The sequence below is a fragment of the Chenopodium album genome, chromosome 15, assembly GCF_948465745.1.
Source record: "Chenopodium album chromosome 15, dcCheAlbu1.1, whole genome shotgun sequence".
NCBI classification, from domain to species: domain Eukaryota; kingdom Viridiplantae; phylum Streptophyta; class Magnoliopsida; order Caryophyllales; family Amaranthaceae; genus Chenopodium; species Chenopodium album.
Window position 1 is genome coordinate 24,676,077 of NC_137848.1, and position 72,089 is coordinate 24,748,165.

The following is a 72,089-nucleotide window of genomic DNA, read 5'->3' on the forward strand; positions in this document are numbered from 1 at the left end:
ACAAAGCAATAAGGATGAGATAGAGTGAGAAATGCTCATTGATTGATTAAGAAGATCTTCAATACAATTGTCACCATTGGATCTTCAATCTCTTAAGCCACCATTGAAATCCCTCACTTTCTCTCTCTAATACTACTCCTAAACTATCCCTAAAAACTAGAGAGAGAAGCTCTCAACCTAACCTAAGATATGAGAGAGAAAGTCACCCAAACTAATCTCAAAAATCTTCGTCTAAAATAGAAATGACAAGGCTAATTTATAATAAAACGAGCGAGGGGAAACAGGGCAAACCGTGCGCACGCACCACCTTTCTATGCGCACGCACAGCAGGCCACAGAAGATCTGTGCGCACGCACTACCCAGGCCACGCGCGCGCACAGCTGGGTGTGCGCGCTTGCATCACTCCGCGTGCGCGCACAGCTGGGTCTGCGTGCACGCACCACTATGCCGTGCGCGCGCACCCCTGCTTGGTGCTCGTGGCCTTGCTTCCTTCGCTTGCTCGATCAATCTCCACGCTCCCGAGCATCCCTATCATTGGTGCACTTGAGGCGATGCTCGTGAGAAGGGCAACTCCTTTATCTTCCAAGCACTTGAACATTCCAAGCCAAAGCAATTCTTCCAAGGTCTTTGTGCTTGCGGAGCTAGCTTGAATTGCATGTTTGGATTCCCGAACTTAGCTCCATCACCTCCTTGAATGCGTTCGAGCTTCCTCCTTGATAATTAAATCCCGGGAAACTCGACACACCTACAAAACAAGTCAAAGAAACGGAGAAGCAAGAGAAATAGCCGAGAAATGAATAAAATAATTAGAAAACCATTAAAAGCACGCATTTCTCTAAACTAACAAGCAAATCAAGCATTATTCCCTAAAACACGACATAAAAGACTAAAAACGAGTATAAAAATAAGAAGAAAACCTAGCCTAAGAGTGCCATGGCACGCATTACAGACTTTCCGAAACCCAACATAATTAACTCCGTTCATGGCATCTGGTCAACACAATGGCAAATTGATCATATTATTAAAGACATTTGTTCTCTTCTTAGCAATTTCGATAACTAAAGCATTCGTCACATCTTTCGGGAGGCAAATCAAGCAGCGAACTAGATAGAAATTGTTGGTCATTTAGTTAATGATAGTATGGATATAGTTCCTTGTAATAATTCTTCCTTATTTCCCATCCTTTCTTCCGACGCATTAGGAATTCCCCTCGTGAGGAGGGTTTCCTAATATTTACTTTTTCTCGCCATTGTAATATATATATATATATATATATATATATATATATATATATATATATATATATATATATATATATATATATACCAGGTTATAATGAGAACCAATCCTATAATAGGAACAAGGAACTAATCTAGACCGTCAGATCTAACACAAAAAGCGCGTGATCTAACGGCCCAGATTTGTTCAGACATATTTAATTCAATTCCCCAAAATAAGCGCACTTTCTCTCTCCTCAAGCATTTTCTTTCTCCTCCATTACAATGGCCTTCGAGCTTTCTCTACTCCATTGAAGGGAGTTTTGTGCTTTCACTACTCCATTGATGCGGCATCTTAGCGTTTGATATTCAATTGAAGTAGTTTCTGAGGTAAGATAATTTTTTTGTAGAACACCGATTTTAATTTCATTACTTTTACATCCAGTATAGTTGATTTAGGGTTCTTCACATTTTGAAAATTATATAGCAAAATTAGAACAATTTGTTGTAAATTCATCAAGATCTTGCTAAAATTTGAAGTATGCTCATTTAATTTGGTGAATTTTGTTCGTATAACTTCTGCAACGACTCTCAATTATTCGATCGAGATGCAAATTGAGTTCAAAATAGCTATAATTGCGATATATGATTGTGAATTATGTGTTATTTAATTGTTTACTACAAAAATTGCGATATTTGATTGTGAATCATCTGTTGTTTAATCTAGTTAGTCGATTTTTTTTTGCTATAAAAATTGCGATCTTTTGCTGCTCAAATATTAGCAAGGCAAATTAGGCTCACTTTTGCTGCGCATTGAAGTGAGCATGATGGATTACTGAATGCGCTAGATATTCTTTTTTACTGTTAATGGTACATGGTATACTTTAACTATGAATCGATTCTTTATAAGTGTAATAATTTCATTATATTTTACTGTGATTTTTTTCAATCAAATTTGTTAGGTTTATGGATCTAGCTCAACCAATTCAATTAGATTAAAATGTGTAAAGTAACTAAAGTTGTTCAAAAGTAACCTATATTGCTCTATAAGTATAATAAATATTTTGATACTCACCAAATGTTTGACAAAATGCTACAACATAGTATACTTGTTGGATTTACCTCAAAATAATGTGAGTGTGTTTTCATGCAGTCCACCTTATAATTAGACTTTGCTCAAGTTTGATTTTTCAGAGTTCAATTGCTCAAGTGGGTTCTTGCTGAAATCTGAGTTTTAGGAAATTTCACGGTTTATGCATGCTCATTGCTTGATTGTAAGTCTCTTCTTTGCTCAATTAGTCTGATGATATTTGACTGATATTGCTGGTTTGATGGTGGTTTGGTGCATATTTGCTGGTTGTGGTGTTGGATAATTGGTGTTTCTGTTGATTATTGTTGTTAATATTCTGTGATTGTAAATTGGTAGTTGACGATGTTTGTCAAGATTGGATTAGTTGTTCGTCGCAGTACATCTATTTAATTGATATTTGTTGTTGCATGATGTTTTGGGTATCATGAGGACTTTGTTCTTGTTTTCTTCTCTTAAAAATTCCTAAACACATTCTTTTCATTCTTTGTTGTTTCTCCCAATGTTTTTGATTTCAAGCATGATTACAAACTTGAACTCATTATTTAATCTACAAAATTTCTCAAATTCCTTTTTTCTTTCTTTACCTTTCAGACTAAATTTTCAATTGCATTTTAACATTAAAATTCTCAAATTTTTGGGTATATGAGATTTCCCCAATTTTTTGGTTCAATTTATAAAAATTTAACATTGAATAGCTACTTATAAAGGCAACGACTCAATGAGTAATTTATCATTAAGGAATCTAATTACAACCTATAGTATTGCGTTCCAATTTCAGTTAAGATTACAAACTTCAACTCATTAATTCAATCTTGCAAAACACGATTTGGGCAAATTAGATCATTCAATCATGACCGCAAACTAGAGCCATTATTTTTAAATAGTTAGCTGCTTGTTACTGCTTGTTAGCCATAATTGCTATGTATAATTTGTTTATATGTTTTTTTATGGATGATTATTATGTTGAGCTTGGTTCAATAACGGATGTGCAAATAGGACATTGTCGTTTTTTATATTTTGGGTGGGAATTAAACTAATATTGCGTAAAAGTAAACTTAATGAATTTAAAAGTAAATTAAATTAAGTTTTGAGAGGATTATGTATAATTGTATGGTAATATTACCATGCTTGAGCTGATTGATTTGCATAATAATCATCTGACTGGAGAGATTTCGACAGAATTAGGAGAGGTAGTAAATCTTTAGCTGCTTAATCTGAGTCAAAACTGCTTTAAAGGGTTCCTCTGAGTTTTGGGAATTTCAGTTACCTAGATAAACTCATCCTTAAAAAAAATCTATTATGAGAGAAGATTTCAAAATTGTTTAGAAACTTACAGAAGCTTACAGTGCTTAATTTGAGCTTCAATAACCTTTCAGGAGCAATACCAACAGAAATCAGCTACTTGACAAGCTTATCCATTAGCTTGGACTTCAATCATAATACATTAAGTGGTGAAATACTTGAGCAAATGTCTAGTTTGACACAATTGCAGTTTCCTGATCTATCTCACAATATGCTTTATGATAAAATCGTTTTCCTTAGTGTACTAATAATCCGCACTTTCTTGAATATCTCATTTAACAACTTTGCAGGTACAATTCTTCTAACACCATTTTTCAAAATCTCTAACAGCACTTGTAAAGCATGAAACACAACTACCATCAACATTTTTTATTTATGCTTCCAATTATTTATAGGTATACTAAAACCTATTAGCTCAAATGGTAGAGCACTATGCAAATGCATAAAAAATGTAGGTTCGAGTCCTACAAAGGTTGTCTTTTAAAGTAACTGAAAAATACTCAAAAGTATATCATATATAATATCTGAAACCTAATTAAATAAAATACAAAAGTGAGTGTATGAGTATATTAAAGGATTAATTTTTTAAAGAAATCCTTTAATGTGTTAAAACCCATTAGCTTAAGTGTAAGAGCACTAAGCGGATTCATAAAGTTGGTTCAATTTCTACCTAGGTATATGTAAACTAAATATAAAAGACTCCAAAGTTTGCAAAATATCTCAAAAGTAAACAAAAATATACTACTAAAAATAAAAATATTATAAAAGCACAAAAGTACACCAAAATATCTCAAAAGTAAACCATAGTAACTTAAAAGTAAATAAAAATTAAAACATAAATAAAACTAGCGCTAAGTTATGCAAACCATTAAAGTAAATCAAAATCTTTCAAAAGCAAGTAGAAAAACTAGAAAAGTAAATGAATATATCTCCAAAGTAAATCAAAATAACTCCGAAATGAAATCAAAAGTAGAGCATAATATGTCAAAAGTAAAACATAATGACTCTAAATTAAATAAATAATGTTAAAAAATAAATCAAAATATCATTAAAGTATATTATATCTACTCACAAGTATTCAGTCTAGGGCGTACATTGCTAAAAAGAAGAAGCAGGGTATTAGTTTACCAACATGTTTATATCTTTAATCCTTAGATAAGTGACCTTGAGTTTCTAGTAATAAAAGTAGATACAAAATAAGTTAAAGTAAATAAACTATTTATTAAAGTAAATAAAAATTAAATTCACCTTCTCTACTTCTAAATTAAATAATGAAATTGATATGAAGAAATGCTTATTGACAATCTCTAATTGCTATGAATGCTTAAATAACTAGTATAAGTGATAGAACCTTCTGTCATACCTTTAACCTTGGATAAGTGAGCTTGAGTTTGTAAGTAATAAAAGTAGATACAAAATAAGTTGTAGCAAATAAAATATCTCTTAAAGTAAATACAAATGAACCTATGTGGGATTTGAACCCACATCTTTCCCTAAAGTCTCTACATCAATTTCTAGTTCCAAGAACTTGATTCTTTGTCCTAGGACGTAAGGAGACCCCCCCCCCCCCCCCCCCCCTCTTATAGTCAGAGGCTCAGCTGAAGCTGTAGATATAGAAGTAAAATTCATAGCATAACCTATTTTGTGAATACCCTTATCACACCTTAAAATGCCACCACCTCCGGCTTTTATAGATTGTGTTTAGTAGCCACATTACACAAATAAACCTACGTGGGATTCGAACTCACATTTTTGTGCATTTGCACAATGCTCTACCCATTGAGCAAGTAGGTTAGTGTATCAAAGTAAAGAAAAATCACACTAAGGTCAATCAAAATATAACAAAATAATTTGTCCTGCAATAGCAAATATTCACATAAATTTATATTAATGTGGGTACTTGTTGAACAATAATACGAGTAGCCTCAAATAGAAGACAGAAATAAAATGAAATCACCACAAAACTAAAGCCACCTTCATAGCTTTTACAGACAGTAGGCATTCATTAAGTTGCTTAATAGCTAAGAATATAACTCAAAATATATATTCTGGCTGAATGTATTCTGAGCTATTCACACCAAGTATAATCTTTCAGCATGGCTTTATAGCTTAGAGTATAATGGCACAAACTTCGCAATACTTTTGCTACTTTCACCAAATAGCCGTCCTACATTGCCACAGCTCTACCACGCATCCTCTGTTATCAACATTATATAGCAAAAACCAAAACATGTCACCCTCACCCCATTGCAACCTCACACACTCTAACCCATAATATCCCAACAACCCATCACAAAAAGAAGAAGCACCCGTCAACACCAACAACAACTCATACTCCAACTGTACCAACTTTGACATTTCCTCCTAAAAAATCAGCAAACACATTCATATCTACAACAAGAAACAAAAGAGCTTGAAAACACTGTTCATTGCATATCAACTCAGAAACTTGAATTGCAATGTGAGGGCAGCATCTAATCAAAGGCTTTTATGGATTTTCAACCACAAATTGGCTTAATTACGCAGACTATCAATCAACAACAATACACTAATTTAGAGAATCAAACAGTACAATAATTTACAGAAATCAAACAATTTAGAAACAAAACTCTCATTCAAGTAGACAAAACAATAATTCTCAATCAAACAAATTAAAAAAAAAAAAAAAAATTCAAATCATAATAAAACAAACACAAAAACACTTAATCATTAATCTGATGGAAAAATGACAAAACACAAATTAATCAAACAAAATATAGCGAAAACCCTAATTTCAAATTCGAATTAATCAAATCAAAAAAATACAAACCGCAATTGAACAAAAGAGAAAAGATAAACAAAATTAAACAACTTACTTGCCCAGAAATAACTTCCAATGAAAATCGAACAACAAAATCAAGAATTTGATAAGAGAGGAACAGAGAAAAAAAATCGCAGGAGAGAAGACGTAGGAAGAAAGAGAAAGTATAATTAAGAGAGAGAAAGAGAATAAAAGAAAACAGAAAATTAGAACGAAGGTCATTCACTGAGCTTCCCCCGGTTAATATGTCATATAAATGAAAATCGTTTATATGATGGCATTTTCATTAATATGAAAGCAACTTTCAATATTTTATTCATTTCGTGCTTTTGTGATGACATGGAACTTAACTGTTGACGTTAGAGCATGGTTTATTCTCCTCCCTTTCAATCCCGTTCTGTCTTTAGTTTGGCAATCAGAAAATCTTCGTCATCCCATAGTTGAGGAATATGGAGAAGACGATCAACCAGCTCTCCATGAACCCTAGAATCAACTATGCTCAGAAACCAAATTAATTAACATACCTGACCAGCAGCAATTCTAAGAAAAGCCCTCCGAACCCTAGAATCAGTCTGCTTAGAAGCCTTCATTTGAACCCTAATCAACTCTCCAACGATTCCCCTAGATTTTCTCTCTCTTCTTTTCTTACTACTACTACTACTACTTATCCCATGTGCCTTCTTCACTTTACTCGCCGCAGCTGACGTCAGCAACGACGGCGATGACGTACTCCTATCTCTCTCCGTTGACGAACTTCGCTCCGATTGAGAGATATAAGTTATAGGCTTTGACCTAGTAGAGCTCCGATTAAGATCTCATACACAGTTTCTCGCAGCTCCGATTGTGTAATTCCAGCACCCAATTCTCTAATTTGACTCCAGAGAATTTCCATTGCATTTACCAAGAATTTATCTTTCTATTTTGTGGGATTTTTGGTAGTGAAATTGGGTTAAATGAAATGGGTTTTCTTATTTTGGACTGAATTTTTCTAGGTTGATTGGAAATCGATGAATGAGTGGAAAAATTCGATTAACAAGGGTGAACAACGGGGTCAAAATAATGCAGAACGGCGTCAAACTTTTTCAACACGAACGTTACATTGCAAAGACTAACGACGCTTGTGTGCAGTTAAGACCCCAATTTCATGTTTGCCCAAATTACCCTTACTACACCTTGCGAAATGACGCGCATAACCCCATATAAACGCAGCTCGTTTATATGGCTTATTAACGAGGATTTTCTCGTCATTCACTGACGAAAATTACGAAATTACACTTAATGACGCGGGTGAATTACAGGCCGTCACATGAAGCGTGATGGAGGGCTCGGATGAGTTCTCAGTTCTCATTATTCACTTTGATTCTCACATGATCTCAATTCCATATATATACCAAGTATATGAAATGTACATTTTTGAAGTTTAATTTTTCACTTTTGAGTTTTTTGAAAATTTTTACTTTTAATTAATAAATTAAGCATGTGAACATACATTTGAAAAGATAAAAAAGTTTTGCTTAAGAAACATAGAGTATATAGCATGTCGTATTAACAATATTGAACATTAAATGATACAAAATTGAACATTTATATTCACAAAAATAAACATTTATATATACCAAAATGAACATTTTATAAATCAAAAAATTTATAAGATGATGTCATTATGATGTAAAGAGGGTGCAGGTAGAACTACCTACATAGGGGTGTAGGAAAAAATTCATACATAATATCTGTTCATGGCCTATAAAGATGGGTATCCCTTTCAAATATTTTTCCAATAGTATATTATAAGCCCAATCCCGAGTTAAAACGAAGAAGTTATCATCAAAATACTAAACCAGGCCCTAAAATCGACACCCTTGCACTCAAACGATCGTATCATTTGATACGTAAATGATCTTAACCTAATTTTAACGGCATTGGAAATTAAGCATTAAGAGATTTCCAATGATATCTTATTTTCCTTAATCCGACTTCACGATCAAAAGTTATGAAAGTTTTTAAAATGTGTTTTCGTATAAAGCAAACTGCACCGCGCAAAAGTCTTAGAGTTGCGCTTGGCACTCCAGCGCGTCTCCAAGAGTTGTGTGCGCCGCTTGACGCCGCTGCATTAAAACCCTAAACCGAGATGCCTATGCCTATGAATAGGGATCTTCGTTAGCCCTAATCATGATAGAAAAATCAATTTTCAAACCCTAGAATTCTACAAACACTAATATCTCAAGCTCTCTTACTATCATACTATCACTAGTAGAAAAATTCAAAAATGCACCGCTAATTGGCCACCGGTTTTTGAAAACCGGTGGCTTAATTAATGGGCGGGATGAGCCAAACCGGTATTGCCACCGGTTCAAACCAAACCCGTGGCAATAATTATAAGGCCACCGGTTTTGAACCGGTGGCAATATCCAATAAAAAAAAAAAAAAAAACCGCCCCATATAAAATCCCAAACCCTAGCTACTCCCAAATCACTCAGCCTCCCTCATTCTCTCTCTCTTCTCCTCTCCTCTCTCTCCTCTCCTCTCCTATCTCCAGATCTCCTCTCTCATCTCACCACCACCGCCGGATCTCACCACCTCCGGCTCTCATCTCCTCTCCTCTTTTCCTCCTCTCTCATCTCACCACCACCGCCGTCGTCCCTCTTCTTCTCTTTCCTGCTCTCTCATCTCACCACCACCGCCGTCGTCCCTCTTCTCTCACCTCTATTATCGACTTCCACTGCTCGATCTCTTCGATTTCCCTCTGTCTTCTGCCCACCACCACCAACGCCACTAGCCACCGCCGCCACCAAGTCTGAAATCAACCACAACTTGTAAAATTCGAGGTTATTTTCAGGTAAAATTCGAGTTTAGTGCATGTAGTTGGGTTTAATTATTCGGGGTTAGGGTTTCTGGGTTTAATTATTTATGTCACATGCCTTGATTTTTTTTTGGGTTTGATTGTTGTAATGTTGTTCGAAATTGATGGGTTTAATTGATTTTGGAATTTTCTAGGGTTAATTGATTTTGTTTAGTTGTTTGCGTTTAATTGAGTTTTGAAATTTCTAGGTTATATTTCGAAATTGATTGGTTCAATATTGTTTGAAATTTCTGGGTTTAATTTTTTGCTGGGTGTGATTGATATTCGAAGGTTTATGGGTACATGCATGATATCTGGGATTTTTTTTTTTTTTGAATTTTAATAATTTGTGGGTTTTTTTCGCTTTTTTTTTTTTTTGAGTTAATATGAATTTGCCGTTTTTGTTACTGGATTTATGTTTGATTTATGGGTTTATGGTTTTTTTTTTCTTTATTTTTTCGCATTTTTTTTATTTTTGTTTGATTTCTGGGTTCGAGATTTTTTTTTTATTTTGTTATTTAGAGTTCGTGCATTTTTTGGTACTTTTTTTCGCAGTTTTTTGGTAAGTTTTATTAATTCTGGGTTTAATTTATGCAGGTCTTAATTGATGCATCAAGATTCAAGAGATGCAACAAGATTCAAGACTTTGATTTAGAAAAATTGTTTTAGATTTATTTTTTTTATTTATTATTTTTTATTGTACAATAATTTAAAGTTGAATTTCATTGTTTGATTATAATTCAATGTAATTTTTTAATTTTTTTTAGTATTGTACAATAACAATTTATAATAACAATTCTTTTGCACTAATGTGATGTTGTTTGCCTTACATTGATTGTTTTTATATTATAGCATGAGTATTATAATTGCAGCAGAAAAGAAAAAGGAAAAAGAAAAATATATGTAGTTGTTATTGCCACCGGTTAACCGGTGGCAATAATGTTTAATACCCAAAAAAAAAAACCGCCAATTGTAATTGCCACCGGTTAACCGGTGGCAATACTTGTTTTTGCCACCGGTTTTGAACCGGTGGCTTTTGCATTTGATTATTGCCACCCCCCAACTGACCACCGGTTCAAAACCGGTGGCAAAGGGGGGTTTTGAACCGGTGGCCAATTAGTTTTTTCGCCTAGTGTATCTTTCTTCTTTCTTCCCAAATACTCTTTAACCCTTATCCATCCATTTGAAGTCTTTAGAGGTACGAAGAAGAAAGGAAGTCCATAAACATCTAAAATGGAGATTTGGTAAGCAAAGAAGAACGATTAGTTTCTTGAGCACTTAGATAAATCACTTTTCTTTTCTTGTTTAAATAACTTTAATTAATCAATTAGTGTTGTTTGATCATTTTATATAAACTTTAATTAATCAATTTCACATAGTATTCTTGCATTAATTAAAGATTAGAATTGAATAATTAATTGTTGTTTTATCACTTAAGTCAAGGCGAATCTTATTTTATTTATTGTTCTTTTAATTTCAAGAATTTGGAGTAAATAAGAATAACGACATTCGTTGCAATGTAGACTCTTGTGATTAATTTTTGTAAATAAAATCAACCAACTTAGTTTTTGATATCACGTTGCATATATTGTTTGGTGATGAAATTATGAAAAAGAAAGAGTTAGTAGAGGTCACGCACTAGGGCTAGAATAGCGATTCCTGCCTAAAAGGAACGTTATTTTTGTATCCTCGCTCCCAAACTCATTTTTGGTACAAGTAGACCAATTTGGGCATGGGTAAACTTATGATTCGTGCTAAATATCCCTTAAACTCTACTTGGGAGAAAGACATGAACAAGGTTTATGAGACTCCCTATTAGTTTCTTATAAAAAACGTATAATGTTAGGAATTCAAATCCTAACACACTTTCAAAAGTGTAAAGTCCTAGACTTTTAAAGGGCCATGGGCTTAGAGGAAGTGGGATCCCCAACAACGGGCTACCCTCCTTACACTAGGGTTTTTTTTTACGATGATCCCACCTTTATAAATACCCCTTGAGTTTTTGGGGATTTATAAAAGAGTTGGACTCTAAGGGATCTCCATTAATAGTAATAAAACCTTGAGTACGAATCTCTAATTAATGTTGTGATTTGGTCTAAGCCACTAAATCATGACCAAGTTTAGGCACGTGGGTGAGTGGTGTTGGAGGAATCGCGCTTGAGGTTCTCGCTCTTGAGGTCCGTGCTTGTGGTTCCCAAGAAGCATGCTACAAGGGTATAATTACTAAACCCGATTACGTGATTATGTGTTGAATTTATATATTTATATGCATTTGGTCTTAATAATTATACATGCGTCCGAGCGGGTTTTGGTTTCTGTACGGTGTTTAGAACACCGTAAAAACCAGCATTGTTAATCTTACCTTGAAAAATAAAATGAAAGTATTGAAAATTGTTTGATTTGTTGTCATCAATTGATTTGATAACATTACATGCAAATCATGTCTAGAAACATGGAAGAAATTAGGGAAGGTGAGAATTGAGGGATTAAACATGCAAGGCTATAGAGAAAAAGACAATCAGATGGGAGGACGAGAGGAGAAAATCCTTAAGAAATTTGTGAGGAGAGAGAAATTCTTAGAGGAAAAAGATATAGGGAGACAGATAGTGTTTAGGGTTTAAATCTTTTAGGTTTTGTCTTCTTTTTATATAAGAGGTTGACTAAAGGAGACTGGTGGGTTATAAATTTGGGCCTAAATTATAAACGGGACATATACATCAGTAACATAATTCGGTTGGTTCGATCTTTCGATTTTTAGAAGCCTTAAATCAAATCCAAACAAAAAAAAAACCAAATTTCATTAATCCAATCCGAATTAAAAATTATTTAATATGAATCACTAGTTCAATTTAAATCGATTCGGTTTCGATTTTAATCTGAACTAGCCTTTTTTGACCCATTCGATGCACGTGTCATTACTTAGTTTAATTTTCCTGTAATGTGTTGCTTATTTGTGTTATATGGATCGGTGTTGTTTTGTGCTTCCTCTGTTTTTTTTTAAATGCTACACTACTAACGAAGAAAATGTAAAAAGAATATATTACATTCACTGCTAAAGCATAAAATAAAAAGATAGTGAGGGTGGAACTTTGAAAAAAGATTAAGGAATTAAGTTATATACTTCCTCTATTTTTTTTAGTTGACACCTTTCTATTATCACGCTTGCCAACGCATGTTTTTAACGATTATAACTCTAATTATTAACATTGTAAAATTATAAAAAGTGGATATTAATAAAATATACATTGAAACGATTCAAACAAGATCCCACATGAATATGTTTTATCGTATCTATAAACCACAAAAGCGAGTCAAAGTGTGATGTGTGAATAGTGTAAAAGTCAAACGGTGTCAACTAAAAAAAACGGAGGAAGTATATATATGAAATGACACACTACTTATTGTTTTAAGTTATATTTTAAGGAGATGAAAATTCTTACTACCTCCGATTCAAATTACTTGCAACTTTTGCCATTTTGGGTTGGTTCACATTACTCGCAAATTTCCATTTTTTTCCTCTTTTAGTAAAATTTTAGGGTCAAAATTACCATTTTACCCTTACTTTTTTTTAACTCAACTTACTTAAATTACTAACCTTATCTAATTAAACTAACCTATTGATTAATTAAGTTAACCATTCCCACCAAAAAAACCCCCAACTCTTTAAATTCCCCGTTTTGGGTGTTTTTGTCCCTCGAGAGAATTACAGCTCAAAGACTGGTCGGGCGACGCCTGTACCTGCAAAATAACGGAGACTTCAGGTGGTTGGAGCTCCACCTACGACGATCAAGTTAGAATGTGATGGAGGATGCAGAAAATAAGGAGAGATCTTCTCGGAATCCGAGATCAGGTGTTTCTTTTCTGATGTGAGAGAATGTAGGGTAGTGTAATAAATGATTGAATGTCCCCCAAAATGGGAGATATCTCCCTATTTATAGGGTCATTGGAAAATGTGCCCTCCCTTAGGTCACTCTGACCTAGATTTGGTGGGCTGCGCCGTTTTACGGCTTTCTCGGGAATTAGGCCTTAAAGGCCGCAATTCTAGCTGATATCTGAGGCTGACACGTGTCAGCTGGTGAGTGGCCTATGTGGACATGTTCAGGCTTGACACGTGTCCCTTTCTGATTTGTCCACGTGTCTAGGGTATTTTTACCCTAAACATTTGCCCCTCACAAGGTGACGTGGCAGGCCACATAGCGCTTGTGACATGCGTCTTCCTGTGAGTGGTGAATAGTAAAAAGATTGTTCACCTTCTAGGGTGTGACGGGGATGCCCCTGTTTTTACCCCTCTATAAATAGGGATTTACCCCCCCTCTTTCCTCTCACTTATTTGACTTATTTTTCTTTTTTAGAGAGAGAAAGAGAGATTTCTAGAGAGAGAGACTCTGTCCCCGCCTGTTGCTGATTTTTCAAGTTTTCCGTTTGCTCTTTAAGTGGACACAACCGTTCACCGTTTGAGGCAGCTTTCAGAGTTTTCAGAATTTTAAACAGAGGTAACCTTTTCTCTCCTTCTTAGATCTTTCAAGATTTTTCCGTTTGCATTTTTATTCTTTTCAATAAATGGACTCCCCATTAGCACACACGGCACATCCTAGGACAGTAGTCAGCCGGTCTCCTGGTACGGCTGAGTCTAGGACTGGGGGTGCCGTCTCTGGATGCTTGGACCTGCTTTGCTCATCCCCAAATCCCTCCGTCTCTGTGTTTATGCAGGACACAATGGCTAGAACAAAGCAGACGGCTACCAAGCCAAGAAGGAGGCATGCTTTGGAAGTGCCTGCTGATGAAGTAACCCTAAACCGGGATTACAGTGAGACGGATGAGGAAGTAAGGTCTCCTCAGCGTGCCCCCACAACTCCAAGTGATGGAATCTTGAAGGAGTCAGACGGCGAAGGATCCGCCTTGGCTCAAGATTAGAATAACATGTCAGACGGCGAAATGCCGCTGAAAGATCCGACTCAGAAGCTTCTTGCTCCGATCAGGATGAAATCTCTTCTAAGTATCAGCCACCAAAAAAGGGGCCATCAATTTCAAACCCTACCCAGACGGTTATGTCCCCTAAGGACATTGAGATGTTAAAGGGTAGCTTCAAAGCATTCCAAGACAAGCATCCGGTAAGGAATGGATGGGTTATTGAAGTGCCACCTGAAGAGGCGACTGTCGCCTAGGACAACGATATAAATAATGACGACAATTACTTCGGCTGCTACGAGGCGGCATTTACAGCCGGCTTACGTTTTCCTCTCCACAGAGGGATTAGGGCAATTTTTAGGGGGTATGAGCTTGGCGTCTGGCAGCTCACTCCAAACTCGTGGGTGAACATTCTGAGCTATATTGCCGCCTGTGAGTTTCAGAATATGACACCTAGTTTTGAGGCGTTTGCTCATATGCATTATATGAGCCGTGCCACAGGCAGGTTTGGAGCGTAATATACCCTAACTACACTCTCGGAATACATGATGACACTTGACAAGGTCTCCAAATGGAGCGACTGGAAGGGGAAGTTTTACTTAGTCTCTTCTCCAACACTCGGACACAACCGGTTCCTCCGCCGGTATAATAAGGACCCGGCTTTGCTGGGAAGGAATTGTGCCCGGCTGCATATCCCAGAAACGACTTGGAATGAAATAATGGAGGCGGGCCTCTTCAAAACGACTACAATGCCGCTTGATGATGGAAGCGAAATAATTGTCCCACGGTTCTGGATACCCCATTCAAAGTGGCTCCAAGACGAGGCGTTTCTCTCCACCTGTGGTCTTAGTACCATGCTTGAGAGATATACGTAACCCCTCAGCTGGAGTTTTTATGTGTTTGCTTGTTTTTACTTGTGGTCATTTGTCTAACCGGCTGACTTTCCTTTTTGCAGCTATTGCTTTGAAAATGTTGGATACCAACAAGACGCCTACTAAACCTGCTGCCCTTGTCCGGAAGGAACTTTTAAAACAGAAAAAGGCTCAGGCGGCCAAGAGGAGTAGGGTACGCTCTGCCCGACCTATTAGGTTGTAAGATTTCTATTTTCTGTCTGCTGAACTAATTTAGGCCGGCTGTCCCATCTCAGGGTGAAAACAAAGTTGTGCCCCGGTCAATTACCAAATTTCCTGAACGAAATCGATCGGATGACCCCAATAAAACCCCTGCCAAGGCAACAAAGACTCAGACTACCCTGACGGCATCTAAGCAGAGGCCAACAACTGCGGGTAAAAGTCCATCTGCATTGAAGGCTCTTAGTGAAAGTGCTAAAATCGTCAGCAAAGAGTTGGGCATCTCTGAGACGCCGAAGGGTAGCCAGCTACCCGGTGTTGCATCCGGTTCTGCAGCGGCTGAGGGCCTTGGGAACCTTCAGTTTGGAGCCCAAGGTATGAATAATCCCGAACTCCCATGGCCGTATGACTACTTAGTGCGCGTCAAATCCCAGACTTCTCAATCTGGAGATTCACCAGGCGGCCGGCACGATATTGGTGCCGCCTATGCTGCTTCCTCACAAAATCCTTCTTCTGGTACAGATACATCCTTGAAATGTCTAGACATACAACAGTATGCCAGGCGGATGTTGAGGACTCAAACCCGGTCTGATAAAGACCGGGTCCCTAGGCTGGAGCAGGTCAACTTTGACCAGATTCTTGCCCTGCTGGCTGAGGTAATTAATACCCTTTTTATTTGCGTCTAACTTTACAAAAAAAATTTCTAACTTCTTTTTCCAGTCTGTGCTTTCTCAGGCGATGTTGAGAGTGGACGACCTAAAGGCCACCTTTAGGAGGAAGTCGGATGAGGTAAGAGACGCAAAAAACCAAGCGGCGTCTACCTTGAACTCTGCTGAATATCACTCTATCATGGGTGTAGTTGAGACTAAAGCCATGGAGATGCAACAAGAGGAGCTGGTGACTCAACTGACGACTGCACTGGAGACGGCCAACAAAAAAATTAACACTTTGGAGCTTGAGCTTAAAAATGCCAAGTCTGACCTCAAGGCCCTGGAAGCAGCTGATATAGAGAATACTAAGCTGAAGGAAGACATCAAGCAGCTCCAAGTGGATATGGCTAACCTTCAATCGGCGCACAGTGTTGGGCTCAAGAAGAAACAAGACGGCTGGTAGCTCATTGACCCTAATACTAACTTTGAGTACTTCAACTTAAGGTATTAGTACGCCTCTGATGTCTATGATAATCAACAGCTGAATCTGCCGGCTCCTCCCTCTTTCAAAGAATGGGTCGCTGCGCAAGGCATCAAGATTGTCTCGGAGGACGAAGATGAGGAAGAGAACCCTCAAGAACAAGACGCAGCCAACCTTCCGCCTGACTAGTCTAAGCCGGTGCCTCCTCCTTAGCAGGCTTAGTTTTTAGCGACATTATGCCAATTTATGCTTTTCTCCGGCCTGTGAGCCGTGTATGCTTGTAGTTTACCGACTAAGGAGTCGGGTTAACTCAACAATTTTTTCTTGTTTCTTACTTTTCTCCAAATTTTAATCTGGCTTAACAATATCTCCTAGGCTTTTGGCCGATTTGAATTAATGAAGATATGCTGACTGAGTCGGCTTTATTCAATTTTTTTCAATTTTTGCATACATATATACTTGAATTTTTGCCATTTTTTTCCTAACTCTTTAATAGCATGCGGCATTCGATAAATCGGCTGCACTTGCCCCTGGGTGGCTGTGTGGTTGGTTTCAGTTCTTCTCTGATTGACTAGCTTAGGAACTTTTGATAATTTAGAGAGTATGAGATGTTCCTAAGTTAATCAATCACAATAGTGATTACCCCAAACCAAGTACACAGCCGTCCAAACATTCAAGCAGGTAGCCGTCAACCCAAGCTGAGAAGAAGTTACACTTCTTCTTTTCCGCCTGGGGTATTTGCAATCTAATTATACTCAACGTCTTTTTATAAGGCAGGAGGCAAATAGCCACCTGACAAATGGCCCCTAGATGGCTCAAGTGGTTTTTAATGAACCACCTCTCCCACCGTCTAGGGTACCTACAATCCGATTGTACCCTGTCCTTTTGCCCCATTGGGTGGACTTGTACAAATTCGAAAAATAATCTAAGTTAGAGCTTCGATCGATCACCGGCTGATGTCCTTACACATCCAGCTTTCGTAGACAGTCGTTCTTTAGATTATCCTGGTCAGACGGCTATGAGTTGACCAATTAGGTCGTTCAATCTTTGTTATCTGTATGTGTTGGTAGAGCACTTTGTTACCCGGAATGGGAGATACTCTATGCGAGGATTCCACCCGGATGGGCGTCGCCGAATGCCTTACTCATGTTAGAGTAGACGAATTTATAAAATATGTATCATCTGGCCATTGGCCTAGTTTTTTTAACATTACTTTAGCCACTAAGTTATTAACTTAGTTTAACTCTAATCATTGTCAGCCGATCGTCTGTGCATTAAACAGGAGGTATTCTAACACTGCGCATGTATATATAAGAATTAAATAACAGGTTTGGAAACAAAAAACAACTTTTTCATTAATAAGCTTTTCATTACAAAAGTTTACAAATCTCAGAAGTAGTACTTTTTCAAGTTATCTACATACCAAGTTCTAGGTAGCCGCCTGCCGTCTGGAGTTTCCATGCGGTAGGTGCCGTCTTTTACTTCTTCATAGATCCGGTAGGGGCCTTCCCAATTAGGAGTTAACTTTCCATGCTCATTGGTCCTACCGGTTGCCTCCATTTTTCTTAACACAAAGTCCCCAAATTTCAAGGGCCGCTTGTGTACTCATTTGTTGTAGGCACGGGTCATTCTCAGACAGTAGATCTCATGACGCAAGGCGGCGTTGCCCTTGCGTTCCTGGAGAGAGTCCAATGCTAGCCGCATGGCCTCCTAGTTTGCCTTTTCATCGTATAGCATGACTCGTAGAGTCGACTCCTAGTGCTCGATGGGCAAGACGACTTCAGCATTATATACCATGAGAAATGGGGTTTCACCATTCGCCCCTTTTTTAGTTGTCCGGATGGCCCATAAGACATGAATTAGCTCTTCAGCCCATAAACCACCGGCTCTTTCAATTTTCTTCTTAATGCCATCTAAGATGAGCTTGTTGAAGGCTTCAACTTGGCCGTTTGCTTGGGGTTGACTGACTGATGCAAAACAGTGCGAGATTCCTTGATCTCCCAACCAAGTCTTGAGTTGAGGCATCTCAAACTTAGGGCCATTATCGAACACCATAGACATGGGTACCCCGTATCGGGTGATGATGTTCTTCGAAATGAAAGAGATGACATCCTTTGTCTTGATGCCCTTGAATGCCTCTGCCTTAACCCACTTGGTGAAATAATCCACAGCCACCAGAATATAACGCTTTCCGCCTGGTGCAGGTGTATAAGGACCTAAAATGTCCATGCCCCACTTAGCAAACGGGACTAGGCTGTAAATTGCTGTCAAGTCGGTTGCCGGCTGATGGATGAGCTTGCCAAATCTTTGGCACTTGTCACACTTTTTGACCATTTCCATGGCGTCTGACTCAAGAGTAGGCCAGAAGTAACCTTGCCGCCTGGTCCTGACAGCTAGGGATCCGCTGCCTATGTGAGAGGCGTAATATCCCGAGTGCAACTCTTCGAGTACTTCTTTCCCCATTTCTGGGGTAACACACTTCAATAAAGGTTTTAGGAAACCCGCCTTGAAGAGCTCTCCGTTTCTCATCTCGAAATTTGCAGCACGTTTCTTTAGTACAGCTGCCTTCTAGGGTGAATCAGGAAGCATACCGTCTTTCAAATACGCCCGGATGCCATCCATCCAGGTAGAGCTTCGGTCAAGTACTCTAATGGGTTCTTCATCAGATATACTCCGTTTTTCCATAACTTCCCAGATGACTGACCGAGGCGTATCACAGGAGGCGGAGGGTGACAATTTCAATAGCGCATCCGCCTGATTGTTTCCAAACCTGGGAATTTGATTTAGATGGAATTCTTCAAGTGTCCCAGCCTTAGCTTTGACCTCCTAAAGGTATTTGATCATTGCCGGATGGGTGGCTTCATATTCACCATGGTATTGGCTAACGAGCAACTGAGAGTCAGAACAGGCGTCAATTTTTTTTGCCCCTGCCGCCTTGCACATACGGATGCCAGATAGCAGGGCTTCATATTCTGCCTCATTGTTTGAGGCCTGGAACTTAAACCGTAGTGCATACTCATACTTTTCCCCTTCAGAAGACTAACAGATTACACCTGCACCACAACCGTTCATGGTAGAGCTCCCGTCTACATACACTAGCTCTCGTCTACATACACTTTCCAAACCTGATCAAGATTGTCCGGAGCAACCGGCCTTGTCATTTCGACAATGAAGTCGGCAAACGCCTAACCCTTCACTGCCTTTCTGGGTTCGTAGGTGATTTCAAGGCTTTGCATTTCAACAGCCCACTTGAGCATTCTACCGGATGACTCCAAGGTTGTCATATGCCGCATGAGAGGTTGGTCTGTGTAAATAACAATCGGATGTGCCAAGAAGTAAGGTTTCAACTTCTTGACAGCCATGTAAAGGGCAAGGCTAAATTTTTCAACCATGGGGTACCGTAGTTTAGCATTTCTGTGAACATGGCTAATGAAATAGACCGGGAGCTTAATGTTGTCTATCTCAGCAAGGAGAACGATACTGAGGGCATGATCTGAGATGGCTAAATACATGTAATGCATCTCCTTGGGCAGAAGGCTAACAAGCCTTGGAAAAGAGTGTAAGTGTTTTTTCAATTTTTGAAAGGCCGCCTCATCATCATCTCCCCATTCAAATCTAGTCTTCTTCCTGATTGCTTGGAAGAAGTAAAGGCATTTGTCACCTGACCGGCCGAGGAATCTCCCCAATGCAGCCAGGCAACCAGTGAGCTTCTGCACTTCCTTAATAGTGCGGGGTGACTTCATGTCAATCACCGCCTATATCTTCTCGGGGTAGCCTCTATCCCCCTTTGATCAATCAGGAATCCGAGAAACTTTCAAGACTAAACACCAAAAACACAATTTTTGGGATTTAACATGACCTTATGCCACCTGAGTGTGGTAAAGGTTTCTCGGAGATCAGCAAGGTGATCAGTCTGTAGCTTGGATTTGACTATCATGTCATCAATGTACGCCTCAACATTCCTCCCAATCTGATTAATGAAGACTGTATTAATCATCCGTTGGAAAGTAGCTGGCGCATTCTTCAAGCCAAACGGCATCACCATATAACAGATTAATACCTTTGGCGCGTGCTTTGCTCACTATAAGAGCTCTTACTTCGAAAGCTCTAAGCCTCGCTCGCACGAGGACCTCCAACGAAGTCAGCCCGCAACCCGCGCACCGAAAATGGTCCAATGCTTAGGAGTTAGCTAAGCCCAACCTAAACACGAGTAATTATATGTGTTCAAAGGTTTTCCCAATGGAGATGCCTTTTTCAACACCTTACTCAAGTGAACAATCCCAAGGTATGCCCTGGCTATTTATAAGGAGTGCTTCCTTGTGAATTCTACTCATCTTTCAATGTGGGACTTTTTCATAAAAAGATCCCACATAGAACAATCCCAAGGTAACTCACATGCATTGTGATCTGACCATGTGGCATCCAACCTTGAGCCCCAAGTTGGGTTCGGTTGGGCCTCCACCTTTTGGCCCGCGTCCATGACCCGCCACCCGGGTCCGTGGCCCACTACCACATGGCATTGCCAACGTGGCATGCTGCCACGTGGCGCGTTGCCACTGGGTAGTTGCCAACGTGGCACGTCGCCACATTGACACGCTACCACGTGGCAAGTCGCCACCTTGGCGCGCCGCCACGAGGCACGTCGCCACCTTGGCGCGCCGCCACCATGGTGGTTTCCACGTGGCGCGCTGCCACTTGGTGGCTGCCACGTGTGCTTCCACGTGGCGCACTTCTATTTAGCGCGCTTCCATAGCCTTTCGCGCGGCTAGGGTTTTTACTTGTTAGTTGAAGCATTTTCCCGTCTCGCCAATTCCTAAATTTTGGCTAGACTTTTAAGATTTGGGTCCGACGCTCTAAGCTCGGAATCCGATGTCTTTGTTCACAATACTTCGGCGACTCATTAATTCCTTCTGAATTAATTCATCGCCTCGGGTCGTTAGTTGCTTGGGTGTGACCCAAAGGGTTCAGTCAAGATTAAGCTGTAATATTAATTATACATTAATATTACTGATCAGAAGCGGCCTCCACCCAGGCATTCTGATCACTTGACCTCACTAAATAATTAGCTTTCTAATAATTCCGAACCCTCTATCGGAATAGTACACTTGTTCGAAGGACACCATTCCTTTCAATCTCCCACTTGTCCTTCCGGACAAGTGCTCTTTTAGTGTATTGCCTTTTTCCTATGTCACTTAATGTCTCTTCATGAAGTATAAGGTAAGATTTATTCGTCATCCTTATTATGTCCAAAAGTGTTTCTCGATCCCGAGTCCGACTGTCAATAAACAGATGATTTCTAAAATCCTTCCGAGCACTGCCATGCATTTTACAGTCTCGCTCTTTGAGAGGCCTTGTAAACAACAAAGACATCTTCCCTATTTTAGTAGCGGGACATTCCCAGTCTTGTAATGTAGCTTCTCTTACTGAGAGGACCTAGCTGCCCGAGTGTTGCCGTTATAATCCCCTTTTACGGCAGACCTTTGACAACATCAAAGCGCACTAGTACTCAAACATGAGAACTCACAATACTCATGGTCGAGGAAATACGTTTCGATAGCCATAATGAGAAGTATACTTATGATGATTTTTAATCTCTTAAAGTATTCTCATAGGTCGATCCAGTATAGTTCTAAACCAATACCTGTGCAAATGATTTATGACACCATGTCCTTGTAGCACAAGAAACGGTGCTATAAATCAAACTACACACTAATCTCAAGTGGTCATTAATCGTCCATCGTTTAAATGACCTTGGTTAGGGATAATTCTCGATTATAATATTCAATGTTCACTTAATAGGTGTTTCCTTACCAAGACTGGTCTTGATACCCTATTTTGAATATTTTCATAATCGAATGGACTCATTATTTAATCCTAAACCACAATTAAATAGCAAACAGTGTGATAAAATTACATGAAATTTAAATTACTCCAAAACTTGAATGGTTTTTCTTAGTGTCTTACATTAAAGTGTTCAAAAATTAACTAAAACACCAAACAGAGGAATCAAAGCCAGTCTCCAACGTGTCTGATTCCCATAGCCTCAACGTGCTTGTTGTGCTTCACTTGAGGCAAAGGTTTAGTAAGTGGATCGGCTACATTGTCATCCGTTCCAACTTTATAAATTCTGATTTCACCTTCTGATTTCCATTCTCGAATCATGTGAAACCGCCGCTTAACATGTTTGACCTTCTGATGTTCCCTTGGCTCTCTGGCCTGAGTAATAGCTCCATTGTTGTCACAATAGAGGGCTATTGGACCCTTGATGGAGGGTACAACATCAAGTTCACTAACGAACTTACGAATCTAAACAGCCTCCTTAACCGCTTCAGCAGCTGCCAAGTATTCGGCTTCAGTTGTAGAATCTGCAGTTGTGCTCTGCTTGGCACTCTTCCAACTAAACTCTCCTCCATTTAAACAGAACACGTATCCAGATTGTAATTTGAAATCTTCTCTGTCTGTCTGGAAGCTCGCGTCGGTATAACCTTCAACAACTAATTCCTCTGAACCACCATACACCTGGAATTTATCCTTGTTCCTTCTCAGGTACTTTAGGATATTCTTGGCAACAGTCCAATGGGCCTCTCTTGGGTCTGATTGGTAACGGCTCATAGCACTCAAGGCATACGATACATCAGGCCTAGTACATATCATGGCATACATGATCGATCCAATTAGTGAAGCATATGGAATCTGATTCATCCTTTCTCGATGAGCAGGTGTCTGTGGACACTACTTCTTGCTTAGTGATATGTCCATTTTATATAGTGTTTTACCCCCATCCCTTGGTCATAATTGGTAGTGTTTTTGGCTCTTTAGAGCCACTTTTATTACTAATTGGTGTTTTCTAGTGTTTTCGTAGTTTTGGTTGACTTTTGTAGGGATTTGCACCTTTAGAGCATTTTCCCGAGATTTTTATGGAGCAACTACGAGCCTTGGAGGAGCACGACCATCCTTTATAGCCCAGGGTCGGTTAGAGTCATCGAACTTGTGATTAAGGGCTCAGCATTTGAGATTCCGAGGTATTTGGACCAAGTATTCAAGACCCGACAAGGAAAATCCGGATTGGGCCGAAGAATCGGAGCCCAATCGAAGTCCAAGCTTGCCCAAGTGTCCTTGCCCGGCCAAGGAAGCTCCCGCCCGAAGGCGCGCCCGACCGGGCGGGGTTGATGAAGAAAAAAAGGCCTCGCGCCTGAGCTCGCGCCCGGCCGAGCGTGAGAGACGCTTATGATGGAAGAAAGGCGGGCCTGATCGAGCGGCCCTTCGACCAATCAGGCGCGAGATTTTGAGGAGTTATGTTCAGCGGAATTTCTTAATTTTAATTAGGAGTAATTATTTTGTATAAATACGATTTAATGCTTTTGTTTTGATACCTCTTCTCTTAGACTTTCTCTCTCTACTTAGTTTTAGATTATTTTCTCTCTCTACAACTTCGTCCTCTACTTTGTTCTTAATTCAACTATTTGGTTCTGATTACTTTGGTAACGATTTCTTCTACTTTAATCTCAGTTATTTACTTTATTTCTTTCATCATGTCTTGTTTAATTGCTTTGATTAGTTTAGTTTTAATTATGTCTGAGTAGTTTTTTTTCTAGGTTTATGGGGATCCATAAATAATATGAAGGGGTAAATTATTGTTGTTGATTGTCAATGCTTGATTAATTTCCTATTGATTGATTTAATACTCTGCAACTAGATTAGCGCTAGTCTTTTATGTATGAGTTTAGCAATATTAATTCGAGATTCGAGAGATGAGAATTGATATTTAGGCTTAGTTTCAATAGGCAGGTTAATTTATAAATAGTTAAGCCGAGATTCGAGAGATGAGATTTAATGCCGGTAGATTAATTATGTGATTGTAATACGTAGCGAAAGCCCTTTATGATCTGATTAATTGATGCATTGATGATTGATTATTATGTTTTACCTTGGAATATTGTTTATTGGTGAACCTAAACCCTAGGCTTTTATTAATTGATTTCTCCCTCTTTTATCTCCTTTAGTTTAATTTCATCATATCTATAATTTAGTTACTCTATAATCTAGATTATATTAATTAATTAGGAATAGAATGACTCGTTTCCTTGTGGATTCGACCCTACATCTCTATCTATTTTAGTTAGTGGTTTTAGGAATTACTTTTGATTAGGTGATACGACTTTAGACTATCACTTAGGCTTATGCCATGTGACATGGGTAGGTGACCTCTCTTGGCCTCCTCCAAGCCAAATTAAGCCAATGCCTTATCAATATAAGTACTTTGGCTCAATCTAGTCATCCTTTTCGATCTATCCCTGTAGATCTTGATGTCTAATATGTACTAAGCCTCTCCCAAGTCTTTCATTGAAAAATACTTTTCGAGCCAGGCCTTTATAGACTCTAACAACGGAATGCTGTTTCCAATGAGCAATATGTCATCGACATATAAGACTAGGAAGGCGATGTCACTCCCATTGACCTTTTGGTAAACAAAAGATTCATCTGGATTCTTGATAAAACCAAAATTACTGATGGCTTCATCGAATCGCAGATTCCAATTCCTACTAGCTTGCTTCAGCCCATAAATGGACTTTTTAAGCTTACAAACCTTCCCAGCATGGTTTTGGTCGACAAAACCTTCAGGCTATGTCATATACACAGTTTCTTCCAAAATACCATTGAGAAAGGCGATTTTGATGTCCATCTGCCATATTTCATAATTGTAATATGCAACAATCGCTAGGAGGATCCGAACGGATTTAAGAATAACGACTGGAGAAAAGGTTTCATCGTAATCAATACCATGAACTTGTCTATAACCTTTTGCTACCAATCTAGCTTTTTAAATATACATTTCCATCTTTGTCGGTTTTCAACTTGAAAATCCACTTACATTCGATGGGTGTGTAACCCTCGGGTAAGTCAACCAAGTCCCAGACTTAATTTTCAAACATGGAATCCGTTTCAGATCTCATGGCCTCTTGCCATTTAGCAGAGTCAGTGCTTGCCATCGCTTACTTGTAGGTTGCCAGTTCATCTCCATCCATAATCAGGATGTCCTGATTCTCGGTTAATACTATGCAAAGATATCTATCAGGTTGAGATCTCGGCCTCTGAGACCTACGTAGCTTAACGGACTGAGCATTTGTATTGTTAGTTTGACTTTTCACATTTTGACCAGCGTCAACAGATGTTGTTTGAGAACTTTGACTGTCAATCTGAGATTTTATTGCTCGTCCTCTCGAACTTCATCGAGTTCGATTTTCCTCCCACTTGTCATTTTGGACAGGTGCTCCTTCTCCAAAAAGACACCATCGCGAGCAACAAACACTTTGTTCTCGGATTTATTGTAGAAGTAATACCCTTTGGTTTCTTTGGGGTAGCTCATAAAGTAAACCTTGTCAAATTTGGGATGAAGTCTGTCAAAGATCAATTTCTTAACATATGCTTCGACCCCCATATCTTTAGAAAAGACAACCTAGGAGGTTTCTTTGTCCACAACTCGTATGGAGTCTTTTCTACAGCTTTTAATGGAGCACGGTTCAGTGTTAGTGTCGTAATTAGAAATGCGTGTCCCCGGAAAGAGATAGGAAGATCACTAAGACCCATTGTAGATCGTACCATGTCTAACAATGCACTACTACAAAACTTGGAAAAAAGACCCCTGACTATAGACCCGTTTTCTCAATCAATGGGTGTGATTGAAATAAGAGATCTAATAACAATGATATCAGGTCTCTTATGTGCATGAGGACCCACTATGTTTGGTAGATAAATAATATATATAGATATAAGAGACCCGTTGTCATTTTTACAGATCTTTTATGTGCACGAGGGTCCACTTCTCTTGCTTTAAAAAAAATAGAGATGTGTAAGGGACTCGTTGTCCAAATAAAAGGGTCTCTTGCATTTCTTTATTTATTTTTTTTTTTTTTAAATCAAACTTGTTTTGGAATTCCAAACAAAGTTTCAAGTCACAAGTTCTATCCCTCTCTCTCCCTTATTTACTCACCTTGAAATTAACTCCATAGCTGCTAAAGTTTCATACTTTCACAAATGCTACTCTTCCTCCTTTCATCCACTCATTATTTTTTTCCCTATCCTCTTATCTCTCATTTCATCTATTTCCTCCATTTTTTTTTTATTATTAACCCATAAAGCTGGAGCAATCACCCCCCCCCCCCCCCCCCCCGAGTTTGCACTTTGAGGATGGAACAATCATTTTTACAGCTTAGCTTCAAGACCCTTTGCTTTCGTTCGCTGCTTTCTGCCGACTCGTATGGGTGGTGCTGCTGGTTCGTATTTCTTGTCCTGTTTGTCGCCGTCGGATCTGCGGTGTTTTGACGAGAAGAGTTTGTAAAAGGCTCGGCAACCTTATTAGCTTCGAATCCTTCTATAACCTCAATTAATCTGAAGTACAGAGTATAATTATACTTCTTATGTTATAAGAGTTTATATGAAGATTATTGGGTTTACATATTTGGTGAATTTATCTTTTTTTTTTTGAAATTTTTTAGCGTGAATTTTGGATTTTTATGAGTTCCCATTTCCAATTTAATCCTCGTTTCATGTCAACATTTACCATTCCTTGTTTTTTCTCCATTTTTTTCCCAAATGTCTTATTTCTGATTTTACCGATTTTCTGGAATTTCGGTAGCATCACAGTATGTCTTAAACCTTAATTGTTACTTAAATTTTCAGTAAGCAGCTAGCTTTGTGACTAAATTCCCAAAGATTTTAAACTTCAATTACCTTGGTTTTGAATAGAACTAGTCAATAGTCATTATATTCTGTGACTTGATTGAGTTTTCAATACATTTTGTTACTTATTTCCAGCGACAATGACTAAAATAAGATGCTCAAGATCTATTAATTGAATGTTGTGTTGGTGAGTATATGATGTTTTACTCTAAATTATGCTTGGGTTAATTTGATCTTTAATATATTCTGAATTTTTGTGTTTGATTTGTTCTCCAGTTCGTGACAATTGCAGTAATTGAAATGAATTGGGTGGAGATGGTAACTTGGTGAGTAAAAGTCCGATTATGAGAAGAAAATATATGATTATATGCTGCTTCTTCAGCAAGTTAGCTTTCCAGTACCAAATAATCACAATTGGCAAGTTTATGAATTGCAATACCATTTTTTTTTTTTTTTTTTTTTTCCATATCAATTACAATACTTTGTTATTGTTCTTGAATGCCAAGTGTCTTTGTTAAACTTGTTGAACCAAAGAGGTTTAATTTTATGTTGGTGATTGAGTAATTGTAGTTGTATAATTCTATACTATTAATGTTATTTTATTTAATCTTGAATTGTATTGGTGTAATTCAAATTTTAAAATTTCAGCAATTTGAATGGAGCGGTAACAACTTAAGACTTTCAAAATTCAAATAAATATTACACTGGAAAAAAATTAATTTTTTTTTTTGAAAATAAAGGGATCAAACAGACCCGTTATATAATATAACAGGTCTATTTCACTCCCCTCAAAAAGACCCCATATCACACCTAACGGGTCTTTTTCCCTTCTAACGTAACTATTATACACCACGCCTAACAGACCGCCTAACTCTAATATCAGGTCTGTTTGTTTTCAAAACAGACCCCTCTAAATGAGGGGGTCTCTTTATCAAACAGACCTCTGAGATAGAGACCCGTTCAAGACGGGTCTCTAAAGCCAATTTGGACGGGTTTGTTAGCCTATTTTTGTAGTAGTGACGTTCGATTTCTCCTTTTGGATACTCCGTTCCATGGTGGAGTTCCTGGAGGTTTCAATTCTGAAAGTATACCCTTTTCTTTCAGATGGTCATTGAATTCTTGGCTCAAGTATTCACCACCTCGATCCGATCGAAGGGCTTTGATTTTCTTGCCAAGATGATTTTCAACTTCACTTTGAAATTCTTTGAACTTTTCTAACGATTCAGATTTGTGCGACATGAGGTAGACATAACCATATCTACTATAGTTGTCTGTATAGGTGATAAAATAACGATGTCCATTCCTTGTGGCGGAGCTCATTGGTCCACATACATCGGTGTATATTAGACCCCAACAAGTCTCCTGCCCTTTCTCCCAACTTGGAGAATGGCTGTTTAATTACCTTGCCTAATAAACATCCTTCACAATTCTCAAATGATTCTAAATCGAAAGAGTCAAGAACACCTTCTTGTAGAAATTTCTTGATGCGTTTGATGTTAATTTAGCCAAGACAACAATGCCACAAGTACGTCTGATTTTACTCCATGGTCTTAGCCCTTTTGGCGGTATTATACACATTATAAACTTGTTTGTCTAAATAAATCACATAAAGACCATTTTAAGAATGTGCAATACCATATAAAACATTATCGAGATAAAACGAACATTCATTGTCCTTTACTTGAAATCCAAAACCCTTGGCGTCCAACGCCGAAATTGAAATGATGTTTTTGGTAATGTTGGGAACATAATAACAATTTTCTAGTTCCAAAACAACCCTAGAGGGCAAAGACAAACTGAGAGTTCCTACGGATACGGCTACAATCCTGGCTCTATTGTCGACTAGGAGTTCAACCTCTCCCTTCGCTAGCTTCCTAATGTTCCTTAGTCCCTAAGAATTGGAGCAAAGGTGTGAGCCACATCCGGTATCTAATACCCATGATGTTGAGCTAGTGAAGTTTAAGTCTATAAGGAATATACCTGATCCAGAAGCAACGGTTCCGTTCTTCTTATCTTCCTTGAACTTGAGGCAATGTCTCTTCCAATGTCCCTTCTTCTTACAATAGAAACATCCGGAATTAGATTTAGAAGATGCTACCTTCTTTTCCTTCTTATCCTTGGTAGCTTTAGATTTAGGCGGAAAGGTCTTCTTCTTACCCTTCCCCTTAAAGCCTTTCTTCTTCTTGCCTGAGAATTTGAACGGCTTGCCCTTTTTTATCATGAGTGTTTTGGGTGTTTTTGTCCCTAGGAAGAGTTACAGCTCAAGGACTGATCCGACTGCGCCTGTACCTGCAAAACAATGAAGACTCCGAGGATTTGGAGCTCCGCCTCCGACGATCAAGTTAGAACGTGCTGGAGAAAGTAAAAAGTGTGGTAAAGGTAAAAGTGAGATCTTCTCGGATTCCGAGATCAGGAGATTTCTCTAATGTAAGAGAATGTTTGGAATATTGTCATAAAAATCAATCTGCCCCACAATGGGGGAAATCTCCCTATTTATAGGGTCATTGGGAAAAGTGTGCCCTTACATAGGTTGTTTGACTTAGAGTTGATGGGCTGCCCGAGTTTTTGCGGCTTTTTGGGGAATTGAGCCTTTGAAGGCCGCCATTCCTTCTCTTGACAGTGGATTCCACGTGTCATACTGCTATTGGCCTCTTTTGAACCAATTCTTGGTGGACATGTGTCCCGTTTTAAGTGGCCCACGTGGCGGGGTAATTTTCCCCAAAACATTTGCCCATCACAGATGTGATGTGACAGACCACGTGGCATTTGTGACACTTGTCACTCAATAATTGGTGGAACAGATTTTACTGTTCACCTTCTGAGAAAATTACCAAGGTGTCCCTGGAATTACCCCTCTATAAATAAACATTTGCCCCTCTCCTTTTCGCTCATTTACGAAAATTCTTTCAGAGAATCAGAGAGAATCTTTGACTTTTCTTTAGAGAATGATTCCTCCTACCGCCTGCTTTTTGCCGCTTGACTCAGACGGTTCGAACGACTTTCAGCAGTACCTTTTAAAGGTAACCGCCTGCTCTTTCTCTCTCTTTTCATTTCACTTTTTTCCGCCTGTGTTTGCTTCCTTAGAAATGGTATCACAAACACACACGGCACGGCCTAGGATAGCTGTCAGCCGGTCACCTGGGACGACTAAATCTAGAACTAGGGGTGCCGCCTGTCCTGAACTTCACTCGCCAACAAATCCGTCTGTGCCTGTGTAGGACACTATGGCTAGAACAAAAAGGACAGCTCGGCCGCCTAGTGATGAAGAGGACGAGAATCCTATCAGGGAACCTAGAAGCGAAGTCTCCTACTATCCATCAGGCGTCCCCATGACGCCGGATGACTCCATCTTGAGTGAATCGGGAAGTGACTCGAGTGATAAGACATCCGGCTCTGAAGAGGGCTCATCTCAGTCAAATGCTTACACAAGCGGTCCTAGAAGTGAAAAGGGGCCGCCTGAGAATGCTGAAGAGGTATCTGAAGAGGAGGCCGCCTCAGTGGAGCGTGGCTAGGAAGAGACTTCCTCATCTCTTCAAGAAATATACACCCCATACTTCACCCATATATCTGCATCTACCCAAAGGACCATGCGGAGAAATTTAGAAGAGATCCGGGATACCTATGTTATAGGAGCCGACTACAAAATAAACGTCCCTACCCTTGACGACGCAGTCGTCTAGCCGCTTGACCAGAGCTATGGGGATTCGTGCTTTGGCTGCTATGCGGCCACAATTCAGGCGGGTCTTAGGTTCCCGTTAGATCCGGCTACTGAAAGGATAGATGGGTACCGCTTGGGGGTGTGGCAATTAGCACCCAATTCCTGGGTTATTATATTAGGGTTCGTAGCCGCATGCAGGATGTAGGGTGTTGAGCCTAGCTTTGAGGCCTTCGCCCATATGCATTACCTTAGCAAGGCTCCCAAATCAGCCGGTCCCGGATGGTTCACTTTGTAGTGTAACAAAGGTTACATGATGACTTTTGAGAAAGAAAATAAGTGGAAGGATTGGAGGAACAAGTTTTATATCATCTCCTCCCCTGACACCATCCGGAACAGATAATACAATTCCTGGAATCAAAATCCCTATCTGTTGGGTCAGAAAGCCATCCTCCCGCCTGTATCTGATGAAGGCTAGGATCAAATTTTGACGCCTGGGCTATTTAAAGTTGAAGTAAAAATTGTCAAGGGGGGAACTGAGAAAGAAATAACCCCAAAAAGTTATATCCCAGAGTTCGACTGGTTAACTGATCCCTTCTACCTGGCCGCCTGTGGCCTTAGTAGTGAAAAGGGAAGAGGTGGGCAGCCACATGAGTCTTTTGCGTAGCTTTTTTTTTTTTTTTTTTACTAACATCTCATTCGGCCTTTTGCAGAGGAAGCCATGTCTCAATTAGACCCCAACAAGAAGCTAGGGAGCGCCGCCTCTACTTACTGCTAGATGGTTCGGCAGAAGAGCCAGATTTTCAGAAAAGAGCAGCTAGAGCATGTAAGTTCTTCTACATCCGCCAACTTCCTTTTGGACTTTTTCAAATTGCACGCTTTCGTTTCTAAGTTGTATTTTTTCAAGAAGGATCGGTGAAGCCGCCTGTGCTGCCAACCCTTGGGCAAAGGCCCCCAAAGCAGCCAGCTCTAGATGAGGATCCGACGCCGACCAAGAAGAGAAAGACGGTTGCTCAAAAGCCGTCTGCAAGCCAATCCAGATCCCATCCTTCTACAGGCGGCAAATCGCCATCTGCCATGGCTGCTCTGAAGCAGGCGGAGGAGTCCAAGTCGACCAGGGACAAGCCTCCAACTGGGGCTACCGGCTCTCCAGGCGGTCTTTCCAACAAACGGAAGGACAAACATGCCCAGGATCTGGTCGTTATCCCAGGTACCTCCGCCTTTGATCCTTTGCCTTACCCTTGTAGGGTTAAGACTTATAGTCATTCGCCAACCAGCTCTGAAGCCAGCCAGTCTATTGGCCCGATCTATGCCAGCCTCTCACCATGTGTTGATTGTGCAGATGCCCCCCAGGCCCCGGATGTAAAGCGGATCGCCAAGGATATGATCGCCACCGTATCTGCTGAACAGCGTAACTCTATCAAATTAGTCGGCTCCTTGAAATTTGATGCTATCCTTGCAAATTTGGCAGAGGTAATTTCTTTAGGTTATTTTCCAATCTTTGCCTTTGCCAACTGTATACTAACTGCCCTTTCCTTTTGGCCGGATGTGAGTTGACCAATTAGGTCGTTCAATTTTTGCCGTCTACATGTGCTGGTAGAGGAAACGATAGAATGCCCTGTGCGACGATAACACCCGGAGGGGCATCGTTGGACACCATATTTCACATTGGAGCAGGCGAATTTATAAAATGTGTAACCATCCGGCCTGATAAATGTTGGACACCCTGATGCCTTTTTCAAAAGACGGTTATATAGCCACTAAACCTTTTTGTGCTTAGTTTATTATCTGGCCATTGGCCTCACGTTATTTGGACGTTAGTGTTTAACTTCTAATTTTAATTTTAATTTATTAGGCGGAGGTGTACTGTCTGTATATCAAACAGGCGACACATATGATAGGACATATGTATATAGAGGAATAGATAACATAATTTGGAAACAGAAAACAGCTTTTTCATTGATAGGCTTTCTATTTACAAAAATTTACAACACTTAGAAGTAGTACTTTTTGAGATTGTCTACATTTAGTTCTGGGCAGCCACCTACCATCTGGTATCTCCAAGCGGTAGGTGCCGTCTCTGATTTCCTCATAGATCCGGTAGGGGCCTTCCCAATTAGGAGTCAGCTTTCCAAGCTCATTTGCCCTACCGGTTGCCTCCATTTTGCGTAACACAAAATCCCCAACATTCAAAGGGCGCTTGTGTACTTTCTTATTCTAGGCCCGAGTCATTCTCAGACGGTAAATCTCATGACAAAAGGCGGCATTGCCCCTGCACTCCGGGAGTGAGTCCAATGCTAGCCGCATCGCCTCCTAGTTTACCTCTTCATCTTATAGCATGACTCGTAGAGTCGGCTCGTAATGCTCGATGGGCAAGACAGCTTCAGCACCATAAACCATGAGAAATGGGGTTTCACCGGTTGCCCCCTTTGCAGTTTTCCGGATGGCTCATAGGACATGAATTAATTCTTCAGCCCATAAACCTCCGGCTCTTTCAATTTTCTTTTTAATGCCGTCTGAGATAAGTTTGTTGAAGGCTTTAACTTGGCCGTTTGCTTGGGGTCGGTCGACTGATGCAAAATAATTTGAGATCCCTTGATCTCCCAACCAAGTTTTGAGCTGAGGCGTCTCAAACTGAGGGCCGTTATCAAACACCATAGACATAGGTACCCCAAACCGGGTGATAATGTTCTTCCATATGAAAGAAATAACATCCTTGGTCTTGATGTTTTTGACCGCCTCCGCCTCCACCCACTTGGTGAACTAATCCACAACCACTAAGATATAGCGCTTTCCTCTTGGAGCAGGCGTGTAAGGTCCCAGAATGTCCATACCCCATTTAGCAAACGGGACTGGGCTGTGGATTGCCGTCAGGTCAGTAGCCGGATAATGGATTAGCTTGCTAAATTTTTGACACTTGTCGCATTTTTTAACCATCTCCATGGCGTCTGACTCCAGAGTAGGCCAGAAGTAATGCCGCCTGGCTCTGACGGCTAAGGATCTGCCGCCTACGTGAGAGGCGCAGTATCCCGCATGCAAATCTTCAAGAACTTTCCTCCCTTTCTCGGGGGTAACACACTTTAGTAGAGGCTTCAAGAAACCTGCTTTAAAGAGTTCTCCGTTTCTCATCTCAAAGTTTGCAGCTCGCTTCTTCATGACGGCCACCTCCTATGGTGAATCAAGAATCGTCGTCTGTCAGATATGCCCGGATGCCATCCATCTAGGTGGAGCTTCGATCAATAATTCCAATGGGCTCCTCATGTATACTTCTCTTTTCCAGAACTTCCCAAAAGACTGACCGAGGCGTATCACAGCAGGCGGAGGATGCCAGTTTGGACAACGCATCCGCCTGATTATTCTCAGATCTGGGCACCTGATTTAGATGGAATTCTTCAAGCGTTCTAGTCTCTTCCTTGACCGCCTAAAGATATTTGATCATAGCCGGATGGGTGGCTTCATACTCACCTTGGTACTGGCTAACGACCAATTGCGAATCAGAGTACGCGTCAATCTTGGTTGCCCCTGCCACCTTGCACATGCGGATGCCGGCTAGTAGGGCTTCATATTCCACCTCATTGTTTGACGCCTGGAACTTGAACCGCAGTGCATATTCAAATTTGTCCCCCTCAGGGGACTCATAAATAATTCCTGCACCACAGCCGTTCATAGTGGAGCTCTCGTCCACGTACACTTTCCAAACCTGATCAGTATTGTCCGGTGGGACCGGTCTTGTCATTTCAACAATGAAGTCGGCGAACGCCTGACCCTTCACTGGCTTTCTTGGTTCGTAAGTGATTTCTAGACTTTGAATTTCAATAGCCCATTTAAGCATCCTACCGGATGACTCCAAAGTTGACATAGGCCGCTTGAGAGGTTGATCTATGTATATCACAACCGGATGCGCCAAGAAGTACGGTTTCAACTTCTTGACTGCCATGTACAGGGCGAGGCCAAAATTTTCAACCATAGGGTACCGGAGCTCAGCGTTTCTGAGAACATGGCTAATGAAATAGACCGGGAGCTGGATGCCGTTCTTTCAGCAAGGAGAACGGCACTGAGGGCATGGTCTGAGACGGCTAAGTACATGTATAACGTCTCTTTGGGCAGAGGGCTAACTAGCCTTGGCAAAGAGTGCAAGTGTTCTTTTAATTTTTGGAAGGCCGCCTTAGCATCATCCCCCCCATTCAAATCTAGTCTTCTTCCTGATTGCTTCGAAGAAGTAAAGACATTTGTCACCTGACCGGCTGAGGAATCTTTCCAATGCCGCCAGGGAACCAGTTAGTTTCTGAACATCCTTGACAATGCGGGGTAACTTCATGTCAATTACTGCCTGTATCTTCTCGGGGTTGGCCTCTGTCCTCCTATGATCAATCAGGAATCAGAGAAACACTAGTGGAAAAATAGCTATCCGTAACGGACAAAAATAGCTTATCCGTAACGGGCAGCGGGCGTTACGTATGCTGCCGTTACGGATATGATATGTTATTCATAACGGGCGCTGCCCGTTACAAATAACGGGTTATTCGTAACGGGCACTTTGACTGTCCGTTACGAATAACCCGTTATTTGTAACGGACAATTTGACTGCCCGTTACAAATAACGAGTTATTTGTAACGGGCATTTAAACCGCCCGTTACAAATACAATTGAACCCAAATTAAAAAAAAATGCAGCAGGTGATACTTGCTAATCTGCTGCCAAATTTTAATTACTTTTATAAAATCCAGCATATGCTGGATAGCTTGATGATTTTATCAATTACAAAAAATAAATAATTTTAAAAAATAATTTACACAAGTATACAGTTCAAATTCTATTAGCAAAAGCTGTACAACATTCAAATGATTTTATCAATTAAAGAAATTAAAAACAAGTCATGCACTTGCTAATTGCTATAACTAAGATTAGATTCAAATGATTTTCCACCACTTTTCTAAATTGATGTGACTTGTAGGTATTTTTTCGGCATCTTCTTTACATTTGGCTGGTTTGCTTGACATTTCTTAGAGGAATTAAAACCTGCATTTAGATCAATAATACACTTTAGTCAAAAGTTTTAAACATTAAAACATAACATTTATCAAGTGAGGAGGATATGAGAGAAATAGATGGAGAGATGGGAGGAGATTAAGTGAGGATAAGAGAGAAAATGATGGTCATCAATTGGAAAAAAAGCTCAAATTTTGAGTAATCCGGCAAACAAATTGGGTTTTCTACCTTGCATAATATATCAACCAACTCCCATAGATGATTATATCAATTCAAATACAAATTCTATCCAAAATTGTCAAGAAATTAAATCTATAAAACCGAATTAATCAACGTGAACAATTTCTTAAAAATTGTCACAACCCACAACAAATTCTCAAAATCATATTGTCTACTAAAAATCTTACTTTAAATCTTCAACACCATCTGATCAAATCTCAAAACCCCACTAATAAAATACCAAAAAAAAAAATAATCCCAAAAAATTAATTGTGGAATCAAAGAAAAATCAAATAGAATGAAGAAGGCAAGATACCTGGATGAACGACGGCGTTCAGTGGGACCTGAAGCCGGAGACTTAAGAGGGGTATTTCAGTCAAACTGAGTTCTTCTTGGTGTTCAATTAGTAGCAACAATGGACTTAAGTTGAAGAGAGAGATCGACAATGCCAATTTTCAGTAAACGTTCACGGTTTTCTTTAATCTGTTGCTCTCTCGTTTGCTCATAACTCGAAACTGTTTCAGCAACAGCAACAACAGCAGATTGTTCTTCTTTCAGGGGTTGTTCCTGTTGTTGTTTAATTTGGGCGTGAGTTCAGCAAAGGGGGGCAACGGAGGAACTAGAGGAAGCACTACCAACCGTGTTGAACTGTTGAAGCCGCCGGAAAAGATCTGAGTAGCATATCTTGCTGTACTCTCGGTTTACTCATCACCATACCCAAACTAGCAAAGAAAGATCCAAAATCAGAATAAAAAAATCGATAGATCTGAAGTAAAAAAAGGCAAACTACACTAGTGAGGAATTAAACACAACATGCCTATATTATTTATTAAAGTTAAAAAAATAATACATATACCAAGAGCTAAGTATATGGCTAGTCAATTCCATATCAAGTCAGCTCTCTATTTAATGCAAGACATGTATGAGCATTACTTGTTCTGCTACCTACAAGCTATACGCTATATAAGACTATCCTCCCTCCATAAACCACAATTAATTGCAACCACGTTTCTAGCCTGCTTTAAGCCTTAAGCCATGCAAAAATTAAACACTTCTTCAACTTAATCATCATAATAATGTAATTGCAACTTCAATCACCATTGTCCAAATTAAATAAAAATAAGACTACATGGTCCCTAACTCAAATAGATATTCATTTAGAATTGTTCTGATACATTTAGAATGAGAAAGGTGAAAGCACCTGAGCAATCTGGTTAATCTCATTTATAGAAACATTTGCTTTGGTTACACCTTTAAATACTGCAAATTCATCAAAATCAATCAGCTTTACAGACTCTCTCATTTTCAATATCAAAATTCTTTAAAGAAACAGATACCAAAAGATGAAAAGATTCATTTTTGTTTCTAAGTATAATACCCAATAAAATAGTGACAGCATTAGTGAATATGTGATACAGATTAATTATCTCAAAAATTAAGGTAATTACAATAAATGTCAATGCAACAACCATAGATACGGACAAAGTGCATCTGTTAAAAGCTACTTTTGTATCTCTAGTTCAACAATAGTCCACAATAAACAAAAAAAATCAGTACCTATATACCCATATAAAGCAATATATCTCAAATAATATACATTAACAGAAGAGTCAAAGTAATATATCTATTGCTCATTAACACTGAAGGCAACATGCCAATCAACCAATGTATCCATATAAAGCAATTACAATAATTCAAGATTATGACTTCCAATAATCTCAAAAAATTGATTCGTGATAGATAATAATTTTATACACCTTCCAAGAAAGGAGGTGTCAGACACAACAAATAAAACCAATAACATGATGGAAAAAATAATCTAAAGAACTTACATCTTATTTTACTAGAAGAATAATCTAAATCAACAGCTTTACAAGCATATATAGATCGTTAGATCACTATAACAAGCATATATAGATCGTTAGATCACTTTAACAAGCATAAAACAATAGCTCTGAACCCAAAATTTGGAATCAATTCATGTAAATTATTATCAGATTAACATTTAAAAATTCCAACTACAAACATTCCTTAAATCAACCAGCCAAATTCAGCCTCAACAAAAGAATGAATCAAAACTATATAATTTTAAAAAATCCAATACAATAATTCTTTACACCAGTTTATAGTAAGTAAAATTCACAATGTTCAAATTCCATTTCATGCGTACATTTTGTAAGATCTCAATTATAAATCAAGTTTTGTAATTATTCAATTCATTTTGCAAATTAAAAATCAACTAATACATTAATAATCAACACTACAACATAAGAAGCTAACCAAGCGTCATTCCTAACATGAGATCAACATCAAATTGGTAAGTACTACATTAATCAAGTTCAAGATCCTTTTTACTTCATGCAGATCCACTTAAATAGTAACATTAGGGTACAAGTTCAACTCCCAAGCTCAGTCATTTAAGATACATTTTACATGTTTTTGGTCCTAATTTAAAAGTTGTGTTTATAAAGCTGCAACATGTAACAAGGTACATAGAGGTCAAGTTCAGCTAAAAGAATTAAAGAATAGCTTTTGAGACATCCTTAGCCGCTTCTTCTTTTAATTCCCTTCTAACATTGTTTAAGTTACAGAAATCTGTCCCCTCTTCTATATCTTCAATTACAAATTTCAAGATGATAATATCAAGTCATTTTGTTATTAAATATTGGCCTCTATCAATTTATATATCTAGCCTACATAATCTAAGAGACGATAGTATCGAAAACAAGCAGCATCAAATAGAATCAACACTAACATTAAGTCACAACAAGTATGCAATACAGCGATATAAAAGATTATACTCCTTAAGATAAAAGATTATACTCTTTAAGCTATTATTATTATTATTATTATTTATACCATCACAATATGTTCTTCTAAAACAAGCAGCATCAAATTGAACATGGAATACAACACTAACATTAACTCACAACACATGCAGACTAACACATGAATCATTTTTCGAATTTCACTAACAAATTAAAACTTATTATAGTATACCTTAATTGAGCAGAACCCCCAAACATAACTCCATAATCATCCCCATTAGGCCACCACTATCATTCCATCAAAATCATACCTCCCCCTAAACTCCCCCGCGCGACATCGGCATCATCATCCCTACCACTATCATCCAAAGCCCCTTATTCTCACCAGCAATCACCGGCGATTCTCAAACACCTACTCATTCTTCCCTTTCACCTAATCAACTCCAAAATAAACAAAAATCAAAATGAAAACCATAAAAGAAAAAAAAAGAATAAAATCAAATCAAAAATCCAAAAAAGAGGGAAATTACCAAGAAAACTTCGTTGAGGAAGACACCAGATCCTCTACCGCATCATCAAAATCGTACACAGGAGAGCGGCGATTTGGCTTCAAAAGCTTAGGGTTAGAATGAGCAGAAAAATGGGATATTTAGGCGAATAAATTAGGGCTGAAAATGAAGGGAGGTTAATGGAGGGAGAGAAAGAAAATTGAGGTAAGGAGTGTGAAGTGAGAAAAATCGCCATTGAAGGAAGAAGATAGTGAGTGAGACAGAGGAGAGAGAGTGTACATGACGGCCACTTGAAATGAGGAGTGAAAAAGGATGTTAGTCGCTTAGGGTTTTTTAACCTCTAACCTATTTGTATCGGGCAACTGGTGCCTGTTACAAACACCAAATTATTTGTAACTGGCAATTGGCGCCTGTTACGAATAATCCAATTTTTTGTAACAAGCATCATTTTGTCCGTTACGAATACTATTTTAATACCACTAAGTTGTTTTATTTGTAACGGACTGTTATTTTGCCCGTTACAAATAGGTTTATTGTAACGGGCAATTTATTGCCTGTTATAAATAGGGTGTTACAAGTGACAATTTTTCCACTAGTGAAACTTCCCAGACTCAACACCAAAGATCCATTTCTTGGGATTTAACATAACCTTATGCCGCTTGAGCGTGGCGAAGGTTTCTCGGAGATCAGCAAGGTGATCCATCTGGAGTTTGGATTTGACTATCATATCATCAATGTACATCTCTACATTCCTTCCGATTTGATTAATGAAGACTGTATTAATCATTCGTTGGAAAGTAGCAGGCGCATTCTTCAAACCAAACGGCATCACAGTATAGTAGAATAACCCTTGATCAGTGACGAAGGCCGTCTTCTCTTGATCTTTTTTCAACAAGGGTATCTGATGGAAGCCAGAATAAGCATCCATGAAACTTATCAAGGCATGGCCAGATGTAGAGTCGACAAGACTGTCGATCTTTGGGAGAGGATAACTGTCCTTTGGACATGCCTTGTTGAGATCTGTGTAGTCAACACACATGCGCCAGGTTCCATTCCGCTTCTTTACAAGCACAACATTCGCCACCCAATCAGGAAAGTCACATGGCCGTATGAACCCAGCGTCTAGCAGCTTTTTTACTTCGGCAGCTGCCACCTGACTTCTTTCCTCGCCGTGATTTCTTTTCTTTTGCCGAATGGGCTTCTTTTTTGGATCCACGGCGAGTTTGTGGACAACGAGATCCAGGCTGATGTCTGGCATCTCTTCTACTTTAAAGGCAAAGATGTCTTTGAATTCTTTCAGCAGGAGGTGCAAGTCTGCACCAAGCCTTTCAAAGGCAGTCATCCCCACCTTAACAGTTCGCTCTGGACGAATGTCGTCCATAGGAATATCAACATGCTCCCCAGCCGATTGGGGATGGAGATCATCTGACCGTTCCCCGGTTAGTGATTGCTATTTCTTCTCTTTCTTCACCTCCACCATCTGTTTAGTTTTTCTTCTCTTTGCGGCTGGAAGGAGATCATCTGACCGTTCCTCGGTTAGTGATTGCTATTTCTTCTCTTTCTTCACCTCCACCATCTGTTCAGTTTTTCTTTTCTTTGCGGCTGCTAGAGGGGGTGAATCAGGGTCTTTGACATCGTCAAGGTTTATTAGCTCTTTCGGCAGGCCGGCTGCAGCAACAGTCGGCTTGACGTCTGAGAGATTACACTCCCTTGCCGTCTTCTGATACCCGTTGAGGGAGCCAACAAAGCCATCATTCTTTTCATACTTAAGAAGCATAAGAGTTGGGATGATGACGGATTTGCACTCGTTTAGAGTGGGTCGGCCAAGAATAATGTTGTAGGCAGTCAGCTCTTTAACCACCAGGAAATGGACGACCATGTGTCGCCCTTTCCCTTTCTCCCCCAGCCGGATGGGTATATTAATCTGTCCGACTTGGTGCACTACCCCTCCACCAAAGCCAACTAATGGATGGGAGACATCGCGCAGATTGTCCAGCTTGTAATTAAGCCTGGACAGACACTTGTAGTTGATGAGATCAAAGGAGCTACCCGTGTCTATTAGGATCCGGCCAACCAGCTGGTTGGCGACCTTGCATTCAATGACGACTGGGTCGTCATGCGGTCGGCGAACTTTGCCCCGATCCTTCTTAGTGATGAGGACGTCTGGGAATGTTCCACTGGAGGACGTCTGTCCATCATCAACTGAATGGATCATCCTCTTCAGATGATCATTGGTGCCCCGAATGGTCGGGCTATCGCATGCGAATCCGCCTGCTATAGTGTAGACTAGATCCTTGTCGGTATCGGAGCTACTAGTAGGCTGGACAGTTTTTGACAACTGCCCCGGATTCGTCTTAGAAGTCGCTTTGGACTTCAAGACATAGGACTTCAGCAAGCCCTTGTCAGCTAGACGGTCCAACGTCCGCTTGAGACTATAGTAGTCGTTGGTGTCATGGCCCACTTCCTGATAGAAGTGGCAGAATTTATTCTTGTTCTGTGACTGAACGGAACTCTTCATAGGATTCGGCTTCTCAATGGTGTAACAGTCTTTATTGAATTCATACCAAGAGACATACGGCTTGAATTCTTTCTTTTTCTTTTTGGACAGCTGATCAGGTTCCTCAACCCGCAAACTTCTTTTCTCTTTTTGCTTACTTCAACTTTATGAGCTGGCTGAGCAGACCGACTCTCTTTTTGCTTGTCGGACTTCTTGGAGTCCGACAGATGGCTGAACGAGCAGAGGTCAGTGGCTTGAATAAAGCTCTCCGCCTCTATCAACGCCTCTTGAAGGGTGAAAACCCTCTTTCGGACAAGGTTGAACTTAAAGGTCGACCCGTCCTTCAGACCCTTAAAGAAGTCTGTATAGGCTACCTTGTCAGTTAGCCCCTAGATTTGAATTCTCACCAGGTTGAACCGCCTGACATAGGAGCGAAGTCCCTCTTTATCTCCCTGCCGAATGGTGCTCAAATCGAGACTTGTTTTCTTGGCAGGGATGTTCATTGAGAAGTTGGAGGCAAACAGGAAGGCAAGCTTCCTGAAGCTGTCAATGCATCCGGCTGGCAAGTTGCCAAACCATTGTTGGGCGATGCCTTTCAATGTAGCCGGGAAGCACCGGCACCACATAGCATCCTCTAACCCCTACATGTGAATGAGGTTGGAGTAGGCCATGAGGTGGTCCTCTGGGTTGGTGGTACCGTCATAAGCACCCACCAACACATTCTTAACCTTGGCCGGTTGTGCGGCCTCAGTTATCTCCTTGGTGAACGCAGAAGTTTGTTCACCAAGTTTGAGCAGACGGAGCTGCCAGTCCAAAGGTTGGACATTGTATGCCGCCTGACCCCCAAAGAGGGTCGGCTGCATGAAGTGAGGAGAATACGGACCATAGACCATGAGGGGTACGTACGGTACATTCCCGATCATCTGAGGGCTAGAATGGACGGTATTACCGCCTGTATGGCTCTCATGCAAGGATTGAATATTCCCTGCAGATGTGTTTTTGAAGCTGGCTGGAAAGCTCGAAGTAGAGGCTGACTCAGACAATTGCTGACTTCTCCTGCGCTCGATGATTTGTCGAGCGTCAGGGGTAGAATTTTCGTTACCCACCGGTTGTTGCTCCTAGCTAGGCTTTCTTGGACCCTTCTGGAGTAGAAGGATCTTGGACCAGTCAAGGGTTGTGGCTGCTTTGTCCTTTGGATGCGGAGTTGGCTGCCTGTCCCTAACTGACTTCTTCCTCGCAGTTCGAGGAGACTTCTTGGCCGGCTGACTCTTGCTAGAGCCAGCCGTTTTCTTTTCGATCAGGTCCTTAATCTCACGTTAAAACTCGTCATGAATTTCATGAGCTCGTCCCTAATGACTGGAGCCTGACCTCTTTCCAACTGGGTTTCCCCTTCCAGCTAACCAGGGGGCCTACTTGTACCCGCCTGGCTTTCACTTCGTTCCAGAGTGTCTTTGGGACGGATGCGCTTTGTGATGAGAGAGCCATCCTTGGCAATGCATGTTTCGACCTGAGGATCATCATCCTCATGGTCTATAAAGACCTCCGGCTGATTAGCCTTAGGGTCAGGAGGTGATACAGACTCTTGAACCATCTTTGAGGTACTCTCCCCACAGACGACGCCAAATGTTTTTGGTGTTTTTGTCCCTAGGGAGAGTTACAACTCAAGGACTGATCCGACTGCGCCTGTACCTGCAAAACAACGGAGAATCCGGGGATTTGGAGCTCTGCCTCCGAAGATCAAGTTAGAACGTGCTGGAGAATGTAAAAGGTGCGGAAAAGGTAAAAGTAAGATCTTCTCAGATTTCGAGATTAGGAGATTTCTCTGATGTAAGAGAATGTCCGGAATATTGTCATAAAAATCAATTTGTCCCACAAATGGGGGAAATCTCCCTATTTATAGGGTAATTAGGAAAAGTATGCCCTAACATAGGTCGTTTGACCTAGAGTTGATGGGCTGCCCGCGTTTTTGCGGCTTTTTGGGGAATTGGGCCTTTGAAGGCCGCCATTCCTTCTCTTAACAGTGGATTTCACGTGTCATGCTGCTATTGGCCTCTTTTGAACCAATTCTTAGTGGACACATGTCCCGTTTTAAGTGGCCCACGTGGCGGGGTAATTTTCTCCAAAACAATGAGCATATCATGCTTGCCCTCATCCTTGAGCGTTTGCTCGGCTGGCTTCAATATACGATGAAGCTCGGTGAGGGTTTTCTCGATGTTGTGCATATTATAGTTCATCTTGAACTGATCATAGCCTTTGTGCAGCGAGTGGAGAATGATGTTAATTGCCATCTCGGTTGAATACCCCGCATCAAGCCTTCCCATGTTCTCAAACAATCCTATCATTTTGAGTACATGGGGGCCAACTAGCTCTCCTTTCTTGAGCTTGCTCTCAGGGATCTGCCTGTGGGTTTCAAACCTCTTAGTTCGGGCCTGCTCTTGGAACATATACTACAGCTTAGAAATGGTCTCAAAAGTTGTCTCCTTTTCAAAGAAAGTCTTTTGAAGCTCAGGAGACCTTGTGGCTAACATGATGCATTTGACATCCCGATTGGCAATTCGCCATCGATTTAGGGCAGCCCGAGTCACCTCCTCATTGAGAGTCTCGGGCATTTCCTCATCAAGGAAATATTCCTTTTGCTCTTGCATGAGAACTATACGCAAGTTCCTTTGCCAATCAAGAAAATTTGGCCCACTCAACTTCTCCTTGTCGAGAATTGAGTGCAACGAGAATTGGTTGTTTGAGTTATTTGAAGACATGATTCTATAATCGAAAGAATTTGAAATGAAAAACCATTCATAATACTTAAATAAGATTGAAATCATGCATTTTAATCAAACTTATTTAAACGTCTTATTCACACATTAAAATTGTCCCCATTTTGGTCAGAATAAGTCGATTCCAAGATCCAAAGAAACAAAGAGTGGTTAAGCATGCTTTGGCTTGTCTTAACACTCAATCTCCTAAGGTAAGTAACTCTTTGCTTATTGGCTCCAAGCCACTCTTGGTTGGATAAATCGTCGCATCTAATTTTCTCTCAACAACTTATCCACTTTGCCACGACATGTTAGGAATTTGTCACTCATATCGTTGAGTACAACCAAAACCAACTTGCATACCAGGTATACCTTATGTATCCTAAGGAGTAATAGTGATGCCTCGCTTTGGCATAGCCCATCACTACTCTCAATAGGTCGATAAGTGTTGTTTTGGAATGGCAATTTCATTCAATATTATAGGGACCTAGGGTTCCTATGTTGGTTGATTTAAGTGAACTTAATTAATCATCACAACATTCGAAATCCTAAACATGCATCTAACATATAATTCATATATAAATATTCATAAATAAATAAATAAATATATATATATATATATATATATATATATATATATATATATATATATATATATATATATATATATATATATATATATCGAAAACATAAATAAAGATGCATTTGGCAACTAGCATGACCCCTTGAGTCTTCAAGTCTTCAAGGGATGGCTTTTGCAACTTCATGGCTTCGTCTTCCAAGAACCTTCGTCTTCAAGACATGACCATAATTATGCAAATACTAGTATCTACGATTAGGACTAATCTGAATATTAAGGTACAAAAGTACTCAACGGTTCACATACCGTATTTAGATTTACAAAAATACATCACAAATCGTAGTCCATATTTTCTATCCTAATCGGGCCCCACTAGTTGCCATTTTATAAAACCTGTGAGAGAATATACATTTCATTTATCCATTCACTATTTGTGAATGGCCCATGCATTTTACAACGATAAAACAAGTAACAATGCATAAAACACACGTAAACCAGTAATTAATTTAGGTTGTTAATCCAATTAACATACCTAATTAAAACTAGTCAAAGTTGTTTAATTGATTATGTAAATTAGCGCAATTAATAATTGAAGCTCCCACTAAATTCCACATCCATCTTAATTAATCCAATTAATTAAGCTAGTAAACCCAAAAATTTGCCAAAATTAAATTTTGTAAATGCCGCTCAAAAACCGAGGCCTCGCCTCCAAAATTTAATTAAAATAATTAAAACCAAATTAAATTAATAAAATTATTAAAATGGCAAAATAAGCAAAACATGAAGCCAACCGCACTCAAGTGGCTCACGCACTAAGCGCGTGTCATGTGCAAGCCAAGGTTGCCTAGCAACCCCGGACTATGTGGCTTGGTACATGCGCCTCCACCACCCCACGTAGCACTAGTTAGGCCGAGCTTAGTAGTGTTTGCTACGGGTTACCTGGTGCTAGGCACACGCACTAAGGCTGATTGCCCCTTCGCACCAAGCAACGCACACTCCCGCTCAAGCTTGCACCAGCCACGAACAGCCACGCGCAGCACGATGCTTCTGCTCGTTGCTGGTTGGCGCCATGATGCTGGCAGCAAGCAGCAGCCACACACATGGCCGCACGTAAGCTCGAGGCAGCCTACTTGGCATAGCAGCCCGGCTAACCAAGTGAGGCTTTTACCTCGATTTGCGTGTCATAGCCTAGGGTTTCCAACCCGAATTGTGCGTGACATATAATTAATTCTAAATTAATTTCAGAACTAATTCAATGAGAAAAATGAACAATTAATTAAAGTCCAACTTAAATTAAAAAATTCATCAAGGTGCACTTAACCAAAATTATTTCCAAGAACCATTCTTTAATAAAATTGGTTTAACTTGGTGCAATTAAAAGAAATAAGGGCAACCACTCACTATTTATTTAAAAAATTTAAATTAATCATGAGATTTTGACAAAATAAAAGGGAGTTGGAAATATGAACACAAAAGTTCAAATAAAGATTCCAACTTTTACACTTGTGAATCCTAGAAAAAATTATATCTTCCAACATGAAGATAAATCAAATTTCTATCACGAGATTCAAACTTTATGATTCCAATCAACTTAATACATGATTAAATCAAAAGTTCAACCAAAAATTCATGGAATTTAGTAACTCAAAGTTTCAATCACTTAAAACAATTAAACATTGAACCTTCAGTACTTAGAAGCATCAAAGAACAATTTTTTCACACTTTAATGCAATGGATTTGCAATTATGTGAAAATAAAAACCAAACTTTCAAGCATCAATTACTACCAAATAACCATGCTTAAAGAGGTTTAAAATTGCATATAAATTAAGGAAAGAACCAAACACATAACCACCATAAATATGCCATTAAGATTCAAGGTTAGGAAGACTTATAAATTTTCGTCAAAATGAAAAATCCTTCAAAAAAGGCATTTCTGGTCGATTTTTGGCTAAAAACACAGCCATAAGAGGATAAAACCATTTCCCGAACACCTTTTCCACCCAAAATTCACTATTTTTGGGCGAAAATCTGGGTTCTGGGTTGAAGACGGTTTATTACATGCTTAAAATTAATAAAACCAAGCTACTAAACTAATTAGAAACTTAAAACTAGAAACATTAAGCCATAAAAACACCTTAAAAAATATGATTATAAAAATAAATTAGCAAGGCTCCGATACCGATGTTGGGTTTCGATGAGTCTGAATCACCGCGGAAGAAAACCCAAGCCAAGACCACACTCACAATAATTATAACCATAAAGCATAATTAACTTAAACAATAAGATTAATAGAGAGATCAATACCTTTGGCCCGTGCTTCGCTCATTATAAGAGCTCTTACATCGAAAGCTCTAAACCTCGCTCGCACGAGGACCTCCAACGAAGTCCACCCGCAACCCAAGCACCAAAAATGGTCCAATGCTTAGGAGTTAGCTAAGCCCGACCTAAACCCGATTAATTATATGTGTTCAAAGGTTTTCTCAATGGAGATGCCTTTTTCAACACCTTAGTTAAGTGAACAATCCCAAGGTATGCCTTGGCTATTTATAAGGAGTGCTTCCTTAGGAATTCCACACATCTTTCAATGTGGGACTTTTTCACAAAAAGATCCCACATAGAAAGAATGTTGAATTCAATCCTTGGTTAAATAAACCAAGGAATAACAAAGTAACAAGTGTCACATGGTTAGGTGAAGACCACTTCCTCACTTTCTCCCAAGGCAACTCACATGCATTGTGATCTAACCATGTGGAACCCAACCTTGAGCCCCTAGTTGGGTTCGGTTGGGCCGCCACCTTTTGGCCCGCGTCCATGACCATCCACCCGGGTCCGCGGCCTACTTCCAGATGGCATTGCCAACATGACACTCTGCCACGTGGCATGTTGCCACTTGGTGGTTGCCAACGTGGCATGTCGCCACCTTGGTGCGCCGCCACCATGGAAGCTGCCACGTGGCGCGCTGCCACTTGGTTGCTTCCACGTGAGCTGCCACATGGCGCAGCCACGCACTCTTCCATTTTGTGCGCTCCCTTAGCCTTTCACGCAGCTAGGGTTTTTACTTGTTACTTGAAGCATTTTCTCGTCTCGCCAATTCCTAAATTTTGGCTCGACTTTTAAGATTCAATTCCGACGTACTAACTCGGAATTCGATGTCTTTGTTCACAATACTCGGGCGACTAATTAATTCTTTCCGAATTAATTCATCGCATCGGGTCGTTAGTTGCTTGGGTGTGACCCGAAGGGTTCAGTCAAGATTAAGCTGTAATATTAATTATACATTAATATTACTGATCGGAAACGGCCTCCACCCAGGCATTCCGATCACTTGACCTCACTGAATAATTAGCTTTCTAATAATTCTGAACCTTCTATCGGAATAATACACTTGTTCGAAGGACACCATTCCTTTCAACATGCGCCAGGTACCATTCGGCTTCTTCACAAGCACCACATTCGCAACCCAATCAGGGAAGTTATTAGGCCGAATGAACCCAGCGTCTAACAGCTTTTTGACCTCGGCAACTGCTGTCTGACTTCTCTCCTCACCGTGATTTCTTTTCTTTTGCCGGATAGGCTCCTTTTTAGGATCCACGGCGAGTTTGTGGACAACAAGATCCTGGCTAATTCCTAGCATCTCTTCCACTTCAACAGCAAAGATGTCTTTGAATAATTTCAGTAGGAGGTGCAAGTCTGCACCCAACCTTTCAAAAGCAGCCGTCCCCACCTTAACAGTTCGCTCTAGACGGCTGTCTTTCAGAGGAATATCAATGTGCTCACCAGCCGGCTGGGGATGGTGCTCATCTGACCAATCCCCGGTCAATGATTGTTATTTCTTCTCTTTCTTCACCTCCACCAGCTGATCAGCTTTTCTTTTCTTTCCGGCTGCTAGTGGGGCTGAGTTAGAGTCCTTGACGTCGTCAATGTCTATTGGCTCCTTCTGCTGACCGGCTGCAACACTCCCTTGCCGTCTTTTTATCCCCGTTGAGGGAGCCAACAGAGCAATCATCCTTTTCATACTTGAGCAGCATGAGAGCTGGGATGATGATGGCCTTGCACTCGTTCAGAGTGGGTCAGCCTAGAATGATGTTATAGGCGGTCAGCTCTTTAACCACCAAAAATCGGACGATCATATGTCGCCCTTTTCCCTTCTGCCCCAGCCGGATGGGAAGATCAATTTGTCCGACTGGGTGCACGACCCCTCTCTCGAAGCCAACGAGTGGATAGGAGACTTCGTGTAGGTTGTCCAGCTTATAGCTTAGCTTGGACAGACACTTGTAGCTGATGAGGTCGGAGAAGCTACCAGTGTCAATAAGGATCCGACCAACCAATTGATTGGCGACCTTACATTGAATGACGACCGGGTTTTCATGTGATCGGCGGACTTTGCCCCGATCCTTCTCAGTGATGAGGACGTCTGGGAATGTACCATTGGTGGACGCTTGTCCATCATCAACTGAGTGGATCATCTTCTTCAGATGATCCTTGGTACCTCGAATGGTCGGGCCACCACTAGCGAAACAGCCTGCTATTGTGTAGACCGGATCCTTGTCAGTATCCGAACTACTAGTAGGCTGGGAGGTCTTTTTGGACGACTGCCCCTTCTTTGTCTTCGAGGTGGCCTTAGACCTGAGGATGTATGACTTCAACTCCCCTTGATCAGCCAGACGGTCCAACAACTCCTGGAGGTTGAAGTAATCATTGGTGTCATGGCTAATGTCCTTATGGAATTTACAGTATTTATTCTTGTTCCGATTCTTAGCGAAACCTTTCATGGCTGCGGGCTTCTCAATAGTCACTCGATCCCGTATCTCCATGAGGATAGAGTAGCAGTCTTTATTAAACTCGTGCCTTGGGGAGTACGGTTTGAATTCCTTCTTTTTCTTCTAGACGGCTGAGCAGAATCTTCAACCGCCCAGACTTCTTTTCTCTTTTTGCTTTGATCAAACTTGGAAGCCGGCTGAGCAGACCGGCTCTCCTTTTGTTTGTCAAACTTCTTGGAGTCTGACCGATGGCTAGACGCGGGCAAAGGTCGGTTGCTTTTGTGAAACTCTCCACCTCTACCAATGCCTTTTGAAGGGTGAAAACACTCTTTCTAACAAGGTCAAACTTAAAAGTTGACCCGTCCTTTAGACCCTTAAAGAAGTCTGTATAAGCAACTTCGTCAAACAGTCCTTGAATCTTGATTCTCACCAGATTAAACCGCCTGACGTAGGAGCGGAGCCCTTCTCTCTCCCCCTTCCTAATAGTGCTCAAGTCAAGACTTGTTTTCTTAGCAGGGATGTTCATCGAAAAGTTTGAAGCAAACAATAAGACAAGCCTCTTGAAGCTATCTATACATCTGGCTGGCAAGTTGCCGAAGCATGTTGGGCTATGCCCTTCAAGATAACCGAAAAACATCTGCACCACATAGCATCCTCCAACCCCTGCATGTGCATAAGGTTGGAGTAGGCCATAAGGTGGTCCTCAGGGTTGGAGGTGCCATCATAAGCACCAACCAACGCATTCTTAACCTTGGCCGGCTATGCCACCTCGGTTATCTCCTTAGTGAACGCATAAGTTTTTTCACCAAGTTTGAGTAGACGGAGCTGCCGGTTCAAGGGTTGGACGTTATATGCCGCCTGTCCTCCAAAGAGGGCTGGCTACATGAAATGAGGGGTGTATGGCCCGTATGCCATATGAGGCACATACGGGGCATTCCCAATCATCTAAGGGCTAGAATGGATGGACTTGCCGCCGATATGGCTCTCATGCAAGGACTGGGTATTCCTTGCAGATGTATTCTTAAAGCTGTCTGGAAAGCTCGACGTAGAAGCTGACTCAGACAACTGCTGATTCCGATTTTGCTCGATGATATGTCGGGCATCGGTAAAGGTTTTCTTGCTTCCATCCGGCTGGACTGCCCGGACGACTTTCCTTGTGCCCGTCTGGGGCAGAAGGATCTTAGTCCAGTCAAGGGCAGGCGTAGTCTTCTCCTTCGGATGTGGAGTAGGCTGCCTGTCTCTGACTGATTTCCTCTTAGCAGCTTGAGGAGATTTTTTTGCCGACTTACCCTTGCTAGAGCCGGCCGTCCTCTTTTCGATCAGGTCCTTGATCTCACCCTTGAAACATGTCATGAATTTCATGAGTTCGTCTCAGGTTACTAGAGCCTGACCTCCTGCCGCCTAGGTATTACCAGGCGGTGGTCCAGCAGACTTGCTGGTACCAGCCTCATTGTTTACTCGCTCCAGCTTATCCTTGGAACGGATATGTTTAACAATGAGTGACCCGTCAGAGGCCACGTACGTTTCGACGTCCACATCGTGGTCGTTTTCATGGTCTGTAAAGACCTCCCAATCAACCGTAGGATGGCTGGGGTCTGGCGGTGGTACAGACTCTTGAACCATCTTTAAGGTACTCTCCCCACAGATGGGCCCAATTGTTTTGGGTTTTTTGTCCCTCAGGAGAGTTACAGCTCGAAGACTGGTCGGGTGATGCCTGTACCCGCAAAATAACGGAGACTCCGGGTGGTTGGAGCTCTACCTCCGACGATCAAGTTAGAACATGCTGGAGAATATGAAAAGGTGCGGAAAGTAAGGAGAGATCTTTTCGGATTCCGAGATCATGCGTTTTTTTCTAATGTGAGAGAATGTAGGATAGTGTAATAAATGATTGAATGTCCCCCAAAATGGAATATATCTCCCTATTTATAGGGTCATTGGAAAATGTGCCCTCTCTTAGGTCACTCTAACCTAGATTTGGTGGGCTGCGCCGTTTTGCAGCTTTTTCGGGAATTGGGCCTTAAAGGCCGCAATTCCAGCTGATATCTGAGGCTAACACGTGTCAGCTGGTGAGTGGCTCATTCAATTCATTAGATGAATATGGTTGAGTTCATTTATTCTGGAGATTTCTCTAGAATAACCCCCCCAAACCCTAGTTCATCTTTTCTCACTCCTCCCTCTCTATCGATTGTCCTCCTCTCTCTCTCTCTCTCTCTCTCTCTTTCTTTCTCTCATCTATTTCTGGGTTCTCACCTTTCTCCCTTCTTCAATTATCTGTTTTCTCACTTAGAGTCCCACAATGACAACCCTAAATAGCAAAAAAAAACCGACCTTTTTTGCTATGAATCACTTCGTTCAAGCGAATATAAGAGGAGATCTGAAAGAACCACCTACAAGCCGCAGTGAGGAACGGGAAACATGAAACCCATTCGTCGTGCTTCAATCAAACCTAGGAGGAGGATTCTTGGTGCTAAGCTTACTAAGTACATCAGCGATGAGGAAGAAAAGCCTTAGGAGGTGGTCCCTGAGGCTAAGGCCAATGATGAACCACCCACTGAACAAGCTTTGGTGGTTTCTATTGAGGTGGGTCCTGAACCTTTGGCTGTGGATGGTCCTGGTGGGGCTCCTATAGTTCCAGAAGCTGTGGTTGAGGTTTCTAGTGCTGGATTTGAGACTGGGGAGTCTAACCTACTAGATTTGGAGGTTGCTGAAGTGGGTTAGCCATTTGAGTCCCCTGAACGCGAAGACGGTCCTTCCTTTGGCGTGAAACGCGTCAGATTTGGCCTCCCAGACGAGATGTTTTGCCGTGAGGTGATTGAGGCTTATCTGAAGATCTACTACCCTCAGTTCAACCATCCTCCTAACTGAATGCGCAACGTAAATTCTAAAACCCTAACTTCTTTTGATTATCTCTGTAACGCGTATTTTCTGTTATAATTCTAGGTTGAATTCTGGTTTGTTGGATTTTGTTGGTTGTGTTTTGTTGGAATTCTGGTTTGTTGGATTTTGTATGTTGAATTTTGGCGTGTTGGATTTTGTTGGTTGTGTGGTGTTGGAATTCTATTTTTGTTGGATTTTGTTGGTTGAATTTTGATTTGGTGGATTTTGTTGGTTGTGTGTTGTTGGAATTCTATTTTTGTTAGATTTTGTTGGTTGTGTGGTGTTGGAATTCTGGAATTGTGGTTTGTGTTGGTTAGAATGCTTGTTTTCTAGATTGTGCGTTCTATCATGTCAGTTGTTTGTTGTTGGTAACAAACCTTAATAGTCCCCTGCATTAGCATCATGGTCTGTTGTAGTTGATCTGGAATTAAATTACCTTCATTTGAGTCCCTACTTATGAAAATGTATGTTCTGTATTAGATGCATTTAGTCCCTTATTCCATAAATGCATCTCCTTGTTTGATTTCCATATGATGATGGGACTCATCTGATAGCTACTTGGGTGGTCTAGATGCTCCTGAAACCTCTGTTACAAGTTTATGTTGAGGTACCAACACCCACAAAATCTTTGACTGAAAAAAAAAACCCTTTCTGATGGAAATAGTGTTCAAAAGTATTTTTCATTCCATAATGTTCAAATGTTTTTCACAAATTAAAACAACTATGCTGGAGTTAATACATGACTGCCTAACAGTGTTTGCATAATATTTACCAAAAGTACACATAACTAAGACATAATCAAAATAAAAAAGTTAGTAGAATAATAAATAGTTATGTGTGGCTGTTAATGTTTCCCAAAAAAATATGTTGAACTTGTTAAGTTGAATCAGTCTGCATTTACTTCCATTTTGGCTTCCCCTTCACCTGTAACTGTGACTGTGTCCAAATACTGAACAACTTGTGCTATGAATCCCCTGTCCACTTCTAAAAGTTCTGGTAGAAGTCCTTACCTGTCCAGCTTCTCTTCTTCGTGTGTGGGGGAGAGAAGTTGTTTCCACCTTGCTTCTCTAGACTTTTAATCATGCATGATTGTAGTGTGATCCATGTGTACTTGTTCAAAAGGGGATCAAACTCTTCAAAAGCTTTAGCCACTTCCGTAATAAGATCATCTAGATTCCTTGGAAATGATTGGTATTGAAGTGACTAAATGACACTAAACAATCCAAAGTCTAAAACATTGGTTTTTGGTGATTGTGCTGGTCGAAAAATGAATTGAATGTCGAAAAATGAATGGCTCGGACACCCGTAAAACACAAATATTCCATTGCCGAAATATTCGCCTTTGAAGATTAAGTTAGTAACAGGAATTCGGAAGGCTAGAGAGAGAAAGTAGAGAGAAGTTGGAGCTGATTTTATGCTCTATTTAATGTCGTGTCTTAAATCCACCCCTCCCATCATAAATGATTGGGGTATTTATAGGGGTGAGGAATGATGCCCCTTTAGGGTTAGTGACCTAGGATGGGGTGCTCTGATTGGCGGCGCAATCAGGAGAGGGCACGTGTCCCATGGGGGAACCGTTTTGCGGCGGTCTAGGAACTTGGGCCTCCTGATGTAAGGAGGCCTTTATTCCTCATTCTCTCTTGTGGGTGCTCTCATTACTGACACGTGTCATCTTCCTATAAGGACACATGTTGCCTTTTTATTTAGGCCACGTGTCTCTACAGGATTGGACTACGTAATTGGGGTATTTTTTACCCTAAACATTTGCCCCTCAAAGGGGGTGGCTCGTTCTCCACGGGCCGCCTCCTCTGACTTCACTCGTCCAAGCGCGCCTGTGTACTTAGGCGTGTTTAGCATTTGAAGGCGTTTGCAGAGGTCAGACAGTGTTGTCCCTCCGCCTAATTTGGCTAATATGCCTCGTCCGGTCTACCTGACATCTTTTAAGGGATTTTGCTTGATAGTCTGGCGAACGGGGAGGTCCGAATGTCTTTGGACGAGCCATCCAGCTGCTGTCGATTATTTCGAGGGAATGGTTCAATTTCTGAGGCAAGTGTTAATTTTAACGGATAGTTATGATGTCCGTTCGAATTCCATCTTAAATGACGTGACACCTGTTCGAATTTCGTCCCAAATGACAGAACGGTTTTTAACCGTTAGACTTCTAGGTTAAACTTTCCAAGATTTTAACTGTTGAACTTCTTTAGGCGAGAAAGATGATTTTACCATCCTGCCCTTGTAAATTTTTTCCTATAAATAGCGGAGGTTTGACCTCATTTTGTTACTTTGATTCACTTTACTTTCTAGAGAGAAGTCAGAGTGTTGAGTTCTCTAACCAATCTTCAACAAGATCTTCAAAGTCTTCAAGCTTTTTACTCGGACAGAGATAACCGAATACTTTTCCTTTCTTTTTCCGTTTTTCTTTTTATGCTTGTTTTATCTCCAAACACACTGGCTCAACACTCGGCCTCGTCCGTTTCTCCTTATGAGGTCGTCTGTTTGCCTGGGACTGAGGAATCTAGAGTAGACGGGGACGAGTCCTCGTCTTTATGGAGTGGGTCCATTTCTAGTGCATACCAACTCACCCCCACCTATTCTTCTATGTCCCTACAGCCGAACATGGCGCGTACGAGGCAGACGCACGACCTTCATGCTGCAAGAAATATGGACGGCAGCATAGTCCAACCCTTGGCTTCCTATGATCCAAATAATACGGACGTGGAGATCACCAATACAAACACAAATACCAACACCTCCACTACTGTTGGTGGTAGTGCATGCTCGGTGATTGAGGTGACCACTTCTTCTAAGGAGCGCAAAAATCAACGAGGCGCTTCTACATCTGGACGAACCCTGGTTGCAAATCAGCCAAACACTTTTTCTTTAGGGTTACTGTCCGGATCAAACCCCAATCGCCCCCAAGTATAACATATCAGTTCGGATGTAAGGTCGTCAGAGATACACTCTTCTGGGAGGCCACGCTCTTCATCTTGGTCAGGCGCTGTTCAATCTGTTAAAAATCGGCCACAGCCTAATGTGGCGTCCGAACAGTTTCTACCTCCACCCCCCTCACATCATTCGGGGTCAGCTAGGCCTCGAACTGGCATCCATATTGTCGAGCACCCCCGTAACGTTCCATCTGGAAGTCACGGTTCTAGGGGCGGAGCTAAAGACAAGGGCAAGGCCCCCTTAGTGCCTAAAGGTATAGTGCTGGCCGACCTAGGGCAGGGCTTAGTCAGAGGAAGCTCGGCTGAAGCGGCTGAGCTGGACAGAGTTCTGTCCGCTGACTTTGGTTCGATAAGGGAACCCGAACCTCAGGCGTCCGAGCAGGGGGGTGAAAACCCTGACGCTCCGGCTGAAGAGGAGGACTCTGACAGCCTGTTTGGCTGTAAGATTGGGGTAACTGCCCTAAGTTTCCTCAACGACAAGTTTGAGTCGTTTGAGAAGTCCTCATGCAGGGGTAAGACTTCAAGATCGAACCGCCACGCACTTCTACTTTGGAATAGGACTGTCGTCCGCAGCAAAGACGTGAGATCCAGTCGGAATAGGAAAACATCCGGCGCCTCCAAGACAAGAACACTGGCCTGCTGGTTGTCGAACAAGTCCGCCACCAGACCTCCATGAACGCCCTAACTGAGGAGGAGGCTAGACAAGCTGAAGACATCGTAAAAATCGACGATGCTCTTAAGCAGGAGTGGCTGGCCAACGAAGCCCTCACCAAGGAAAGAGATGAGGCGGTGATAAGCGTCATTTATGGCGCTCTATAGAGTAGTTTTTGATTCCTTTTTCTATAATTTCTCATTTTATTTTCTTATAATCTTTCTAGTTTTCTCTTATTTTCCGTCATTATAACTCATTGTGGTTTTCCATTCACTTTTATGAGTTTTGCATGATTTTTGTTCTTAATTAGCTATTTTAGTTTAAAATCTATTCTTTTTGCTTTCTCTCTTACTTTTACTTGATTTCTTGTAAGTGAATTTTTGAAATCTTGTTTTCCGCTCTCTTACGGATGTTTTCTCATTAATTTTAGGTCCGGAGTGTGCAAATATTTGAAGATTAAAAGGCTGCCCTCCTCGGGGGCATCACCTCTAGAGCGTCGATGAGGAGCATGCTTGTGAGCGCTAGAACTAAAGCAAGAGGCCGAGTGCACGACCATCACTATGGTGCGTGAGCGTAGTAGTGTGCATGACTGGCACCAACTTATGGTGCGCGCGCGCACACCCTCCTGCGCGTGCCATAGGTTGGTGCGCGTGCGCACACCCTCTTGTGCGTGCGCACCGTGGTTCTTAGTCCCTTTTGTTTTTCTTTGTATATATACTTGCGACCTTTCTATTTTTGATCAACTTTAGACTAGCTTAGAATTTCGCTCTCATATTTTAGCTTAGGTTGAGAGTTTCTCTCTCTAGTTTTAGGGATAGTTTAGGAGTAATTTTAGAGAGAGAAAGTGAGGGATTTCAATGGTGGTTTGTGAGATTGAAGATTCAATGGTGATAATTGTATTGAAGATCTTCATAATCAATCAATGAGCATTTCTCACTCTCTCTCCTCTTTATTGCTTTGTTTAATTTCATATTGTTTGGTTGATTTTGATGATTGATTTTGATATTGGTTTGATGATTGATTTTGATGTTTGGTTTAGTTTTGTTTTTCATCTCTACTATGATTCTTGAGTAGTTTACTTGCTAGGGATTGGGTAAACATGTATGATTAATGGATTGATATTGATTTGGGAATGTGAGTAGTTCTTGTGTTGTAATTAAATTGATTCATAGGGGTTTGCATGTTGTCTAGTTTGATTGGAGTAGCTAACCATGATGTTAGCATTGATTGCATGATTGGATTGATTGACATGATCACTTGATATCAATTTGATCATAATTGGTTGAGTATTTGATTATGTTTCTTCTTGTTGTTTAGAACTAGAGAAATCTAGGTTAGAGAGTATGAGGATGATTAGTTAAATGCTCCTAATTGCTCCTACTATTTGCCTTTGCATTGCTAAGATTGCTTGTTTCCCTAATTAGCTTGATTATCATGAATGCATGTTGATCCCCATTCCCTAGTGTTACATTTGTTTGTTTGGTTCTTGGTTTAGGTAGTTGATTAGTGTTACCTTTTCACCTTGACTTCGACCTAGCTTAAGCGTTAATTAGAAACACTTGAACATAACAGTTCCTAGTGGTTCGACCCTTGACTTACCTCTTTACTTGTATTTAGGTTTGTTAAGTGATTATAAATTTGTTTGACATTAGGGAGGATTAGTCAACGACCTAGTTTTCCCTACGTCAGGCGGTCACTCAGGCAGCCAGTTGGAAGGAGGCGGTCGAGTTCTCAGACAAGCTTAAGGCCGAGCTGGAGTCCAACATGGAGGCCTTTGAAACGGCACTAAAGGCTACAGATAAACGGAACTAGGAGGCCGAGCGTCTCAGGAAAGAAGTGGAGGAGCTAAAGCAACAGCTTAATGCTCCAAGGCCAATCCCTCCAACAGACGTCGACCCTTGCTCGTCTCAAAATTCGGTTTGAGGATGCTTTTTCCATGATGGTAGGAAAGGACGAGCTCGACTACTATTTGGAGCACTTCACCAGAACACTGGACTTCCTCACCATGAGGGAGGAGTGCGAAGCCGTTGGGCTGCATGTATCTCCCTTTGGTGAGACTCCTTCTCCCCCACCCAGCGACGCTGAAGATGGAGAGGATGAGGAGGAGGATGTGGCCGAGGATAGGGGTCCACCTCATGCTGATATTGTGGCCCATGGTGATGATGCGGCCAATGCTGATGACGGTGCCGAGGAAGCAGCCCAGTAAGGAGCCCTTCTCTTCTGTAACTTTAAGCTTGTCTCTTTATCTTTTTATTTCTGTTGAACAATTTTTATTGCTGCCTGTTTTGAGCGGCTTTGTAAGGATTATTTTGCCTCCATCTGAGCGGTTTAAATTTATGTTAATTTACCAATTTTCTCGTTTTATTCATGCTTTTTATTGCTTTTCGTACGAACACTGGGGGTATGCCCCTTTATTCGACGTTTGCCTAGTCCATATTCCAAGTGGTTTGATTAAATTAGTAGATTTTATCCCTTAAAGGGTATGACTACTAGTAAGTCAATCAAATCATATATAATGATTGCCCTTGGACTAGGAAAACGCCGAATCAACATGAAGTATTCGGCCTCTTTATGAGCTTTGTTTGAGTCGTCCGTTGAAGCTATCGCTCAAACGCACCTAAGAAATTTCAAGTATTCTCTCAACTTGTAAATTTCTGTCTACTGGGCTTGTTTTCCTAGGGAAGTCTTTGTCCTAAGCTGGTAATATATACCTTAGGTGGTTTTAGAGCTTCTCGTTTGAGGCTGAATAATAAGATTGGCCTTTTAGGCTTATTGGCCGAGTAGCTGAACAAAGTATGCCCTTGCCACACTTGGTAGTCGACATCTTTTTGAGGCGTTCTTAGTATAAATGGTCAATGGCCGAGTAGTTTAGCTAGGAATGCCCTTTCTAAACATTCTACTCGACCGATATTAAGCTGATGGTCGAGTATCTTTGCTACGGAGACCCTTGCCTGGCATTTTACTCGGCCAATGTATATTGCCCCCTTTATAGGGTGCATCGTCGTTCGATTAGGGGTGGCCGAACCGGTTCATTTTGTTTTGCTCTCAGAGTTCCTACTCGGCTTCCTCTCTATGCCCTATTTTGAGATGACCGAGCTGCTATGTTGAGACGTCACTGGTATCCCTTTTCAGGCGGCTGCTGTGTCTATTCTTTGGTGGCCGATCAGCGTTGCTGTAAGCCACCCTGTTATTATTTTCATTCAGTGTTTAGCTTAACAGTATAGACATTCATAGTAGTAAAGAGCAAAGAATTTAATAACAATGCTTTGACTTTTCATTGATTTGTGTCAAATTTTTACATTGTTGGTGGCCATTCGGCTTAATTACATTGTTCGACCATTACGGCTAGGTTACACTACTGGGTCACTTAGACTGGGATGCAACATTGGGCTGATAAGCTTTAAACATGATATTTTTTCAAGTTGTCCGTATTCCATGTATGAGGAATAGGACGACCATCTAGGGCTTCGAGTCGGTAAGTTCTGTCTCGTACTTCTTCCTTGACTCGATAGGGCCCTTCCCAGTTCGGGGTTAACTTCCGTCTTCATTGGCTCGGCCCTCCGCTTCCATCTTTCTTAAGATTAGATCCCCCATCTTAAGCCGCCGCTTAGACACTCGACGATTGTATGCCCTTATCATCCTTAGACGATAGATCTCGTGTCTAAGCGCCGCATTGCCCCTTGATTCGGGAAGGAATTCCAGGGCAGTCTTCGTGGCCTCCTAGTTGGCCGATTTGTCATATAACATTACCCGGAGGGTGGGCTCGTACATCTCAATTAGGAGCACTGCTTCGACACTATATACTAAAAAGAAGGGGGTTTCTCCTGTGGAACTTTTTGATGTGGTACGGATGAACCATAGTACGTTGACTAACTCGTCTGCCCATAAGCCGCCCGCTTTCTCAAGATTACGCTTGATGCCATTAGAAATTAGCTTGTTATAGGCTTCAACCTGGTCGTTGGCTTGGGGGCGACCGACCAAGGCAAAACAGTGAGTGATTCCCTAGTCACTCAGCCAGCCCTTGAGTTGACGCATTTCAAATTGTGGTCCATTGTCAAATACCATAGACTATGGTACCCCAAAACGAGTAATGATATTTTTCCAAATGAAGGCCGAAACGTCCATCCACTTGATTCCTCGGACGGCCTCAGCTTCAACCCACTTTGTGAAGTAGTCCACAACTACTAACACATACCGCCTTTGACCGGCGCTGGTGTATACGGCCCCAAGATGTCCATGCCCCACTTTGCGAAAGGAAGTGGACTACTTATGGCCGACAGAATATTTGCCGGGCGGTGAATTAGGGTTGCAAATCTCTGGCACTTGTCACATTTCTTCACCATTTGCATGGCGTCTGCATTCATACTCGACCAGTAGTACCCTAAGTGGGTAACTTTCTCAGCTAAGGCTCGCCCTCCAATGTGTGACCCGTATTGCCCTTGATGGAGGTCGTCCAACACATCATGCCTTCTTTCAGGGGTGATACACTTCAGATACGGTTTTACAAAAGCTTTTTTTGAATAATTCCCCATTCTTCATCTCGAACCAGGCCGACCTCTTCTTAATCAGCCAACTCTCTTTCGGATCGGTCGGGAGTATCCCATCCCTCGGGTAGGAAATGACACCGTCCATCCAAGTGGAGCTTCTGTCAATAATTTGTACTGGCTCGACATCAATACTCCTTTTTTCCTTTACTTCCCAACAATGACCTAGGAGTATCGCATGACGCCGAGGATGCTAACTTAGAGAGCGCGTCCGCTTGATGATTTTTTGAATATGGAACTTATTGTAAGGAGAAATGCTCTAGGCCAGGCCCTCGGCCTCATCATTTACCATATGTAGATATTTCATTATAGTCGGCTCCCTGGCTTCATAATCGCCATTTACTTAGCTGACTATCAGCTGGGAGTCCGAACTTGCATCAAATCTTGTTGCCCCTGCCGCCTTACATATTCTAAGCCGGTCAGCAGAGCTTCATACTCAGCCTCATTGTTGGAGGCTTGAAATTGAAATTTCATTGCGTACTCAACCTTGTCCCCTTCGAGAGACTAACAAATGATACCAGTGCTGCACCCGGTCGCTATTGTACTACTATCAACATAAACCTTCCAGATTTGATCCCCTGCCAACTGCAAATCCGGCCGAGTCATTTCAGCCAAAAAATCAGCAAAGGCTTGCCCCTTAATCGCTTTTCTAGGCTCAAACGTAATGTCGAAGCCTCTTAGCTCTAGAGCCCACTTAAGCATCCGGCCACTGGCTTCTAAAGTTGCAAACGGCTTCTTAAGCTGCTGGTCTGTGTAAACCACGATTGAATTGGCTAGAAAATATGGTTGTAGCTTCTTTGATGCCATGAACAGTGCTAAGCCAAATTTTTCAATGGGGGGGGGGTACCTAAGCTCGACATTATGCAGTACATGACTAATGAAATAAATAGGAATCTGGTGGCCATCCCTTAAGGAGTGCTCTGAAATGGCAAGATACATATATAGCTTTTCATCCATGAGTGGACTGACGAGCCGAGGGAGCGTATGCAGATGGTTTTTTAGTTGTACGAAGGCTTCCTCGGCCTCTTCCGTCCACTCGAACATGGCTTTTTTCTTGATTGTCTGAAAGAAGTAATGGCACTTATCCCCTAACCTAGACAGAAATCGGCCGGTCAGTCTGTAATGGCTTTTTTCTTGATTGTCTGAAAGAAGTAATGGCTTTTTTCTTGATTGTCTTGATTGTCTAAAAGAAGTAATGGCTTTTTTCTTGAATAGCCGGTCAGTCTTTGCACTTCTTTAATTGTTCTCGGCGACTTCATGTCTAAATCAGCCTGAATCTTCTCAAGGTTGGGCTCAATTCGACGTTGATCAATCAGGAATCCGAGGAATTTGCAGGACTCAACACCAAAAATACACTTTTTTGGATTTAAGATCATCTTGTGCCGCCTGAGTTCGGTAAATGTCTCTCGAAGATCATTCAGACAGTCGGTCGGCTGCTTTGATTTGACGATCATGTAATCAATGTAGGCTTCCATGTTCTGGACAATCTGATCTCTAAAGACAGTGTTGACAAGTCTGTGAAATGTAGCAGGGGCATTCTTAAGGCCGAATGGCATAACTTTGTAGTAGTACAGACCCTACTCGGTCACAAATGCGGTTTTCTCTTGATCTTCTTCCCACAGGGGGATCTGGTGGAATCGAGAGTAATGCGTCCATATAGCTCATCAGGGCATGTCCAGCCGTTGAATCGACTAGCCGGTCGATTTTAGGCAAGGGAAAGCTATCCTTAGGACACGCTTTGTTGAGGTCAGTGTAGTCTACGCACATTCTCCATGTTCCATTCGGCTTCTTCACCAAAACTACATTTTCTACCCAATCAGGGTAGTAACATTGCCAAATGAAACTGGGGTCCAGCAATTTCTTTACCTCTGCTGCGACCGCCAGATTCCTCTCTTCTCCATGATTTCTCTTTTTCTACCGGACAAGCTTCATCATTGGATTTACTGCCAACTTGTGGACGACCAAACTTAGATCTACGCCTGGCATCTCATGTACTTCAAATGCAAAAACATCCTTAAATTCTCTCAGTAGCTTCATCAGGCCATCTCCAAGCAAGCCCACAGCCACATTACCAACCTTGACCGTCCGATCAGGCTGGTCCGGGTCGAGCATTATGTCCGTGTGATCGCCAACTAGCTGTGGCCTTAAATCTTCTGGCCGACCGACGACTATTAGCTACTATGCTTTCTCTTTCTTAATGAGCTTCTAGTCGATCTGCAGTGCTTAGAGTACCCCTTCATTTGAGTTCGGCTCGGATGATCGTGATCGTCCTCTAGCTGATGGCTTCACGGCCAGCTGATTGCATTCCTTTGCCATCTCTTTGTTATCATGAATGGTACCAATCTTCCCTTCCATCCGCTCAAACTTCATCAACTTTAAGTGAGGTACGATTACAGCCTTGGCTACTGTTAGAGTCGGACGGCCAATAATGACATTGTAGCCTGTAAGTTCCTTGACCACCAGGAAGAGAACGACCATGTCCCTTCCTTCTCCCTTCTTCCCAAATCGGACGGGTAAATCAATCCATTCGACCGGGTGAATGATACTCCCACTAAATCCAACAAGCGGATGGGAAATATCCTGGAGGGCATCCTTTGGAAACTTCAAATTTTTCAGACATCCTAGGCTGATTATGTCAAACGAGCTGCCAGTATCAACTAGCACCCGGCCGACCTTCGGGTTAGCTACCTTCATTATGAACACCATAGGGTCATTGTGAGGGGCCTTTATCTCGCCTCGGTTAGCCTCGCAAACCGTCACCTTCGGGAAGGGGTCGTCCTTCACCCCCTCGGCATGCATCACATTGCCCAACTTCCAAACATCCTGCTTGATTCCCTTCATGGCAGGGCCGCCTGCGACAAAGCCGCCTGATATGACGGCCACAAAGCCAGAATCAGTGCTATTTCCATCATCTTCTTTGTCATTTTTCTTTTTCTTCTTGAATTTGTTGTCTGTCCGAGTGTACGTGAATTTTGAATTCAAGACGTACGAATTCAACATGCCCTTTTCGGCCAATTTATCTAGAAATTTTTTCTAATTGATGTGTCATGTCCCACGTCCTTGTGGTAATGACAGCACTTGTTTTTGTTGCGGAACTAGGCCGAGCCTCTCAGCAGTTGGGGCTTCTCGAACTCAAATTTAGCTTTGATTTCCATTAGGATTGAGTAACAATCCTTGTTGAACTCACACTGAGGCTCGTAAGTCTTGACCTTTTTTTACTTCGTTTACTGGCTGTCGGCCACCCAGACTTCCTTTCGTTTGCCGTTTCCATCTTTTTTTCTTTTCGGCCAAGTCTTACTGAGAAGGTTGCTTCTTCTCAGCTCCCTTGGCCGGTTGTTCTGCTTTAGTTAAGGAGAAAAAATTTGACGCTTCAATGTAGGCTTCGGCCTCTCGCAGCACACTTGCGTACGTCCGAACCTTTTTCCTGACCAGATAAAACTTGAAACCATTATGCCTTAATCCCCGGAGAAATTCCGAATAGGCCATTTCGTCCGGCATATTATGAATTTGGGCTTTCTCTTTATTGAACCTCTGAACGTATGAACGCAACCCCTCAGTCTTTCCTTAGACGATCGTTGCCAAGTTCAGGCTGGTCTCCCCTGGGGGAATGTTGTATGAAAAGTTCCCCACGAATAATAGCCTAAGAGTGGTAAAGCAGTTGATGCACCCGGCCGGCAGACTATTGAACCAGTCCTGCGCCACGCCCTTAAGGGTGGTCAGGAAGCACCTGCACCACGTGGCATCATCCACACTTTGCAGATACATCAGATTTCTATACGAAGTGACGTGCTCTTCTGGGTTGCCTGTAACATCGTAAGTACCCACAAGTACACTTTTAACCTTTGCTGGTTGGGGGGAGATAAGAATTTCTTGAGAAAATGGAGGCGGCTTGTCACCTAGATTTAACAAGCGCATTTGCCAATCAATGGGCTGAGGTTGTGCGGCCGGTCCGGCCAGGTAGGCTGCCTAGTCGAACGGCTGGCCATATTGGTTGTACTGTCCAAAGACAGGAGGATTAGACGGCAAAAATGCATTGAAATTCTAGGTCGTCTGATATTGAACTGGTAGAATTGGAATTGGAGTTTGAGTACGATGAGTTTGACTCCTACAGGTACTGGCCGAGCTGGTATGCTTGGAGGGGTTATGGTTTGAGAAATCATTGTTGGGTTTCGATGAGTCTAACTCACCGCGGAAGAAAACCCGAGCCAAGACCACACTCACAACTAATATAATCACAAAGCATAATTAACTTAAACAACAAGAATTAAGGAAAGATTAATACCTTTGATGTGTGCTTCGCTCTCAACAAGAGCTCTAACTTCGGAAAGCTTTTAGCTTCGCTCGCATGAAAACCTCCAACAAAAGTCCACCCACAACACGGACTCAACAAAGGTCCAATGTTTAGAGGTTAGCTAAGCTCGACCTAATACTAAAGTAATTATATGTGTTTAAAGGTTTTCTCAATGGAGATGTCTTTTATAACACCTTACTCAAGTTAATAATCCCAAGGTATGCCTTGGCTATTTATAAGGAGTGTTTCCTTGTGAATTCCACTCATCTTTCAATGTGGGACTTTTTCACAAAAATATCCCACATAGAAAGAATGTTGAATTCAATCCTTAGTTAAATAAACCAAGGAATAACAAAGTAACAAGTGTCACATGGTTAGGTGAGGACCACTTCCTCACTTACTCCCCAAGGCAACTCACATGCATTGTGATCTAACCAGGTGGCACCCAACCTTGAGCCCCAAGTTGGGTTCAATTGGGCCACCACCTTTTGGCCCGCGTCCATGACCCGCCACCCGGGTTCGCAGCCCGCTGCCACATGGCATTGCCAACGTGGCACACTGCCACGTGGTGCATTGCCACTTGGTGGCTGCCAACGTGTGTTGCCATGTGGCGCGTTTCTATTTGGTTAGGGTTTTTACTTGTTACTTGATGCATTTTCCCGTCTCGCCAATTCCTAAATTTTGGCTCGACTTTTAAGATTCGGTTTCGACGCTCTATGCTCGAAATCCGATGTCTTTGTTCACAATACTCGAGTGACTCATTAATTCCTTTCGAATTAATTCGTCGCGTCGGTCCGTTAGTTGCTTGGGTGTGACCCGAAGGGTTCAGTCAAGATTAAGCTGTAATATTAATTATACATTAATATCAATGATCGAAAGCGGCCTCCACCTAGGCATTCCGATCACTTGACCTCACTGAATAATTAACTTTCTAATAATTCTGAACCCTCTATCGGAATAATACACTTGTTCGAAGGACACCATTCCTATCAATCTCCCACTTGTCCTTTCGGACAAGTGCCCTTTTAGTGTATAGCCTTTTCCTATGTCGCTTAATGTCTCTTTATGAACTATAAGGTAAGATTTATTCGTCATCCTTATTGTGTCCAGAGTTGTTTTACGATCCCAAGTCCAACTGTTTATAAACAGATGATTTTTAAAATCCATCCGAGCACGGCAATGCATTTTTACAATGTTGCTCTTCGAGAGGCCTTGTAAACAACAAAGATATTTCCCTATTTTACTAGAGGGGCATTCCCAGTCTTGTAATGTAGCTTCTCTTACTGAGAGGACCTAGCCACCCGAGTGTTTCCGTTATAATCCCCTTTTACGGCAGATGTTTGACAACATCAAAGCGAACTAGTACTCAAACAAGAGAACTCACAATACTCATGGTCGAGGAAATAGGTTCTGATAGCCATAATGAAAAGTATACTTATGACGATTTTTAAATCTCTTAAAGTATTCTCATAGGTCGATCTAGTATGGTTCTAAACCAATACCTGTGCAAATAATTTATGAAAATCATGTCCTTGTAGCACAAGAAATTGTGCTATAAATCAAACTACACACTAATCTCAAGTGGTCATTAATCTTCCATCGTCTAAATGACCTAAATTAGGGATAATTTTCGATTATAATATTCAATGTTCACTTAATATGTGTTTCCTTATCAAGACTGGTCTTGATACCCTATTTTGAATATTCTTAGAATCGAATGGACTCATTATTTAATCTTAAACCACAATTAAATAGCAAACGGAGTTATAAAATTGTATGAAATTTTAAATTACTCCAAAACCTGAATGGTTCATCTTATGATAAATGGTTTTTCCGAATGTTTTAAGAGTAACACTCTTTATAAAACATTTATAGAAATCACACCCATATCTAATATGCTTGATTTCTTTCGTGCAATTGTGAATGTTGTCGTTCACTTATTGAAATAGGTTTAGTTATAATTACTTTGCTAATCTTAGCATCTTCATTACTGATCATTTTCATAATAAGATGATAAAATGTTTCATGGATTATATGTGATTTAGGATTTATTGTCCAAGTGATGGCTCCCACTCATTTTCATGATTGAGATCTTCAACTTGACAACCTACAATCATTAACGTTCAACAACGCTTTCCATAGAACATCTTCTTTATTATTGCCTTTAAGGCAATAATATTCTCAACATATATTTTAGTAGACTTCCTGACGATTCTTTGCTTAGGTTTCACTCCAAACGGCTCACAATGATTTGGGATACCCTAATCACTTGTGATCATGGAAATTTACCTTAAATTCCCGCGTATTACACATGGATGCACGTCCATGTTACCATTCTCAAGCCACGACTTATTGTTAGCTCGTGCTTATAAACGGCTTCCTTGTTAAGGATTTAATCCTTGTTAGGGTTTGTGCTTGCAACATCAATTCTCAAATTGTATTTGTTTCCACAAGTCAGAACTCATCTTGTTACTTATCCAAGTACTTTGGATGTTCTTAGCCATAATCTAACGATCTATTACATAGATTCAGGTTGATTGGTACTATATACATACTTCACATGCTCTAAGCAAGTAAGTCGTGTGACGATTCCATATCGTAGCGTACATGATGGATTTAATTATAGAATGATTCTCAATCTTTTTCCACCCACGTTACATTCTAGCTCATCCAGTTTCACTGAGTCTTGCTAAACTATTTGCTATGTGATATGGTTAAAAGTCTCTACTAGAATCTTTCTTGTTTAACTTAATATTTAGCCTAGTTCATACTTAGTTCAAACATTTACTTAGTTTTATACATACGGGTCGAAAGTCTTTCAAAGTCCTTTAATTCATGTTTAACACGGTAAATAACTTTACACATTCAAACATTTTATTAAGTCTTTACAATAGATCTTAATACCCAATATGTACTAAGTATCGTCTTTTGTTTGGTCCATTGTCGAAAATACTTTCAAATCTAAGCATTTAGCATTTGATAGTTAATTTATAACAGAGTTTGTAACCTTCTTGTTGGACCCTACAAGATTGACTCTTGTTCCTACTAAACTTCTTATTCATAAGAATTTCTATGTTTCTTCATAAGCCAATCCATTTATTAACTTTATGAGAAAACACGTTCCAATTCCTTTATGCAATGCTTCCTTCAATCCCATAATGGATTTCTTGAGCTTTCTTTCAAATCTAGCATTATTTAGATTTTCAAAACCCTTACACTATTTTCACAGTCACTTCCAAAATCCTATTTATGAAGGCGGTTTTGGTATCTATTTTGCCATATTTCATATGTGCAATTTTGCTAGAATAACCACAAAAAGACTTGAGCATTCCGATTGGTGAATAGGTTTTTATTAAAATCAACTCCGTGAATTTAATTATATCCTTTTCAACCAATCTAGCTATGTATGCATATACATTTCCACATTTGTTAGTTTTCTCCTTGAAAACTTATTTGCGATCGATGGGTCTTTCACCCTTCATGCAAATTAATCAAGTTTTAAACATGATTTTCAAACATGGAGTCTATTTCGGATTTTATGGCCTCTAAAAATTATTATTTAGAATTTGAATTTGTCGTAGCTATCTTACAAGGCATTATTCCCTTACTATCTAATAGTAAATAATTTGCTTGTAAATCTTAAGTTTATTTCTAACTTAATAGAAAATTTATAGGATTCAATCTAAAACTTTGGTGAATTCTATACCTATACGGGGTTATTACATCAAACAATGAGTTTCAAGGCGCTTCCAAAGCCCTTTCATTATGTTGGTCTTACTCCAACTTATTAGTAGTTTTGTGAGTAATGAATTCTCTTGTAAGGAACTTATAAAGTCCTTTTGAGTATTCTTGATCAATCATTCTCATGAAGCCCTTTTGAGTCTTCCGAGATTCTCAGTTCTAGTTTGTTGCTAAGCTCGATAGTCATCGAGTTCATTTTCCTCCCACTTGTCGTTTTGGACATGTGTTACTTTCCAGAAAGACACCACTTAGAGCAACAAACATTATGTTCTCATTAGGTTGTGGAGGAAATGCCTGTAGTCTCACTTGAATGCTTATAAAGAGAAATGTATATTGTCTTTGGATAAAAGTTTGTTGTGAAACAAACAGCTAGCTCCTACTTGAGCTATCTTAGCCTTTAATGAGCCATTAAGCTCCCGCTGAGCCACCAAGCTCTTGCTAAGCTGGTGAGCTCCCATTGAGTCACTTAGCTCCCTCTGAGCTAGTGAGCTCCCACTGAGGCTAAGAGTTTTAGACATATACTTGAAAAGACGTTTAGAATTTAATTCTATCCATAACTGAATATGGTGTCCTTTCATAGCTCCGACATTTTGTTTAGTGTAACATTAGTCATTTGTGCAAATATTAAGAACTGTATAGGAAGGGATGTGATCCATCATTGTTTGAGTCATTTTTAAATGGCATCGAGGTCTCCGTAAAGACATACTATGTTCTTTGTGGAGATATTTATGAAAATTTCAATTTCATAACTTTGTGATGGTCACGCTTGGCTTAAGCAAACATCGCTCGATCTAATCTAGACGTTTTGATATCTTGCCAAGTCGATTATGTACTTCATTGAACTCTTGAACTATTCAAGGTCAAGTTTGTTCGCATTTGATGAATATAGCTATATTCTTTCAAATTCTTCGTGAAACGTTGAAGTAATTGAATCCTCTTTAGCTTTCGGAGTCAATTGTCTATACCAAGAACAATAGCTCTTTACTTTGTCGGTTTTTAACAAGTAAGACTTGCTTATCTTAGAATGATTCCGAATCGATCAACTGTCAAGTGCCTTTATAGCCTTGAGTACGTTCTTGTTAATGTGACGTTGCTAAAGATGTTCGGAACACAAATCATACCTATGATTTGAACTTTGTGAGTTCTCATGTTAGGGAAATGTTTGTTTATAATCAAGCATTCTTGACTCATGGTTTAGACAACCATGCCATTCAAATAAATTTGCAACTATTGCTCTTTACTTTGAATGTGAGTCTTTCCGTGTGTTAACGGATTGTTTGCTGATTATGGAACACAATAACCATTTATTTGTTCAAGCCTTAGCTTAAAAGGTCTTTAAACAAAGCATACGACCTTACAACTGATGTAGCTCTTCTTGCTTCATTCTAATCTTGTAAGTCAATAACTTAGCCTATCTTCAATAGTTTGAGGTCACTTTCCAAGTGTAATACTCAAGCAGTATCTGATACTTGTGAAGCTAATAACTTGCTAAGTTAATTAGAATAACATGAACTCTTTAGCATAAATGGAATCTTATTCCTTTTCTTTGTTCCTTATTTCCTATAATTCTTATCATACTTTATCTCATAATCTTTCAGAATCATTTCTTTAAGAGTCTTTGGCTATTATACTTTGTTAGGCATAATTAAGCATCTAATGCGCCGTATAACAAAGTTCCATCTTTTCCTTTAATTCGTACTTGAATTAATATATCAATGAGTTGTACTCACCAGCGTATAAAGCGAAAAGATATGTTGGTTGTCAAGCATTGACAATTTTGAGTTTCCAACTCAAAACTTCATGTTTATCAAAACTACCTAGTATTTTCAAATACATGATGTCCAACCGTCCTTTCGGACTTGTAAAAGTCATTTATGAGAATTGTATTTTAGAAATGCCTTTCCTTTCTTTGAGAACTATTCTCAAAGATTTCCTTTACCAATCATGGAAAACACTATAGTTTGATTTGCAATTCTACAAATATAAGTGCAAAGTATAACCATTTATCAAGAAAATAACATAAAAAGTTCAAAATTTAAAAGCATTCATGCAAATTTTCAATATTTTTAAGCGTCTTATCCACGCATTAAATTTGTCCCCATTTGGCGAGAATAAGGCGATTCAAGATCCAAAGAAACAATGAGTGGTTAAGCATGCTTTGGCTTGTCTTAACACTCAATCTTCTAAGGTAAGAAACTCTTTGCTAATGGCTCCAAGCCACACTTGGTTAGATAAATCGTCGCATCTAATACTCTCTCAATAACTTATCCACTTTGCCACGACATGTTAGGACTCTATCACTCATATCGTTGAGTATAACCAAAACCAACATGTATGCGATGTCTTGCTTTGGCAAACCCATCATCATACCTTACGTATCTTAGGGAATAATAGTGATGCCTCGCTTTGGCGTAGCCCATCACTACTCTCAATAGGTCGATAAGTGTTGTTTTGGAATGACAAGTTTTACTCAATATTTTAGGGACCTAGGGTTTCTATGTTGGTTGATTTAAGTGAACTTAATTAATCATTCCATCATTCGAAATCCTAAACATGCATCTAACACATAATTCATATATATATATATAATCAAAAATATATATCGAAAACATTAATAAATGATGCATTTGGCAACTAGCATTACCCCTTGAGTCTTCAAGTCTTCAAGGGACGGCTTTTGCAACTTCATGGCTTCGTCTTCCAAGAAACTCCGTCTTCAAGACATGACCATAATTATGCAAATACTAGTATATACGATTAAGACTAATCTAAACATTAAGGTACAAAAATACGACGGTTCGCAAACTGTATTTAGATTTACAAAAATACATCACGGATCGCAGTCCGTATTTTCTATCCTAATCGAGCCCCACTAGTTGCCATTTCATAAAACCTGTGAGAGAATATACATTCCATTCATCCATTCACTATTTGTTAATGGCCCATGCATATTACAACGATAAACAAGTAACAATGCATAAAACACGCGTAAACTAGTAACTAATTTAGGTCGTTAATCCAATTAACACGCCTAATTAAAACTAGTCAAAGTTGTTTAACCGATTATGTAATTTAGCGCAATTAAAATTGAAGCTCCCACTAAATTCCGCATTCATCTTAATTAATCTAATTAATTAAGTCGGTAAACCCAAAATTTTGCCAAAATAAAATTTTGCCAATGCCGCTCAAAACCGAGGCCTAGCCTCAAAATTTAATTAAAATAATTAAAACCAAATATAATTAAATTAAATAGAATAATTAAAACGGCAA

The 72,089-nt window shown here is 40.5% G+C and overlaps 1 long non-coding RNA gene across 1 annotated transcript; it reads right to left on the bottom strand.

Annotated features, from left to right (window-relative positions):
- Positions 1-35,391: 35,391 nt before the first annotated feature.
- Positions 35,392-39,468, bottom strand: LOC145582098 (uncharacterized). The gene is made up of 4 exons (XR_014099758.1): positions 39,199-39,468; positions 38,901-39,101; positions 36,217-36,622; positions 35,392-35,711 (listed from the first exon to the last, which is right to left on the bottom strand). It is a non-coding gene; the product is annotated as an uncharacterized LOC145582098 (long non-coding RNA).
- Between the last annotated feature and the right edge of the window lie 32,621 nt (positions 39,469-72,089).